This window comes from Sceloporus occidentalis, unplaced genomic scaffold (genome assembly GCF_023333645.1).
Source record: "Sceloporus occidentalis isolate IW3139 unplaced genomic scaffold, rSceOcc1.0.p SCAF_5, whole genome shotgun sequence".
In the NCBI taxonomy this organism is placed as follows: Eukaryota; Metazoa; Chordata; class Lepidosauria; order Squamata; family Phrynosomatidae; genus Sceloporus; species Sceloporus occidentalis.
The window spans coordinates 33,753,630-33,825,718 of NW_028316985.1; the positions used below are offsets into that span (position 1 = coordinate 33,753,630).

The 72,089-nt window shown below is 42.8% G+C and overlaps 1 protein-coding gene across 1 annotated transcript; it reads left to right on the top strand.

Moving 5' to 3' along the window:
* Nucleotides 1-28,708: 28,708 nt before the first annotated feature.
* On the top strand, nt 28,709-54,402 carry CDC42EP1 (CDC42 effector protein 1). Its single transcript, XM_089528118.1, has 3 exons — nt 28,709-28,763; nt 41,049-42,104; nt 53,406-54,402. The coding sequence occupies exons 2-3, from the start codon at nt 41,687-41,689 to the stop codon at nt 54,254-54,256; spliced, it is 1,269 nt and encodes a 422-aa protein (XP_089384244.1). The 5' UTR covers nt 28,709-28,763; nt 41,049-41,686; the 3' UTR covers nt 54,257-54,402.
* The last annotated feature ends 17,687 nt before the right edge of the window (nt 54,403-72,089 follow it).

A 72,089-nucleotide genomic window follows, 5' to 3' on the forward strand; every position in this document is an offset into this window, starting at 1 on the left:
AAAATATGTGAAGAAAAGTTGAAGGAGCTTGGAATGTTCAGCTTGGGGAAGAGAAGACACACACACACACACACACATGTATAGGTGTAGAAATTTTAGTCAAAAAATTGACTAAGCTTCTGAGTCAAGAAGCTTCTCAGTAGTGAGAGTGTTTCAGTAATGGAACTAATTGCCAAGAGAGGTGGTGCAGTCTCCTTATCTGGATGTCTTCAAAAAGAGACTGTATAGTTACATGCTGAGGTTGCTCTAGCTGGAGAGCCTGCCTGGGAACATTTCCAAACATATGATTCTATGATTCCTCTTTCATTCTTTTTTCCACACTCCAAAAGACCCAGTCAGAATGTTTCATTCAACAGGAACTCCAGCTAGAACATCCCAGCAGGTAGCTGTCCAGCATCTTTTTCAAGATGTCCAGAGAGAGACCTGGCAATAGATACCATGGCCTAACTGCTCTTACCATCAAGAGGTTCCTTGTAATGTTCAGTGAAAATCCACTTTCCTGCAACTTAAAACTATTAGACTTGATCCAACCCTCTGGGGTAGCAAGGAACATACCTCTGCCATTTTCTGTGTGTTGTTGTTGTTGTTGTTGTTGTTGTTGTGTGCCTTCAAATAGTTTCCAACTTATGCCAACCCTAAAGTGAACCTATCATAGTGTGTTCTTGGCAAGATTTGTTCAGAGGAGGTTTGCCATTGCCTTCCCATGAGGCTGAGAGACTGTGACTTGCCCAAGATCACCCTGTGGGCTTCATGGCCAATGTGAGAATCAAACTCTGGTCTCCAGAGTCATAGTTCAACACTCAGATCACTAAGCCATGCTGGCTCTCTTCTGTAAGACAGCCCTTTCAATATTTAAAGAGTTTAATTATGTAACCCCTCAATCTTTTCTTCAGCAGGTTGAACATAACCAACTTCCTCAACCTCTCCTCATACATTTTGTTCTCCATATCTCTTCTAATTCTGTTTGCTCTTCTCTGAACCTGCTCCAGTTTGTCTACATCCTACTTAAAATGAGGTGCCCATAACTGAACACAGTACCCTAGATGAGCCACACTAGTACAGGATATAGTGGTACTATTACTTCCCTTGACTCATACAAAGATAACAGGCATGACAACTCTATTCTCTGAGCATTATTATTATTATTATTATTATTATTATTATTATTATTATTAAGCTTTATTTATATAGCGCTGTAAATTTACACAGCACTGTACATAAAATCTTTTAATTAGATGGTTCCCTGCCTTCAGGCTTACACTCTAAGAAGACATGACACAAAAGGAGAATGGAATGGTGGGGGGGAAGAGGATCAGGTCCAGCATTCTTCCAGCATTTCATACACAGCTGCATGTGGAACTACACTTCCATCACCATCAGCTAGATATATAACTGTTGCACACTTTTCACAAAAATCACACTATTTGTGCAGTATAACTATCCCTGTATATATCATTAACAGGGTGCCTGCCAGGGATTTATTCCAGAAAAGATGAGGGGACTCTGGCTAGGCAGACACAAACTCTTTTCAGGGAAAGTAAGCTCTTTTCCTGCTCCAGTTGTGATGCAGTTCTTCAGTTATAGCCGTTTTCACTTTAAATTAGATGACAGAAGTACACACTTGGCATGCAAAAAGTCCCAGTTTCAGTCCCTCAAGGATGGAATCCTGTTGTAACCCTCAGTTACACCAGCAGGACGGAGTGCTTTTAAAAACATTATGCAAGAAGGAGTTCTGTGCCTCCTTGTGCAATGCCATTTCCTTGGGTGTACAAAGGCTACTGGGATCTGTGGTCCTGCCCATGGGCATTGTTCAACTGCCCATGCACACCCAGAAAAGAAGTAGCAGTTTCCAAGCTTGCAGGAGTGGGTGGGCAGCAGCGTTTTCATGACAAGATAAGTAAGAGCAGTACATTCATGTTGCCAAAGCTGCTTGGAGGGGGAAGAGCTATGTCTGGGAGCATCCATTTGCCCTTGCTCTCCATCCTCTCGGTCCTCTTGGAATAGCACTCCATGAGGTTTGACAACTGTTGTGAGTGGGCAGGGACAGAATTGAAAACACAATCTACATCCCCAATGCAGGATCTCATCCAGCAGCAGGTAAATCAGCACAACAAATGAGCCGGGGACCTCAGCAGTGCTGCTCATTCTTCCAGTTCAATAACATAAACTCTCCAGCAGGGACGTAGCCAAGGGGGGGGGTTCCTTGGGGTCCGGACCCCCCCTTCCATTAGAAAAATGAATGGTGCGTGCTGCTGCGCCGCTGCACCCAAGCCCCCTTATAATGGTGGCACTTAGTCTGGACACCCCCCCCCTTCCTAAAATCCTGGCTACATCCCTGTCTCCAGGCTGAGATATAGCCACTGTAGATGGAATAAAGCAGCACAAAGAGCATGCTTTGCTTAACAAAGGCTGCAGATAGGAAAAGAAAATCAAAATGGGGTATGGGCAACTTTTCACCAGTCCCACAGAAGATGTAAAGGGATAAGTTCAATGATCGGTCACATTGCTTAGCGAATTAGGAGGTCACAGTTTCAGTCCCTGGCATCACCATTTGAAAGGACCAGGTAGGGGGTTAGAGCTTGGAAAAGTTAATCTCCCAGAATCACTCAGTCAGCACAGCCAATAGGCAAGCTAGCAAAAAAATTCCGAGAGTTGCAGTCTAAAAAATATTTTTTCCAACTCTTGAATGATGCACAAGGCCTCTGCCAGAGACTTTAGAGAGCTGTTGTCAAAGGGGACAATACTGGGCTAGCTGGAGATGTAGTTTGATCTGATATGAAATTCAGTGTTCCTGTAGGAAACAGAGAAAGCGTACACAATGGAGGATGAGTGAGCAGCTCTCTCCCTTAAAGGTTGATTTAAGACTTCCTTCTGCTTAACAAGAAGTTTTATCAGTCACAGCAACTGATGTAAGCATAACAATGTGTTCAATAAACCTACCATAACAGCTTGCAAATACTTCCAGTGACTGGCTGACACGTAGGTCAGTCTGACCTGTGAAAAGCACTCTCTGTGTTAAACATAAAGGCTTAACAGTAAGGGACTTGACAAATAATAAGCTTTTCATCTGCAGTGCTAACTTTACTGTGGATCTCCAGGTTTATTTCTGGGATGGGAGCAGGGGTAGTCATGTTAGGCTGTTGCAGCAAAAACATCCAAAAGTCTTCTGGCACCCAAAAGACTTAATACGGTTATTTGGAAGACACTTTCATGGACTATAACCCACTTCCTCAGATGTATAATGTAAATGATTTTATGGAGATAAAAAAGGGGCATTTGTGGATATATAATACTCCATAGAGATTAGACTGTGGTTAAAACCACACTACACAGTTGTAGCAATTTGATAGCACTTTAGTTCACATGATTCCATCATCTTATGGAATCCCAGGTTTTGTAGTTTGGTCAGTGAGGTACTACCTTTAGTGGATACTAAAGTTAGGATAGTGTATACAGTTGGCCCTCCATATTAATGCGGGTTCAGTTCTGGACACACATACAGAGAGAGATACTAAAAAGCAAGGGACCTCAAGTCCCATTATTGTCAGTGGATGTGTAATGTGAGCATGACCACAATGGCATAGCCATATGCACACACCACTATTGATGATAATGGGGCAGGGCCACCTGCAGATGCTCCAATCCATGGATGGCTAGCCCACCAATATGGAGAGCCTACTGTACCATCATATTTCCCATCACTATGCGTGGGTGTGAGAGCAAGACAGTGAAGAAAGGAGATAAAAAGAAAATCTGTGGTGCAAGAGAAGAGTTCTACAGATAGTGTGGGTGGCTAAAAAGATAAATAAATGGGTCCTAGAACCAATCAGGCCTGAACTCTCCCTAGAAACCAAGATGACTAATGGCCAAAACAGATAGCCCTGAAGGGGCAGCTTCAAGCCACTCCATTTGCAGATCAGGCCTGCAGCAACCACACACTGGAGCCTCGATCCAGCTTTTTGCTGGTCCAAAAAGAGATAGCAAAATGCTGCTCCTTTTTGAGTTAGCAAAAAGCCAGCTTTTCCACTGCTACTGCAGCTTTGCAGCACTCCTGCAGCATGAGGCATATCAATGGAGTTTATCACACAGCGCCTTGGGACCTGATTGGGGCATGATGAAAGGGAATGGGATGGAAACACAATGGGTGTTATCACACATTTTATCACGCACCAAAACACTGTGCTTCTGAACAGTTCCTGAAAATCGCCTCCTGTGGGATGGCTTGGGAATGGAATGGGAACTTCCGGCAGTGTCGGTGGTGTTCTGGCGTGTGATAAAATGTGTGATAGCCCCCATTTTGTTCCCATCCTGCTCCCTTTCATTCCGTGCCGGGAGTGTCCCAAGGGCTGTGTGATAAACTCCAGTGCCACACCAATAGAGCACTGCAAAGCTGCTCACCGCATGGTCAGGTGGGTGGAAGCCACATCATGAGACGGCATGATTCACTAGAAAATATAATAATGCTTGGTAAGGTAGAATGTAGTAGGAAAAGAGGAGGCCCACATTGCAAGTGGATAGACTCAGTCAAGGAAGCCATGGCCTGGCACCTACAAGACCTGAGCAAAGCTGATGATGACAGGGTGTCTTGGAGATGTCTTATTTATGAGGTTGCCATGGGTCAAACTCAACTTGATGGCAGCTAACAAGAACAAATCAGTGAGAAACTTAGAATTCTCTGCTGGAGAGCTCTTGCCCTGTAGTTCGGAGAAGTGGACTAGAACTTTCTAGCAAATAATTCTAAGGCCTGTTAAAGACAGCCAAAATAAAGCTGCTTCGAGTCACAGTGGAGGTATGGTGTTTCAATGATGCATACGTCCTAAGAGTCCAGAAGTCGCACCAAAGCTATGCTCCAGTCCTTAGGGCTGGAGCATGGCTTTGGTGCGACTTCTGGACTCTTAGGACTTATGCATCATTGAAACACCATACCTCCACTGTGACTCGAAGCAGCTTTATTTTGGCCGTCTGTAACCGGCCTTAGTGTCTCAACAAGCCACAAATCCTAGGATTTCATGGGACAGAGCCATGGCAATTGAGTGGAATCATACTAGTATAATTTGTTCAGTGTAGACACACCCACAAGCATATGGGAGAAGATAAATATACAACTTATGCTCCTTTACGTAAGTTGCTTCATCCCAATCAAATGCTCATTTCCTAGTTGTACAAAGAGTAAGTGGGAGGGGAACTGAGGATTTTTAGAAGTATGATGGGACCAGTTTAAAATTGACCAAGACTGAGAAAACAGAGACATCCCCTCCCACACAACACAGAAGCCGCAGTTGCCCAAGAATATCATTTGTTTGCCTCCTCTTAGCTATGGAACAGTTTCTCTGAATTCAGCCCCCACAACACTGCTTGTGTGTCATGTGCCCTCCATCTCAGCAGTCTGGTGTAGGATGGATGCAGAATGCCACAGGATGCCTTGACAGAAGCCCCCTCACATTCTTGGCCTCCACTGTGTCCCCTCCACCCAGGAATGCAGTTAACAAGCTGCGTGTGGGAAAGTGGAATCGGCAGAGACCTTGAATGTGTCAGCTCCCGGTTGAGTAAACAAGGCACTCTCTGGCAGGAATTCAGCCTTATGCTCTGGAGACCTTGAGAGGAGGCTTAGAAAGAGGTCCCCTTGGTGCAAAGTCTAACAACCCTCTCTCTTCCCCACCCCCACTTGCTCTTTGTGGTCAATGGCCAGCAAGTCATCCTTTCAAAGCCATAAAAATGTTGGGTGGCAAAATTCTGTTTGCTCTGTCTCATCAGTCACTGACCGCTTTAAGAGATTGCAGTTGTTTCTGTTTCTTTATTTTTACATTTTTATTCTTTTTTTTAAAAGGCCTCCCAAAATAGGAATGAAAAGAGAGACTTAGTAAACAGATTTTTCCTAAATCTGGAAAAACTTGAATACCAGAAAAGGAGATGCTCTCACACTCTGGAGCAAAACTGGCTGCAAACGCAGCGGTTAACGTCACTCCCCCAAGTCCCCCCACCCCCAAAAGTCAGCCAAAGATCAGCCAAATTGAAATCCAAAAGTGATGGAAGATCATCAACATGCCAAAACATGACAGTACACTCCTCCAGGGGGTATGGGGGGTATGGCTCTAGCCCTCCACAGTTGTCCACCTCTCATTTAACTTATGGTGTGGACTGAACCTGGAGCCTTCCTTCTACATGCAAATTATATGATCTTCCAGTGAGCTGTGACCTATCCCAGTTCCCCCACTTATAGTCAGAGTCATCCTGTGTAATTTTATCTACTTCTTTTAAAGCTACAAGTGATTTCTGCTCTCTCTGTCCCATCTCTGCTCCGTCATTGCTTTGTCCTCAATTCCTTGTATAATGTCAGTCAAAACTACAAGCTCCTGAGTTGAATTTTAAAGGGAATAACCAAATGTTACAGGGCTTTAGTGAATTTTTTAAAAAAAAAATCTGAAGAAGGACGATAGTGGTAAAATCATGTTCTTTTCCCCTTGACTGGATGCAAAGCCTTCTTACTGCAGTTGGAAAGGACTAAAAAGCTTTTGAAGACCAAATTAGATGAAACACCACTCATGCAATTAAACATTATGTGAATGGCTTTTAAAAAGTAAATATTAGGCAAAGAGAGCCCAGTCTAGATTCCATGCTCTCTGATGTGGACTTTTGAACTTGCTATTCATTTTTAAAAAGCCATTCACACAAAACATACATCCTAGTTGGTATGTAAGAAGGACGATGCTCTCTGCTATGGGTGTGTGGGCGGGGGGGGGGGGGGAGGTTGTGATACAAAAGGCAAGAATAACTATTCTTCCCTTCGCTCTCTGGTACAGCCATGGGGAGGAATGGAGGGAGTTTGAGACCCAATGCCAGCAGACTGGCCACTTGCCCACTTCCCTATCACTGAGCACCAGGCATTGACTCCAGCAGAATAAGGCATTGTTTCTCAGCCTCCAGGCCTTTTCCTGTCCTCATAAGAGTTGGGACACAAACAAAGGCAACGCCAGACAGCTCAGGGTGGAGACCAGTCTTGGTCCCCTCAGCACCACACCCTCCCCATATCACCCCCACAAAACAGATGGATGGACAGTCACTTTGGGGCAGGACGGTGGGGGGGGTCCTATTTTTAGCTGCCTTGCGTCTCTGCTTCCGCCAGCCAAAAATACACAAGAAGTGTGGAGAGCCAAAGTACTTAAGATAAAATAATTTGCCAGAAACACCAAGCCTTACATTTCTCCACCCTCTCTTTTTTGTCACCCTCTTGTTTATAATTTCAGGGTTTCATATCTATCTGGTAGTGTGGCTGTGTGCCCTGTTTTACAGACGGCAGCCTTCTAGTAGAAAATACCTTCCTGTATTTGATCCCAAGTCTGATTTAAAGAAATAAGAATCATAATAAGAACAAGAGTCTTGAAGTTGACCATCAACAATTAGCACCAAGACAACAGACACCCAACAGGTACACAGGTCATCGCTCAGTTTTCCCTACTATGGTAATATATACTGTATATATGTGTAAATCAGCCAGCATGGTATAATGGTTTGAGTGTTGGACTAGGACTCTGGAGACCTGGGTTAGATTCTCAGCTTGGCTGTGAAACCCATGGAGTGACCTTGGGCAAGTCAGATACTTTCACCCTCAGAGGAAGGCAATGGCAAACTCCTCTGAACAAACTTTGCCAAGAAACCCCCATGATAGGTTTGCATTAGGGTCACCATAAGTTGGAAACCATTCGAAGGCACACAACAGTACAGTCAGCCCTTCTTATACACTGATTTTTTATACACGGATTCAAGCATCCACGGTTTGAAAATATTCAAAAAAAGTATAAATTTCAAATATCAAACCTTGATTTTCCATTTTTTATAAGAGACACCATTTTGCTATGTCATTATATTTAATGGGACTTGACCATACACGGATTTTGTTATACACAGGGGATCTTGGAACCAAACCCCAGCGTATAACAAGGGTCCACTGTAGTAACAATAACAATGTAAATCATATACTCTAACTATGAGAGCAAGTGTAGTGTGGTAGTTTGAGTGTAGGACTAGGACTCTGGAAACAAGTTTGAATTCATTGTAGGCCATGGAAACCAACTGGATGATCTTGGGCAAGTCACACTCTCTTAGGAATGCAAAGGCAAGCCCCCTCTTAAGAAATCTTGCTAAGAAAACATCATGATAGCTTCATCTTAGTGTCACCATACGTCGGAAATAACTTGAAGGCACACAACAACAACTCTAACTTTGCAGCTACAATTATTTCTAAAATCTCATTGTCTGTCTACCACTGAACTACATATGTAACTTTAGATAAATTAATGCACCTGGGACTTTCTAGCTCTTCTCACATTTATATGTCTTCATGTCATATAATTCCATTTCAATTACTGTAACGTTTATATAGAGTTCTACTTAGTTTTGTGGTATTTTGAGATGGCCCACGGGCTAATAAATAAATATTGAATTCAATAAATATTGAATTACTGTAACATTACTTTTGAAAAGTGTTTGGAAACTTTCACTAGTCCAAAGAGCTGAAGCCAGTTTGTTAACTGAGGCTGGGTACAGAGAACAGACAACTCCCTGGTTGCAACAGCTCCACTGGCTGCCCATCTGTTTTCAATACAATTCAAAGTGGTTATAAAGATCTAAATAGTCCTATGCAGTTCAGCTCTAGGATATTTGAATGGCTTTCCCATATGACCCTCCCTGTGTCTTGAGATTTTCAGAGAAGGCCCTAGTCTCTGTTCAGCCACTCTCACAGGAAGATTAGAAAGAACTTCCTGATGGAAAGAGCTGTTCGAAGGTGGAACACTCTACCTTGCATTGTGGTGGAGTCTTCTTCTGTAGAGGTTTCAAAACAGAGGCTGGTTAGCCATCTCTCAAGAGTGATTTGATTGTGTATCCCTGCATGGCAGGGGGCTGGAGATCGTGTGGCCTCTTCCAACTCTGTGATTCTGTTATTCTAAGTGATCCAATCTCCAGCACCTCAAAGACATTTCAATTGGGGCACTGCCAGGCTGCAACAGCAGGTGGGGCAGAGAATGTCATCAGTCATAATTAAGGGGTTATTCACACTGTGAAAACAATCCAGGATGAATCTGGGTTGAATCTCCATTGTTCACACACATCCCAAATACACCCAATTAAGATGGGGGGGGGGGGGGGGCTGCCAAAAAAGTCACTTAGTCCCAGATAATTGATATCGGGGTTTTCCCCATTTTTTTTAAATCCACATTGTCGGTACTGTGAATAACCAATGTGAATAGACCCAAATAAGATGCATGATAAAATGCTGTATGCCAAAAAAGGGGTTCCAAATGCATTCATATTGTCAGCTCAATCTTTATTTGAATGCACTGGTCTGTGATCCTCTTTCTTTCTTGTTTGTTTGTTTAGAAATTACATCCTATAACCTCCCTTACTTGTAAAAAAAATAAGTTTGGTCTGACAGGCCTGCTTGTCCATGCCTTTTGCTACATATGCATTTCCTCCCTCTTTTTCATTCCCCCCCCCCTTCAGCATATCTTTTAAATGCAGCTGTACTATTCACACCACACAGAAGTCACATGGACATCTTCTTAATGAACATAAGCCATGGAGAAACAAGAGCAAAGAGACTAAGATGTGCCATCCAGCAGGTATTCCATTACTGTCACCAAGATTCCTGCAAGAATGAAATCCGATATCTGAAACTCATGTTTCTCAGAATTCCAGGGGTTTATAATCTTGAGAATTAAAAGGGATTTGGGGAAATTAGTCCCAGTGTCTGGAATTCAACTCATATTTCTTTCTCCCTTCCAGCTGTTCTCATTCGCATGGAGTACCTCTACTTTACTGTGACCTCAATGTAACACACATATTGCTTTCACTCTTTCCCTTCCTTCTGGTGTATCTCAGTTCTGAAAAAATCCCAGGCTAAATCCCTTGGAAGAAGAGGTAGAGGTTAGATAATTCCAAATTCTTTCTTTATCAGATCTGTATCTCACTTTTCCTTCGACAAGTTAAGAGCAGTGTTGTAGCTCCAGAACAACAACCTAGTGAAGTTGGTCAGTTGAAAGGCAGTAACTGTACCAAGACTACCCTCTGAGCTTTGTAAGTGAGCTGACATTATAAACTTTGTTGTTGTTGTTTTAGTGTGCCTTTGAGTTGCTTCTGATTTATGGCAAACCTTTAATGGGGTTTTCTTGGCAAGATCTGTTCAGAGGAGGCTTGCCATTGCTTTCCCCTGAGGCTGAGAGCATGTGACTTGCCCAAGGTAACCCAGTGAGTTTCATGGCATAGCTGGGAAGTGGACCCTGGTCTCCAGACTTGTAGTCCAACACTCAAACCACTACATCACACTGGCTCATCCATCTTCCTTAACTGAACACAGAAGTAGCATAGTGGTTAAGAGTTTCATGCCAGGGAGTTCTCATATCATCTCAGCAGTGATGTACAAGTTCCTTTAAACACTTTGCTTGTCTCTTAACACACAAACTACTGTGCCATACTAGTGAAGTGGATTTTACAGAAAACTAGCAAATTAAATTACCAACCTACATGTCATCACTCTTGGTAGAGTTCTACTGTAACATGGTGACCTCACAGTGAGTGTCTCTCTGCCTATGCCTGTCATCATTAGGTGGTTGTGGCAGGGAAATGTGCCATATGATAGCCTCAGATGGAGCACTATTTGAATTAGATGTTCCATTTGATGGTATATTCCTGGGCTGCTTCTGCAAGCTGCACAAATAGGCTTAACCAATGCCAACTCCATTCTGCACTAAGCATGCAAGCTAGAAACTATACAGCTGCACAGACTTTTCCTCTTCTTCCCACTGGGCTTGATGCCCAGCAATCAGGGAACTTTTTGCCTAGAGCCTCAGCTCAAAGTGGTGACGGCAACAGATAATTAAAGTGAAAGGCAGCATTCTTTTACATCCTTGTTTTGTGGCCAAGAATGAACCTAGGAAAACTGAGTGAGCATCTGCCATTGTCTAGCCCCCAAGTCCTAGCCTGTGATCATTACTTTCTGAGAGGCTGCAACAACCAAATGGATGGAATGATTTCTGAGAAAGGTCTTGGACTAGTGATGTGGGATGAAAGTGAGTGGGGAAAATAGAGCAGGCTCAAGCCAACCCACGATATCTTGTTGCCCAAGGCAAATAACAATATGGCACACATTCTGAGTCCAAGAGTACTCTTTAGATTCAACTGTACTCCTCGAAAATGACTAGCAGTAGAATCTCTCTTCTATACTGGTGATGGAACAACATCTTCCACCAGTCTAGGGTTGACAGGTCAGGACTATCCCAGGCCCTACCTGAGACTTGGAGATTAATTTTATTAATGAATATAAAAATAACAACCCTTTATCCCCCTCTACTCTATATAAAAAAACTGATGGGGCTAGCAGTTTAATTTTACTTCAATAATAACTACATAGTAGTGTACCCCTAGAGCTAGTGTGGTATGGTGGTTTGAGTGTTGAACTATGACTCCAAAGATCAGGGTTCAAATTCCCACTCAGCCATAGAAAACCCACTGAGTGATCTTGGGTAAGTCACATACTCTCAGCCTCAAAAAAACACCACATGATAGGGTCACCTTAGGGGTGCCATAAGTCAGGATCTACTCCAAGGCACACAATAACAAAGTAATGTCTAGCAGTTTTTAATGAAATATTTGATTATTTTTATTTTTCATTCTTTTTTAAAGGACTTTGTAGCCAGACAGTTATTTGGGGAGCTTTTAAATTTTTCTATAGTTTCTGAAGGGGAGGAGCTTCTGTGAGTCACATCTGTGAGTCACAAGGGGGCGGAGCTAGCAGACTAGCTTTATATACCAACTTCCAGAGCCTTCCAGAACAGTCCGGCCAGAGAGAGGAGAAGGAGAGGAGCTGCTTGGCAGCCATTTTGAGACCGTGTGCTTGAGACCGTGTGCTCGTTGCTGAAGGGGAGGAGCTTCTGTGAGTCACATCTGTGAGTCACAAGGGGGCGGAGCTAGCAGACTAGCTTTATATACCAACTTCCAGAGCCTTCCAGAACAGTCCGGCCAGAGAGAGGAGAAGGAGAGGAGCTGCTTGGCAGCCATTTTGAGACCGTGTGCTTGAGACCGTGTGCTCGTTGCTGAAGGGGAGGAGCTTCTGTGAGTCACATCTGTGAGTCACAAGGGGGCAGAGCTAGCAGACTAGCTTTATATACCAACTTCCAGAGCCTCCCAGAACAGTCCGGCCAGAGAGAGGAGAAGGAGAGGAGCTGCTTGGCAGCCATTTTGAGACTGTGTGCTTGAGACCGTGTGCTCATTGCTGAAGGGGAGGAGCTTCTGTGAGTCACATCTGTGAGTCACAAGGGGCGGAGCTAGCAGACTAGCTTTATATACCAACTTCCAGAGCCTTCCAGAACAGTCCGGCCAGAGAGAAGAGAAGGAGAGGAGCTGCTTGGCAGCCATTTTGAGACCGTGTGCTTGAGACCGTGTGCTCGTTGCTGAAGGGGAGGAGCTTCTGTGAGTCACATCTGTGAGTCACAAGGGGGCGGAGCTAGCAGACTAGCTTTATATACCAACTTCCAGAGCCTCCCAGAACAGTCCGGCCAGAGAGAGGAGAAGGAGAGGAGCTGCTTGGCAGCCATTTTGAGACCGTGTGCTTGAGACCGTGTGCTCGTTGCTGAAGGAGAGGAGCTTATGTGAGTCACATCTGTGAGTCACAAGGGGGCGGAGCTAGCAGACTAGCTTTATATACCAACTTCCAGAGCCTCCCAGAACAGTCCGGCCAGAGAGAGGAGCAGGAGAGGAGCTGCTTGGCAGCCATTTTGAGACCGTGTGCTTGAGACCGTGTGCTCGTTGCTGAAGGGGAGGAGCTTCTGTGAATTTTACTTTTCTTTAACTGAACAACTCTGCTCAAGTGGCATCAGGTTAGAATCGGATATTGAAACAGAACCTTTCCTTTAAGTGTAAGATAGCAGCCAGTACATTCCTTTAAAGAAGTATTCCCAGTAGATTGACTGTTATACTCATTACTAAAGACTTTGCAGTATGGACAACGAGGGATCTGCTGCAGTCACCTGCAACTCTTGTGGGATGTTTCTCTTCTTGCCTACAGAAGTGGAGAACTTCACATGCACCAAGTGCAAGTTGGTAGCACTCTTGGAGGAGAAAGTCCAGCAGCTGGAGTCCAGAGTAGCTACACTTCAGCAGATTAGGGAACAAGAGGATTTCCTGGACTCAATAGAACTAACCATCTTGGATGAGTACCACGCAGAGGAAGATGCTAGGGTGGAAAAGGTCACTTGCCAAACAGAGGAGGCAGACAGCTGGAGGAATGTCACAAAGAGAAGTAAGCCAAGAAGGAATTGTTCGGGGAGCTTGCAGCTAGAGAATCGATTCCAAGCTCTTTCCCTTATCAAGGAGGATGAAGAAGAGCAGCATGGACAGACTTCAGGGACGGAGCAGGGGAGCCTGAGAGTCCCACCCGAGGGAACAGTCGCTGCTAAGCCTCGGAGGAGGCGTGTGGTCGTAGTGGGGGACTCCTTGCTGAGGGGTACAGAAGCAGTGATTTGTAGGCCTGACAAGATGTCTCGAGAGGTGTGTTGTCTTCCAGGTGCAAAGATCCGTGATGTGACAGAGAGGCTGACAAGACTGGTCAAGCCTACTGACCAATACCCCTTCCTTTTGGTCCACGTGGGAACTAATGATACTGCAAGACACAGCATTCAGAACATCAAAAGGGATTACGAGGCGCTTGGTAGGAAGCTGAAAGGAATGGATGTACAGGTTGTCATCTCGTCTCTTCTGCCAGTTGAAGGGCATGGTCCAGGAAGGGAGAGGAAAATAGCAGATGTGAACAACTGGCTTCGCAGATGGTGCCGCCGAGAAGGATTTGGATTCTTCGATCATGGGCTGCGGTTCCATGAGGAGGGACTTCTTGCAACAGACGGGTTGCATCTCACGCCAGTTGGAAGAAATGTTTTTGCCAACAGTCTCAAGAACTTGATCAGGAGAGCTTTAAACTGAGTTCCGAGGGGAAGGGAGACAATATTAAGGAAGGCGAAAGGGATGGCGAAAATAGTCAAACTGACACAGAGGAAACAAGGCAAACAGTGCAAGGACCCAACAGTGGGAGGCAAAAAAACTTGCACAGGCAGCAAGTAAAAGGGAACCATGGTCTGCGATGTCTCTACACTAATGCACAGAGCATGGGAAATAAGCAGGATGAACTCGAACTCCTAGTACAACAAAGCAAATATGATATAATAGGCATCACTGAAACCTGGTGGGATGAGTCTCATGATTGGAATGTGGAAATAGAGGGGTATAACCTTTTTAAGAGAAATAGGCCAAACAAGAAAGGAGGAGGAATAGCACTATATGTCAGAGATATTTACACCAGTGAAGAGATCCTGGACATCAATCATGGAAGCCAGGTGGAGAGCATCTGGATAAGAATCAAAGGGGAGGGAAACAACAAGGATGTTACAGTGGGAGTCTACTACAGACCCCCAAGTCAGACTGAGGAATTGGATGATGCCTTTCTAGAACAGATGACCACACACTCAGAAAGGAGAGATGTAGTAGTGATGGGCGACTTCAACTACCCTGATATTTGCTGGAAGTCAAACTCAGCAAAATCCTCAAGGTCTAGCAAATTCCTCACTTGCCTGGAAGACAATTTCATGGTCCAAAAGGTGGAAGAGGCAACAAGGGGGTCAGCTATTTTAGATCTGATCCTAACCAACAAGGATGACTTGGTTAATGGGGTGCAAGTGGTGGGATCATTAGGTGGAAGTGACCATGTTCTCCTGGAGTTTGTAATACAGTGGAAAGGAGAAGCCAGGCATAGTCAGACACGCATCCTAGACTTTAGGAGAGCGAATTTCAGTAAACTTAGAGAAGTATTGAGGACGATTCCATGGTCAGAAATACTAAAAGATAAAGGAGTTCAGGATGGATGGGAGTTTCTCAAAAGAGAGATACTGAAGGCACAATTTCAAACAGTTCCAGTGAGAAAGAAAAACGGGATGTGTCTCAAGAAACCAGGATGGATGACTAAGGAACTTTCAACCGAGCTAAGTTTGAAACGGAACATGTATAAGAAATGGAAAAAGGGGAAAATCACAAAAAAGGAATTCAAAGAAATAGCAGGCATGTGTAGGGGTAAAGTCAGAAAAGCTAAAGCGCAGAATGAACTCAGGCTTGCTAGAGAGGTTAAGAACAATAAAAAGGGCTTTTTTGGATATGTCCGCAGCAAAAGGAAGAAGAAGGAAACGGTAGGGTCACTGCGTGGAGAAGATGGCAAAATGCTAACAGAAGACAGAGAAAAGGCAGAATTACTCAACACCTTCTTTGCCTCAGTCTTCTCAGAAAAGGCAAAGGGTGCTCAACCTGAGGATAATGGAGCAGAGGACAGAATAGGGGAATTTCAGCACAGAATAAGTAAAGAGATAGTAGAGGAACACCTTATTAATCTAAATGAATTTAAGTCTCCGGGACCAGATGAACTCCATCCAAGGGTATTAAAAGAACTGGCAAATGTAATATCGGAGCCATTGGCAATAATCTTTGAAAACTCCTGGAGAACAGGAGAGATCCCAGCTGACTGGAGGAGGGCAAACGTTGTCCCCATCTTCAAAAAGGGGAAAAAAGAGGATCCCAACAATTATCGTCCAGTTAGTCTGACATCAATACCAGGAAAGATTCTGGAGCAGATCATTAAACAGAGAGTCTGTGAACATCTAGAAGGCAATGCCATAATCACAAAAAGTCAACATGGGTTTCAGAGAAACAAGTCATGCCAGACAAACCTAATCTCTTTCTTTGATAAAATTACCAGCTTGGTAGATGAAGGGAATGCTGTGGATATAGTATATCTTGATTTCAGTAAGGCCTTTGACAAGGTTTCCCATGACATTCTTGCAAACAAGCTTGTAAAATGTGGGCTAGACAAAGGAACTGTTAAATGGATCTGTAATTGGTTGACCGGCCGAACCCAAAGGGTGCTCAACAATGGCTCCTTTTCATCCTGGAGAGAAGTGACCAGTGGGGTCCCACAGGGCTCTGTCCTGGGCCCAGTGCTATTCAACATCTTTATCAATGACCTGGATGACAGAATTGGGAGCATACTTATCAAATTTGCAGATGACACCAAATTAGGAGGAATAGCTAATACCCCAGAGGACAGGATCAAGATTCAAAATGACCTGAATAGACTAGAAAGCTGGGCCAAAGCTAACAAAATGAAATTCAACACAGAGAAATGTAAGGTATTGCACTTAGGGCAGAAAAATAAAATGCACAGATATAGGATGGGTGACACCTGGCTGAATGAAACTACGTGTGAAAGGGATCTAGGAGTCCAAGTAGACCACAAGTTGAACATGAGTGAACAGTGTGATGCGGCAGCTAAAAAGGCCAATGCTATTTTAGGCTGCATCAATAGAAGTATAGTGTCTAGATCAAGAGAAGTAATAGTGCCACTGTATTCTGCTCTGGTCAGGCCCCACCTAGAATATTGTGTCCAGTTCTGGGCACCACAATTCAGAAAGGACATTGAGAAACTGGAGCATGTCCAAAGGAGGGCGACAAAAATGGTGAAGGGTCTGGAAACCATGCCCTATGAGGAACGACTTAGGGAGCTGGGGATGTTTAGCCTGGAGAAAAGAAGGTTAAGAGGTGATATGATAGCCCTGTTTAAATATTTGAAAGGATGTCATATTGAGGAGGGAGCAAGCTTGTTCTCTGCTGCTCCAGAGAACAGGACCCGGAACAATGGATGCAAGCTACAGGAAAAGAGATTCCACCTGAACATTAGGAGGAACTTCCTGACAGTAAGGGCTGTTCGACAGTGGAATGCACTCCCTCGGAGGGTGATAGAGTCTCCTTCCTTGGAGGTCTTTAAACAGAGGCTGGATGGCCATCTGTCAGGGATGCTTTGAATTGGATTTCCTGCATGGCAGGAAGGCTCTGGAAGTTGGTATATAAAGCTAGTCTGCTAGCTCCGCCCCCTTGTGACTCACAGATGTGACTCACAGAAGCTCCTCCCCTTCAGCAACGAGCACACAGTCTCAAGCACACGGTCTCAAAATGGCTGCCAAGCAGCTCCTCTCCTTCTCCTCTCTCTGGCCGGACTGTTCTGGAAGGCTCTGGAAGTTGGTATATAAAGCTAGTCTGCTAGCTCCGCCCCCTTGTGACTCACAGATGTGACTCACAGAAGCTCCTCCCCTTCAGCAACGAGCACACGGTCTCAAGCACACGGTCTCAAAATGGCTGCCAAGCAGTTCCTCTCCTTCTCCTCTCTCTGGCCAGACTGTTCTGGAAGGCTCTGGAAGTTGGTATATAAAGCTAGTCTGCTAGCTCCGCCCCCTTGTGACTCACAGATGTGATTCACAGAAGCTCCTCCCCTTCAGCAACGAGCACACGGTCTCAAGCACACGGTCTCAAAATGGCTGCCAAGCAGCTCCTCTCCTTCTCCTCTCTCTGGCCGGACTCAATTCACCCAATTGTAAGGGATTGTGGGAGCTGTAGTCCAACATGTAGAGGAACCAACATTGCCCACCCATTCCTACAACCTAGTTTAAAAGAAGGCTACCCTTTGCTGCTATTGTTAAGCAATTCCAAGTCAGAAACTCTTGCTGATCTATCAGCAATTCCTGACCTACCTTCTGTATTGTGTTTCACTCTTTATAGCTATCATCACCCTCCACACCTTACCAGTCTTTCTTCCCCTTGCTTCCATTTTTCCTTCTCTCTGTCTTGACCTATCTTTCTCCTTCTCAAAAACATACAAAAAAGCACCCTTAAATAACAGCATTTTTAAATGTTCAAAATGTCAAGGTGGCTGACAATAATACAAAGAAAACAAAACAGTACACAATAATGAAAATAACAAAAATATACCCATCCAATAGAAAAGACAGAAAGAGAGGAAAAGAGCAAGGATTTGCAAAAATGCAATGACATAAAAAAAAATAGGCAATGAAGGGAGTCTGCATATTTGGGGGGATTTACATTCATATTTATTTCCATCTATTTATTTTTCAGCTCCATAACTGCTCCTTATGGCTTAACTAGGGCCCCTAAGGCAGTTTATAATAACCTCTCCTATTACAAACATAAAACCATCCAGAAGTATAAAAACAAGCACCTAAGTGTCTCTAATATTAAAATGTTTTTAAAAATTACTTATAACAGCAGCACAACAGAGATAAGGAATCATCTGTCGTTCCTTCAGGGGTCTCAACTGTTAGAATTAGAGCAAACCTATTGAATCAATGCAATTTACATTTTGCAGTTGGTTCAATGGATCTACTCTAGTTGAAATTTTTAACCTGCGTTGTGCCATTCTGTTCCAGATAGGTATGAGAATAAAATGGCCCTCCAGATGTTGATTAACTTCAGCTCCCAGCAGCCCTAGCTAGCACTGTTAATGGTGAGGAATCTTGGGAGTTGCTGTTCAACCACATCTGGCAAAATGAATTATTCCCACCTTTGCTTGAAGGCAGTGGTTCGCAGTCTTTGGTCCTCCAGATGTTTTGGACTTCAGCTCCCATAATTCCTGACTGTTGACCAAGTTGGCTGGGGGTTCTGGGATCTGAAATCCAAAACAAATGGAAAACCAAAGGTTGAGTACAACTGCTCTAAGGTGACAAAACATGGCCAGAAGAATACATGAGTGGTCAGTAAGGACTGAGAAAAGTACTTAATACCTGATGCATTGTTTTCTTGAGTAGTAGTTTGTCTTATTTTAGCTTCTACACAAAAAAAAAAAAAAACAATACAGTATGCACAGCCATGTGTGAACAATAAACTTGTGGAACTCCAGATCATAGAATCATAGTTTGTCCTCTTTCTTGGTAATTGTTTGGCCAAATGTAAGCAGACAGCCTAAAGCTGCCTGAAGTTAGATACCGTATATAATCAACTATAAGTTGACCTCATATACAAGTCGAGGGCAAGTTTGGGGGCCAAAATTATGGATTTTGCTATAACCCATAGCTAGGTCGAGGGTAAAACTTAGGGGCATTTAGCAAAGGATCTAAAAGATGAAGCAAAGCAAAACAATGTCAAAGAACTTACAAAATTCCAACAGACATAACTCTTTATGCTTACTCTTAAGGCTAGATGGATGAAAAAGTAGAGGGGGTCAGTGCTTCCACGAGAGATTATACTCTTGCTTTTCACCAGGGGATGATTCCTTCTTTTAAATAAGAGTTAAGATACAGTACTAACATTGACTCATGAATAAGTCTCAAGTTTTTTGGGTCAATTTTTCGACCAAAATTTCTAGACTTATATGTGAGTATATACAGTTTTCCTGTCTCTGAGGTAAGTATGTATTGCATGAGCAAAAAAGGAGTTCTAAAATCTCTGGGTTTACTAAAAAGAAAATGTAAAGTTAAATGAACAGCCTCCTTTGAAATGGAACAACAGGGGCCTAAAATTATGAGCACTGTTGACCGAGAAAAATAATCTTGCCCCCTTATTCACTTCCTAAAACCAATGCTGACTGCACAATAGCCTAATCCATGGTAGTCTTCTTTTTAAGAAGTGAACAAAACTATGCCTTCGTAACTAAGAAGAAGATAAGGATAGAATCATGAACTCGGGTGGTCTGGTTGAGGAATTGCAAGGGAGACCTCTAGCCAATTGCCTGGAAAAATGAGAGAACGTTTGCTGCCCTGGAGTTCAGAGATGCTGAGTGTGGTGGGCAGGAAAAGGGGGGAGTGAAAAGGGCCTGCAGCCCCTCATAGAAGAGAATCTGATGTCTCCTCCCACACCAGACCCCAATCTGGAAAAGATTTGTTCTGCATTCCCCAAGCTGGGTTGATTACAACTCCTTTGGAATCAGCAATTCCAACCTCCCTCCCCAAAAAACGAGAGAGCTGTCCCCCCATAATCCTCCCAGGAAGGGATAGAAATAGTCATCTGGCTAAAAACTTAACTTCTGTTGAGTGCTGCCAGCTCAAGCAAAAGATGGATTGAAAATGATGTTCCATGACAGGGGATGGGTTACTCGGCACCCCCTAGGTATGAGGATAATCAAATGAATGAGAGGGTTGGTTCTGTTTTCCTCGAGCCCAAGGGAATGAGCAGCTGCTTTGAGCTAGGAGTAGCTCAAACATCACGCCCTGGTGCACCCAGATCCATGGGTTTTTGGCAGAAAGCACCACCTTCTCAATAAAGGCCAAAAGAATGTAGCACTCCTGCGTGTTAATAATAAATTGGTCTGGCAAGTCGAGCTTCAGAAAGCCCCGCTGTGGGGTAAGTAATTGTTAACCCTGTTTCATAGGCCTCCAAGCCCTCCAGTGTTCCACAGACACCGTACTGAGCAAGAGTTAAAAGCAATGTGCTTTACTAAGCATGGAAACCTCATCTTTGTTAATGTTGTTAATGTGTTTTTTTTCCTGAAGTGGCCAGCAGTGTGCCTGGCATTATAAAAACAGAGAATTTAAAGCAAAAGCTCGTAGTGTAAACTGGAGTGCCAGTGCTGTTTAGTGGCTAGCAGGTTAGATTAAGTTCTAAAACTTTTGAAATGTAAGAGTCCCAGAATTGTCCCCAAAAATGATGATGCCTACTGGGTGTTTTTAAGGATGTCACTACCTGTGGTCAAGCCATAGTCACTGGCAAGGAGAAACTGTAGCAACCAGTGGAATTCCAGATGAGAATGCACATCACATCAGAAGATAGTTCAAGAGCATCACAAAGCTCATCCATTCACAAGAAGAACATGGCTTGAAGTCTGATCATGTACACAAGTCTTTCTGTTTAGTTGGTGTTGGGCATTATTCTAATGTGTGGCTGGACACATGTTGTGCAGTAGGAAAAGCAGACAGTAGGAAATAGTTTTATGTGCAGTTGGCAGTGTGGGCTTTAATTGGGAACAAGGTTATTTCTAGAAGTAAATTGATGAAGAAAAGATAAAGAAATTAAAAATTAAAATAACCATTACTACTTTTCAGTCTTCATATGCTTATATTAAGAACATATTACTGTGTTGGAATGATAGTGTGGGTGCATTGTACGTGACCTTTCAAAATATCCCATGGTGCCAAGTGGATCAGAGCAAAGCATCTCCTCAATACCAGTCCTCAGACCTCCTGTGAAATAGAGAAAAAAGCTTAGAAAAAAATCTGGTTGCTGTGATTATTGCTCAGCTGAGTCTACCTCTGGGGTTCTTATGGAGATATTATTAGATGATTTCATCTCTCTCATACACACTCTCTTTCTCACTCACACACATGCTGATCTAGAATGGGATTTTCCCCCCAGTCTCTGGTAGTATACTGAGAGAGAGACCATGAACAGCAAAGAAGAAAGGAAATGGAGGAAGACTGTTTTCTATTATGTTTCTCATACTATCAGGGTGCTTGCGTCCATATTTGGCATTAACTCCAGACCTATCACTTATCACTCATTGTTTACATGGCACATACATGAGGTGGGCAGAAGGTAGATTAGAATCTCTGGTAAATGTTCTCTGCAATAGTTTGACAAGGATTTCTAATTCTCAGTTATTTAACAAAAAAAATACATTCCCTCATTCTAAATTAAGCTGTTGAGGTGGAAGTAAACTCAAGTGTGGGAGAGACCAGGAATGGATTTTTGTAATAAGAAGATTGTGATCTTGGTCCTGGGACTGAAACTAATATATTCCTGGACTGGATATACAGGTGCATAGGAAGCTGTCTTCTCCATCCAATTGCCAAGGGTTCCCCAAGGTTTCAAGGCAGGATTCTTTCCCAGACCTACCTAGCAGTGATGGTCTCCCTTCCAAGAAATATTCCCTGGTGGCCTCCCTTCCAAGTAATAACCAAGCTCAACTCTCAATAGTTTCCAAAATCTGATGACACTGGAGGTGTTCACGATGGTATGGTGGTCATATCACATGGTTAGAGGCTGCCATGCTCCTTCATTTTAGAACATCAGCCCACTTCTATGTTACATTCTTCATCTTATTCTGGTTGTTGGATTTGAGGACATTACTACATGAGCCCCATTCTTGCTACAATCAGGTTAGTTAATACAAACACAACACATAAACATAATTTGAGAGTAGCCATTATAACACATCTCCACAATAGCACAACTGAGGCTGTTTCTGCCATTGCACTTTCTTCCACATTCCCCCTTAACCCTGCTTCCCTGCCCTATGACCTTCATATACCTTTCAGGGATTTTTAATTTAATTTTTTATTTTTAATGGTAATTCCAGGGTTACGCTAATGCAATTTAAGTTTAAAAGAAAAGAAAATGAATAGGTAAAAAATTAAGGAATTCAGACTGCTCAGGAATAGAGAGGGGGAGGAAGGATGAGGGAGAGGAGAAGACACTGAAACACGTGACTGTTGCTATCAGAACTGCCATGACAGCAACATGTCACTCCTGAAGAGATTAATTGGGAGCTTATTGACAGGTTTTTCCACCAATGAAAAGGGACACCCTAACCACATTTTGCAAACACAGCAGCTGTGGGTCAGAGATGATGTCATGGGATAAGTATCCCCAAAGGTGCTATTTTAAATCATGGTTTAAAAGCTTCACGTGATAATCTCCTTGGGGTAATACTAAAAACAAGGCAGATCTTGCAAACTTGGATTCTGTTCACCCTGTCATAGATGATGTTGTCATTAAGTATGGGAAAACCCTTAAAAGCCAGTTCTTTGCACTTGGAATATGAAAGGAATTGGTACATTTCGATACATTCTTAACTAACAACCTAAAAAGAAATAAACCCCTGTTTGGGCAAATGAAACTTTAACAGGTTATATATCTGCTTCCAGAATGAAAAGGACTACATTGTATCTATCTGCTGTACTGAGGTGGCAACTCTGATTTAGCACTAACATAGTTGAATGCACCAGGATTTGAAACCAGACTTGTAAACTCTCTAAAGCCTGGAGTCTTGATGGCTAAACTGGGTTTCTTCCGCATACAGTTTTTTAAACAGAAACCCTTTGTTCATTCTATCTTGAATATGAAGAATTGTCAGTATAATACAGTCAGCCCTCCGTGACCAGAGATTCCATATGCACAGATATAACCATCCATGGGTTGAAAATATATTTTAAAAAATATAAATACCAAAAAGCAAATCTTGATTTTTGCCACTTAATATAAGGGACACTATTTTACTATCCCATTGTATTTAATAAGACTTGAGCATTCACAGATTTTGGTATCCATGGGGGAATCCTAAAACCAAACTCCATCAGATACCAAGTGCCCACTCTACTTAGAAAAATGAACTGAAAGAAAATTCTCACTAGTTAACATCACACTGTTGTACTCCCATGTTCCCCCTGTGTCCCATGGCATCTCTGTCCTTAGCTGTTTTTAAATAGGCCCTACTTCTCTTCCTGGGGGAGGAGACCACTGAATGGCCTTGAGGATTTGGCCGCATAGTTCTGTGTGCCCCTTGCATTCCATAATGTCCCATGATCTCTTGCTGCTGCAAATTGGAGCAAGAGGTCAAGCTATGAGCAGTCTATACAAATTTATTCCAAAGGCAGAAATGTGAGATTTCTGTCTGCTTCCTTGTCATGGTGTCCATGGGAACAGGAACTTATGTCATTGCTGGCAGAAGGTTGTAGGGCAACCTCATGCTATCCAGACTGCAAGTGCTAACCTCAAGGATGTATGCTCCCTGTTTCTTTCCTAACTACACCAAGGATTCAACTTGTGATACAGCCAAGTATCCCATTTCCCATTAAAACCCTACCAGGAGCCACTCCTCATGTGTGTTTGCATTGGCACTTTATCACAAGGCTTAGCAAACTTTTCCAGCACAGAGAACCTTCTCATACCATGGTAGAAGCTGCATACATTCCAGATAACTATGTTTTTGTGCCAGCCTCTGGGAGATCTAGATCTAGCTACTCAAAGTGGTGGTCTATGAACAGTGCTGGTCCACAGGGCTTCTAGAAAAGAAAGAAAGAATTGTAGTCCGTGAGCACAAACATGGTGCCTGTCCCTGGCACACCAGGGCCCCATTCTCACTGGGGAATTTGCCCTGGGTGGAACCGGGTGGAAATCAGTAAGCTGGTACCGAATCTCCCTGGAAAGAAGTTCCCACTACCCTTTACCCTGATCGATCCAATTTATCTCTCATAAGTTCACATTTGCAGTAGTAATAATAATAATATAATAATAAATATTTATTTTTATCCCGTCTCTTCAGATTAAGGATCAAGGCGGTTAACAACAAAGAAAACACAATATACAACAATAAAAACAACAAGCCTCACAAAACCCCGACCCAGCCCTCCCTCCCAACTATAAAATTAAACAGTTTTTTAAAATATTTAAAAAGCACTTAACAATACATCAAAGTTAAAAACAAATCACCAATAAGAAAAATAATAAAAGGGGGATTGAATTGGTTCTGGACATTATCAATCGGGGAAGGCCTGCCAGAAGAGAAAGGTTTTTGTTGCCTTTTTAAAAGCCTCGAGTGAGGATAATTGGTGAATCTCTTCCAGCAGGTCATTCTAAGTTTTTGGAGTGGTGACAGAGAAGGACCTCCAGGAGGTCACTGCCAGTCTGGTCTTTCTAGATTGTAAAAGATTTTTCCCAGAGGATCAGAGAGTACGGGAAGGATTGTATGGGAGAAAGCGTTCCTTCAAGTAGTCTGGACCCAGGCCATGTAGGGCTTTATAGGTGATAACCAACACTTTGTACTGTGCTAATAGGCAGCCAATGTAGTGATTTTAAAATAGGTGTAATATGGTTGAACTTGGATTTTCCGGCGACCAGTCTGGCTGCCATGCTTTGTATCAATTGGAGCTTCTGGACGTGGCACAAAGGTTGCCCCATGTAGAGCGCATTGCAGAAATCAAGGCAAGAGGTTACTAGAGCATGTGCAACCATTTCTTGGTCCCTCTGATCCCGGTAGGGGCGCAACTGACGTATCAGCCGAAGCTGATAACAAGCACTCCTGGCTGTCGCATGAGAAGACAGTTGAAGCGACAAATCCAAGAGCACCCTAAAGCTGCAGACGCAGTCTTTCAGGGGAAGTGTAATCCCATCTAGAACTGGCGAATTTATCTCCATACCCAGATTAGAGTTACCTATCATGAGTACCTCTGTTTTATTTGGATTCATCTTAAGTCTATTTTCCCTCATCCAATCCATTACCGACTTCAGGCAGTCATTCAGGGGGGAGATGCTCTCCTTGGTCACTGAAACAGCCCGATACATAGAGAAATAAATTTGGGTGTCATCAGTGTACTGATAACACCCCGCCCCATGTCTCCAGATGATCTCACCCAATGGCTTCATGTAAATGTTAAACAGCATGGGGGACAGAATGGTGCCCTGAGGGACATCAGATGTCAGCTCTCTCGTAGAGGAGCAACTGTCCCCAGCATCACCATCTGGAATCTGCCAGAGAGGTAAGAACGTAGCCACTGCAAGGCAAAGCCAGCGATTCCAAACTCTGTCAGGCGTTCCAGAAGGATACCATGGTCTATGGTATTGAAAGCTGCTGAGATGTCCAAGAGTACCAACAGGGCCAAACTTCTCCTGTCAACGCTCAGACGGAGATCATCAACCAAGGTGACCAGGGCAGTCTCCACTCCGTATCCCGACCTGAAGCCAGTTTGAAATGGATCGAGATAATCGGTGTCATCCTAGACTGCTTGGAGCTGGTTTGCAACCACCCTTAAAATGGAGGTAGTGCTTTAAAATGGAGCCTCTCTGTATCCTCTTTCTTTGCTTTCCCTCCGATTGCTACCCCAGAATGCCATCTCTCCTTACATACACATATGTAACAAAAGCATTCACACATTGTATCAATTTGCCAAATTTAAAAAAGAAACATATGTAGCACAAGCATTCGCATATTCTGTCACACACACAAAAAAAATAATTTTTTAAAAATGCCGCTTGCAAAGTGACCAGTGCGAGAGGGGAAGCATGTTCTGCCCACTGCCCACCCTCTGACCTTTATCCCTCCCCCTGAACTTGACCCGAACATGACCGAGGCCAAGTTCACATTTGCAGGTACCCTGGAAGAAGTGGGTTTTCTCAAAAGAAACGGGGGGGAAACCACTTTCAGAAAAACCACTTTGAGGGGGATTTGCCCCAGCTCCGGTGTGCAAAACCCCAATCCTGATGTGTAAAAACCAGCGCCATTGGGAACTTCTCACTTTTAATCCAGTTTGGGATTTGGGCTAAAAGGTAGTCTGAATGGCCCCTGGCTAAACAGAATTATCAGTGCCCCACACCAGATATTTTTTAAAAAGCACTGATCTGGATGAAAGCACCAGTACAGGACTCCAGCATAAGGATTAGTGCAAATTAAAACAAGACCATGGAGATCCATGACAGAATTGAACTGAAACCAGAAAGGAATCGAAAAGAAAAGTAACAGGTAAAGAGTGACTACAATTTCATTTACCAATTTCTATCCTATTGTGACAGCTGCATTCTGAAAGGCAACCTCATGACCCTCTGTAGCTCAATATAGTACTTATCTTGAAAGTGAGTAGACTGAGCATTCATGACTGACATCAGGTCTAGTTTCGCCAGAAAAGGACAATGCAAGTGAACAAGATAAAACTGGGAAAAGGTTCTCTTAGCCAACACCAACACTGAGGCATCTTAAGACAGGGATGGACCCAATGATATCACCAGACTGTGAATCTCCTCCTTCCGGATGAGGATAATCACCATCCAAGGCACGCTGTACAATTACTCCTACAGTTTGTAACCAGAATTCCAACCAACAGTAGCTCAATTTCAGTTCATTTTCCCTTCGATAAAGATAGGGTTATGGGAGCAGGAATAGATTTTCTCTGATTCAAACTGATTTTGGTCCCAGTGAAGAGATGCACAAATGCTAGCGATGGTCTTTCCATGAGTAAAGTGACGTTATTTAATTTTATGAAACTGAACATATTGAAAGATGGATAATCATATATTGGTTACAAGTTCACTAAGCAGTTAAGAATACTTAATTGATTGACAGTCTGAAGGGGAGAAAGTTAGGAAATTGAGAAAAAGAGGTGCAAAATGGGGAAAGAAGGAAGAAAGGAAGGGGTCAGTCATACAAACTTAAATATATTTATTAAATATATTGATATTAAGGATTCCAAAAAGGAGGCAGGTAAGGAAGAAATTTGGGGCTCTTTCAGATGGATGTCATGCACACATATGTCTGATAATCCTAATGACTTTTTGTATATTTTATCATTTATTGTGATTTTTCTCAATGTATTTGATATCATGTCTCAGTAATATACGATATATTTGGTCATACACATACAAAACACACATAGATTTGTGTCTGAAAATGAGACACAAACAAACCATGCTAAATAAATTAAAAAATGAGTACCTGATGCACAAACATACACTTGCAAACAATACTGATACTACAGTCAGCCCTCCATATACACAGATTCTTTGTCTATGGATTCAAGCATCCATGGCACGAAAATATTTTGATAACTATGTAAATAACAACAAGCAAACTTTGGTTTTGTCATTTTATCTATGGGACACCATTTTAGTGTCTACTGTATTTGATGGGACTTCAACATCCATGCATTTTGGTATCCAGAGGGGGTCCTGGAAGCAAACCCCAGCAGATGCCAAGAGCCCACTATATAGGCAATCATACACTTGCAAAATATATCGATACCATGTTGCCTGTTTATTGGTTTTATCTGTTGCATGCTCTCAGCCTCAGGGGAAGGCAATGGCAAACCTCCTCTAAACAAATCTTGCCAAGAAAACTCCATGATGGATCACCATAAGTAGGAAACGACTTGAAGGCACACAATGGTGGTTCTCAACCTTTGGGCCTCCGAATAGTTTGGACTTCAATTCCCAGAAGTCCCAGTCAGTATGTTCATTGTTCAGGAATTCTGGGAATTGACGTCTCAAATCTAAAGGACCAACGGTTGAGAACCACTGAAACAAATCACACCCTCATTGGTGCCAATGTAACCAGGGTCCCATTCTCACTACAGAATTATGATCCTATTATTCCACTTCCATTGCAATGGTTTTATAGTATGGAATCCTGGGACTGGGAGTTTAGAGAAAGGCCTTAGAATTCTCAGCTAGGGTGCTCCAGTGCCTTGCCAAACTACAAGTCCCAGGACGCCATATGACAGACCCAATGGCAATTACAGTGGAGCAATAGTTGGTCAACAACAACAACAATGGTGCTATTACTAGAGCAATAATAATAGTGCAAAGGGCTTAAACCAGGCTGCATTTTATTGAACTTGTACACAGAAAATACCATATGAAAAGCAGGTTTAGACTCAGAAGAAGGAGTGAAGATAGGAGGAAGGCACATCAGCAATCTAAGATATGCAGATGACAGCATAGTACTAACAGAAAGCATCACAGACTTCGCTCTGGTGCCACAACAAAATTGCAATTCCCAGAATTCCAGAGCCATGAGCCATGGCAGTGCAAGTGATGTCAAACTGGATCATTTCTGACGTGTGGATGCAATCCTTTTGAAATCGATCCTGTCTTCTGAGGACTTCATACCCAGCCGGCTGAGGATTGGTCCCTGAAGTCTGAAAACCTCGCCCCTTTTTCCTTGTGTCCTGCTTTCTGCCTGAGCTGGAAAGGGCTGCCAGAGGAAAGGGACTGACTGGAGGGGAGGCTGTCCAGGGGAACCTCCTTGCCCCGCTTCCTCCTTTGCCTAGACTTAAGAAGGAGCCTTGCAAACAATCCACAGCTACCTCTTGCTCTTCTCTGGATGCAGCTGCTTCTAGCCCAGCCCTTCTGCCCCGGAGGGAAAAGCCCCAGGCAGACTTCTCAGGAAAGAGGTGCCTTCTCCTCCCCAAAAGGTAAAGAAAACAAAAAGGGGGGGGGAGTCTCCAAAGTTTTCATTTCAGTTCCCTTGGCCTAAATCCAGCTGTTTCGTCCCGATGAGAGGAGACCCACTGACTCCATGGGACTTTTTTCAGGAGGGCTGACTCCTCTCCTCTGTTTGGGGTCAAGATTTTGGAGTTTATAGCCTGGATGGAAGGCGATCAGGAGAAGGGGGAGACTTTGGGGGGGCACGTGTGGGGAAAGGACCGGAGGGGAGGATGGAGGGCAGTAAAGAGCATTATTAAAGCTATTGATGATGATGATGATGAGAATCAAGGAATGGAGGCAAAGCTGTTAGAGAGAATTCTTATTATTATTTTTATTATCAGAATCAGTATGGAGAGGAAGTTATGTGAGGGAATTCATGTTGCTGTTCTTGTTAGAGTCAGGTAATGGAGATGAAGCTATATGGGGGAATTCATATTATTGTTATTGTTATTATTAGAATCAGAGAATGAAGGTAAAGCTATTGGGGAGAATTCATATTATTATTATTATTAGAATCAGGGAATGGAGGAAAAGCTATTGAGGGAATTCATGTTGCTATCATCATTCTTATTATTAGAATCAGGGGATGGAGGTGAAGACATTAGGGGGAATTCAAAGACAGCTTTCTTAAAGGCCTGTTACAGACAGCCAAAATAAAGCTGCTTCGAGTCACAGTGGAGGTATGGTGTTTCAATGATGCATGCATCCTAAGAGTCCAGAAGTCGCACCAAAGCCATGCTCCAGCCCTGAGGACTGGAGTGTGGCTTTGGTGTGGCTTCTGGACTCTTAGGACGCATGCATCATTGAAACACCATACCTCCACTGTGACTCGAAGCAGCTTTATTTTGGCTGTCTGTAACAGGCTTTTGTCTGGAAAATCAGTACGCATTTAGTTTCAAAGTTGCTACAAGATTCATTTACATCCTGTTAGGGGGAAGAAGAAATAGAAATAAAGGAAGAATGAAGTGGTGGTATTGCTGGACTTGGGTGCTTTAGTATCCTTGAAAAAGGAGATAGGAAAAGACATAGGGAAGAAAACTAATAAATGGAGGGGTGGGGAGTTAGAAGAAAGAGTCACAGCTGGAAGGGATGAGTGGACGGAGAAGAAGAGACAGGAGGATGAGCTACTCATCACCCAAGAGAAGGGAGAAGAGGGTGCTCAGAAGGGAAGAGGGAGAATAAAGTTTGTTGGGATCTTCTACTGTGCTTTCAAGGGCCAGGGTGGCATAGGGGTTTAATTTTGTGTGTGTGTTTTCCTTATAGGAGGGAATTATTTTTAGGAAAGGAAAACATGGTATATAGAAGGAAATAAAAAGTATTTTGCCATTAAAAATTCACACCAAGGGAGGAACACCCAATCTGCTGCATGTATCTATATGTATGACTCATTTTTTCTTCTGAGGCTTTCTAACCATGGCAGAGGATAGAGACGGGGAGGGGGGGTCTGAGGAGGTCCCATCTAGTCTATATTCCACCTTGGGTAAGAGGACTGTGCTGAACATGGGGAGGGACAGGATTGTGTCAAGTATTTGCGTCTTCTGGTTCCAGATGGCACTACTGGCAGAGTTTTAACTACTGACTCGCTAGTTAAAATGGGTAAGGAAAGGTCTCTCCAATAAATCACCCAGATTTCCACTCCGAGGTGTGTCTCAACAGTGCTAGAATTCAAAGATATATCCGTGTTAGTCTGTACAATCAGTATGTAGATATATCTTGTGGCACTTTTGAGACTAACTATACTTTTTCTTTCAGTCCCAAAGGTGCTAAGAGATCTCTCTACAATGGTGCTAGATTGTGTTTAGAGATTCCACAGCACTCAGGGCTTTCTCTTTCTCATTTTAGTGTCCTATGGTTTGTTTCAAGCCATTTCACTAACAAAGGAGACTTCTTGATCCTTTCCTTCTATTTCTAGCCATAACTCCTCTTTCAAAGAGAGTAAATTTTAGGCTGCATCAATAGAAGTATAGTGTCTAGATCAAGGGAAGTAATAGTGTCTCTCTATTCTGCTTTGGTCAGGCCCCAACTGAAATACTGTCTCCAGTTCTGGGCACCACAATTTAAAAAGGATATTGAGAAACTGGAGCGTGTCCAAAGGAGGGCGACTAAAATGGTGAGGGGTCTGGAAACCATGCCCTATGAGGAAAGGCTCAGGGAGCTGGGGATGTTTAGCCTGGAGAAGAGACTGTTAAGAGGTGATATGATACCCCTGTTTAAATATTTGAAGGGATGTCATATTGAGGAGGGAGCAAGCTTGTTTTCTGCTGCTCCAGAGAACAGGACCCGGAACAATGGATGCAAACTACAGGAAAATAGATTCTGCCTCAACATTACGAGGAACTTCCTGACAGTAAGGGCTGTATGACAGTGGAACAAACTCTCTCAAAGTGTAGCAGAGTCTCCGTCTCTGGAGGTCTTTAAACAGAGGCTGGATGGCCATCTGTCGGGGATGCTTTGAGTGAGATTTCCTGCATGGCAGGGGGTTGGACTGGATCTTGGAGTCTCTTCCAACTCTACAATTCTATGATTTTATGATTATAAGTTGTTTCTCTGTTCAGCAGCCTTTTTGAAATACAGTAGTTGTGCCCCAGCCATTTTGGAACCTATGTTAGAATAGGTTCTGGCCTGGATCACTACAAGCCATAAGATTAGTGTAGTGGGCTGGGTTACAATAAGCCAATAGTCTCTGTAATTAACTACAAAGTTCAGTAGTTAAATACTGTCCAGCAGTTATATTCATAGTTAACTACAAAGTTAACTACGAGCAATTAAATATGGGCAGCTGAAGCTTGTGGACTTATTGTATAGGTGAGCTATCCCTGAAATGGTCAGGGGAGACATCCCCATTCCACTCAGTCCATGAGCTATCAGTAAATAAATGGCATCATATAATCCGAAAATTGAGGGACAGAAGAAAGTAACAGATGTTGGTTGCTGTCTTCTTTGTTTGAGAGGTGAGGTTTGCTGTAACACAAGCAGGACTGAGGAGCTAGAAAGAAGGCTTTTTTTTTTGGGGGGGGGGGAATAACATTATACCTTGCATAGAATGGAAGTTATTGTATGTTATGTATTTGTGTTTGTTTTTTAATAAATTAAAAAAAAGAAGGCATGTTCAAGAGATGCTAGAGAAGTAGGAGAAAGTGCCCTCACAGCCCTTTACTAGCCTGGTGGCCTTCCAGATGTGCTGGACTGCAACTCCTATTTTCCCCCAGCTAGCAAAGCTATATTTAATGGAGGCAATGAGAGTTGCAGTCCAAGTACATGCGGAAGGAATTAGTTTGGAGAGTGCTATTCCAGGCAGATAGCTGTGGTGATAGAAGGGATAAAAAATTACGGGTGCAATCCTATGCACATGTATTTGGGAGTAGGCACAATTAAATTCAGTAGGCCCAAATAAACATGCTTAGGATTCCACAGGCATGTGAGAGATGAATAGAAAGCAGGCTAGATGCAGGATCAGAATAAACACCATTGTTCATTTGTTGACCAGATAGTCACAGCAGCTTTCCTTAAACAAAGGAATAACTGGACTTGACCTATGAATTCAAGTGAGTGGGAAGGATTTTGTAGTTGTTGTTCTTGCAGCACATTTTGGTAGAGCCTTAGTCTCAGCAATAGTGGCTTAAGTTAGTTGGCAAGGGGATGATGGAAAAAAGGGAACAGAGCCAAAGATAGAAGATAAGGAGCCTCATGAAGCCTGTGGGCACAATGTGGCTTTGGCAGAAGCTGAAGGCCTACCCACTGCAAATGAAGGGCAGAGCTTGCTGCTAGCACTAAGGGTTGCAAATACTGAAGAAGTTAACAATGTTGATTTTGAGTGCATTGCATTGTTTAGAGATTTCAGCCACAGAGGGAATTAGTTCCTCTGCAGTGAGTGTACAAAGGGCTCTTGTAGCACCTTTGAGACTGAGTGTAAGGTTTTGTAGACTAGGTTGCATCTGAGGCAGTAGATCAAGTCTATGAAAGCTAACGCAACAGTGTCTTTCACTCAGTTCCAAAGGTGCTCCAGGATCCCCTTGCATATTGATAATCCAGACTAAGGACTTTATCACACAGGGGAAATTGGGGGGAAATTGGGGCTTTAAACAATGATTATCCCATAACAATTGCACAATTGTGATTAAGATTTTTATACACACAATTAAAGAGCTATTATCCTGGGACTAAACAGGCAATAAACAGCAACAAATCATTCATGGGATTTCCCCATGATAGATTTGTTGCTATTTATTCCTGGGATAATCGCTCTTTAATAATGACATCATGTGAAAATCTTAATTGCAATTGCGTGGATTTCACGGAATAATCATTGTTTAAGGCCCTGATTTTCCCTGTGTGATAAAGTCCTAACACAGCCCTGTCTCTGAATTCTTCAAAGAGTGGTCCAACACAGTGATTGGAAGGAGTATTTTTTTTTCTAACTACGACATCTAGAATCTCTCAACCAAGCATGCTGGCCTGGACTTCTGGGAGTTGTGACTCCCTCGAAACTTTGTAAACTCTGGCCAAGCCAAGGAGCAGATCTCAATTCCAGGAATCAGGCTGCATCTACACTGCAGAGTCCACTTTGTCTGCCATGGCTCAATGCTATGGAATTCTGAGATTTGCAGTTCTGTGAGAGATTTAATCTTCTCTTTCAGAGATCTCTGGTGCCACAACAAACTACAAATCCTATGATTCCATAGGATGGTGCCATGACAGTTAATACAGTATCAAACTGCATTAATTCTGCAGTGTGGCAATAGGCTACATCAATTTATTTACTACTATCTTTTCTGTTCTGCTACCTTTCCCTTCTCCTCTGCCTTCCCTCTGTCTTCCTTGGAGGTGTCTGTAAGCTAGGGCTGGGCCAAGCCATTTTGCTGCCTGAGGTGAAAGACAAGATGGTACGCTTCCTATACTGTTCTCCATACTAGTAGTTGGATATTTCTTAAGGACTGGTAATGGAACATCATCTTCCAACACACTTGAGGCAGCAGGAGAGTTTAGGGGGCATACAACAGGTTGTGTGGCATACACAGTTCTGGCCTAAAACAGAGAAGAATTTAGGAGAAAAAGCTGTCCTCCTCTCCATCTGCCACGTGAAGCAGTTGCCTTCACAATAACAGGATCAGCTCTTTACTAACCACCTCAGTGAGAGAAGCTTTGGCAGCTGAATAAAGTAGCTAAAGGGAGAAAGTGGAGAGGAAAACAGTAATTATTGCCTTGCATTGTTTATAAAAGTACCTAAAATATACTGACTATTGTACAAAAATAAATGTAAGTAGTCACCATATTCAAGTTGATAGTTTGAAACAAATGAAACAAGCTTATGAGGGAGCTGGAGAGAAAAGAAGGAGGGATATTCATGCTTTTACTTTCTCCTTGATTTTGCAGCTGTAGAAATGCCACACTAATGTGTGTATCTTTGGGTACAAGAAATGACAATCTTTTTCTCAGCCTCCAGCAAAAACTGTTGTGTTGGCAAAAAAAAATTATAAAATGCAACATGTGCAAAATTATATACTTTCTCCCATTGAAAACAGCATAAAGAAACAGCTAAATGGGAAGCTCTAGGTACACTATGTCTGGATGTAAGAGAGAACAGGTCTTCTGTACTTAGTAATAGCCTGTGCAAAACTGGATTTCAACAGGTGCTGCTTTTCTCAGTCTTGCCAAATCATGACAGAATAACCCTGGAAATGTGCAGCCCTTCAGAAGTTGTTGGACTGCATCCTTCCACCAACAACTGTGCTAGGAGTTGCAGTCCAAAAACATCTGCAACACAATATCTTCCTTATCCCTGCTGCAAAAACTACCTGTTCTACAAGGTTATCTACATAATGGGTTCTTTGTTCCCTTTTGTGTTTGATCACCCTAGGTATCTATCTTAACCAGAATATCTTTTGCTCTCTCTCTCTCTCTCTCTCTCTCTCTCTCTCTCTCTCTCTCTCTTTTAATGGGGTATATACCAATGCTGCTTCCCAAGAAAGCTCAGCAGCCGAGGGAAGAATCCAAATGAGCCTAGGCTTAAAAAATATATTCCCTTCCTTTCTTTTCAGGCAGTGTGAGCTTCTGGAAACTCCAAACCAAGTGTGGGCAAGCTACAGCCTAAGACTATATGCTGCCCTTGGACCAGTTTTTAAAAAAAACTTTCTGCAAATGATCACATTTCTTGTGAGAGTGATTTTTTCCACTTGTCCAGCAGCCTGATGATCGGGGAAAAATTGAAAATTATGGGGAAATGAGGTGTCAGAGAGAGGGAAGGGAGAAAAATGTATGCTGACCCTTTTCTTTTGATCAAACCCAACACTTCCTTCTGCCCCACTCACCAATAGCATAAGGCTTCCAACGGATTCCAAGCAGAGTTCAAGAGGGAAATGCTTTTTTTGGACCTACAGTTCTCAAAAAATCCCAACCAATTAGACTCCCTAATATTAAGGTCCTAACTTTGCAAACAATCATGTTTGTGCTTATTTTATCCACCACTTTTTTGCAGGTATCACAAAGAAGGGGAAATAATTTCAGACCAGACTTACTAGGATCTGTGACATAGTTAGTTGGCAAGAGACACAAGTCACTCCCCTGATCTTAGTCATTTTACAATAGATCTATTTTCTTTCTCCCGAGAAGTATTTACTTTTCCACACAAAAAGCGTTCCTCAGTTATATCACCAAACTGCACTGAGCTACATGACCCGTATCTTCCAGCCCTGTCTCTCTCAAGCAAAGAATAGCAAAAGCAGGGGTGGAAAACCAGCAGGTCCTTCTGCTCCTCACAGCTCATGAAGGATTCTTCACTCTCAAATGTTGAACCAATGATCACCACTAGTGTTTCTAGTTAAAGGTAATCAAGATCTTTTCAGTACAGATGCCACACCATAACTTAGTGGTGGTATATATGCTCACATAAGGGTTCCAATTCCATTCTTGATAGCAGAGCTTCCAAAGAGCTTCCAAGTGACCTCAGAAGACCACTGGGCAGAGTGAGGCAGTTGCCTCATGTGGCAGATGCTCAGTGACAGCTGTGACAGTCCCTTGGCTGTTCCTCTCAAATCCTGTCTAACACTTCATGGGTAGACAGAACTATGTGTTTTCCACAAAGCCCAGTTTGATCCCTTAAAAACAGGTGTGTTAATCTCAGGTGTAGTGGAGGAGCAGTATAAACGTAAGCTTCAACTCAGAGTCTGATCTGCTTCTCCATATAGAATGGGAAAGAGAGGCGCCATCTCATTATTTGTCTCAGGCATGTCTTCAGTTATGACAGGGGCAGGGCACCTGTGGATATCCAGATATCTGTGGACTCCAACTCCCATCACTCCCATTCACCTGGCTGACCTGGGCTGATGGGAATTGGAGTCCGATAACATTGGGATGGTTCCTTAGACTTGTTCTCTGTAGATTCCATGAATGGTTTGTTGCTGGACCATTCCTGATTCTTCCCGGCATAAGTCCTGGATCAGCGCAACGTCATCCAAAACTCTTCAGCGCAATCACATGACTTTGCCAGGAGTATGTCGTTTACTCCCAGCTTCTTTTCCCCATATGAAAATCTCCATAGATTTTTGATGCCCCTGTATGATTAAGGCAAGGAATAATCAGAGGTAGCTTTTCCAGTTCCTTATTCTGAAATATAGCCTATAGCTAGGGTTGCCATAAGTCAGGACCTCCAACCCGGGACAAATGTAGGACAACATTTTCAAATGTAGGACACAGTTTTAATAAATGGAGGACACACGAAAAAATTTGATGATTTTTAAAAAATGTTAATATAAATACATGTTTCTTAGGCATGATCAAAATGGAGGACATTTTGTAATTTGACAGAAGAGGACATGTCCTGGAAAAGGAGGGGGATGTCTGGTCACCTTGTCTCTGGTCCAAAATACATTGCAGAAATAAAACATAGCTGGACTGAAATGCCCAGAGTTCCTCACCAAAACTGCATCCACACTGAGGAAATAATCCAATTTGAGAGTGACTTAACTGTCCTGGGTTAGTGCTGGGGAATGCTGGGAACTGTAGTACACTGTGGCCCCAGAGCTATCTCTGACAGGGAGTCACATAACCCTCCAAACATAGTTGCAGTACCCAGAATTCCTCACCAGGTGCATCCACACTGAGGAAATGGTCCAGTTTGAGACTGCTCAGTGCTGGGGAATCCTGGGAATTGTAGTCTATTGTGGCCTCAGAGCCATCTCTGACAGAGAAGTCTCAATGTCTCCCAAACACTAGCATTCCCAGGATTCTCTACCATTGAGTTAAAGCAGTCTCAAAGTGGGTTATTACTCCTGCAGTGTGTGAGAGAGATAGAAAGGCTAGGGACTGGATTCATTCATTAACTCACAAAAGGAAGATATCTGTGTCCAAAACACACTGCTTTGACTGCCAGGGCTCAGTGCTATGGAATCCTGGGAATTGTAGTTTATTGTGGCACCAGAGATCTCTGACAGAGAAGGCCAAATGCCTCACAGACACCAGAATTCCTGAGCATTGAGCCCTGGCAGTCAAAGTTAGAAAAAATACACAGGGGCAAAATAAATATTGAAAATGGCCACGCACCTCCTCCTCCTCCTCCTCTTCCTCCTCCTCTTCCTCGCCTCGGTGCCAAAGGAAATGGCCCTCTCCCCTCTGCTGCCTTGGGGACCAAACAGAAGAGGAGCTCCTCTTCCTGAGTCTGGCAACCTCCTGTTGCCAACAAGCCTTGAAGATAATTCCCCAAACGTTTGGCCAAAATTCACCAGATCCCCCCCATATCTCACCAAATATTCAGTCAAAATCCCTGGAAAGTCCCTGTAATGTTAATATGGCAACAAAACGTAGCCCTAATTGAATAAAAATAATTGGAACTTATTTCAACTCTCAAAATTACCATTAAAACCAACCACCAAAATCACACCAAAGGCTCTGAAAAGTACCCATTTTGGTGTGAAAGTCACCAGATTGGCAACACGCCGGCCGGGAGTCAAGGAGGAAACCATGCAGGGACGCACCCTAGTGGTGAAAAACCGGGAATGTCCCACTGGCAGGAGGGTTATGGCAACCCTACCTATAGCACTTAGTATTACTTGACAGTCTCCCATCCAAGTACTAACCAGGACTGACCCTGCTTAGTTTCCGAGATCAGATGGAATCTGGTGTCTTTGTGGTATTTAGATATACCTATCCATACTAGACTAGGGCCAGCATGACATAGTGCTTTGAGTGTTGGACTATAACTCTGGAGGCAACTCCCAGCTTGTCCATGAAACCCACTGGTGGATCTTGGGCAAGTCACACACTCTCAGCCTCAGGGAAGGCAATGTCAAACCTCCTCTGAACCAGTCTTGCCAAGAAAACTCCTTGATAGGGTCGCCTTAGGGTCATGATAAATCGGAAATTATTTGAAGGCACATAACAACAACAACAACAACCATCTATAGTGCAAACATAACCAGGACTGGCAGTGGTGAGGTAGGAAAGAGACATATGGCACTGGTAGAGAACACAGTGACTGAGGGCTATTCTTATAGAGCCATTCTAGTTTGCCCTGGCAGCAGCTCTGTCCAAGATAGTGCTTGATGGAGAATAAACCCAGAGAAGAATTTGAAAAGGTTCCTTTTTACAATACAGAACCCAGAACCATGATGGCTGAACCCAGTGGATTCTGGGAATTGTAATGAAATGCTAAAGCAATTTTTGAAGACTGGCTGAAAAGATAGGAGTAGATATCTTGAGATCCTGAGCGAGGCATCAGAGCAGTGTCTGGGTGAGGGGAAAATGTGTTCAAGACAGTTTCTCAGGGCCAGTTCACCAAAATGACATTTTGTACTGAAATCTGACAACACTTCAAATCTTTTGCTTTTTGACATTTGAAATATTGAGCAAACTAGAAGTATATTTGTAAAACCTGCACATTGTTGGATAGAGCAGGAATAGACAGAGTGCAGCCCTCCAGATATGATTGGACTACAACTAATCTGAACCCTATGCAGCCTAAGCAATGAAGAAGAATGCTGGGAGTTGCAGTCCAACATAATCTGAATTGCTGTAGCTCAACCAATCTAATATAGAGCTTCCACCACAGAAACACAATTCAGATAGGACTTTGTCATGTTTGAAAGGTCGGCTTAGGCATATGTGTTGCCTTTCCCAAACGGTGTTCTCCAGATGTTAGGGATAACAACTCCTATCATCCTTTATCATTCTGGCTGGGGAAAGTGGACACTGTAGTATCAGAAAAGTGCCAGACTAGGGAAAGGCTGCTATAGATCATCCTGGTAATACAGGTAAACCGTAAAGCCCTGGTAACTTTCATTTTTCATGGAGGTGTATTTTGAATTGAATAAGAGTTGTAGGAACCACTGACACTGGGGTTCCATGCAATCTGAAACAAAGTGGAAAAGTTCTGTAATCTTTCTCCTCATTGTCAGCCTTGCCTCTCCTTTAATAGAGTTCTCTCCCTTTACCTTATTTAGCTATTCCTTTCCCTTGATCTTTGTCTGGCATCATAGATGTCATGGATCAAGAAAATGAGTGGTAAAAAAAGAGAGAAATGGAAACTCTTGCAAGGGGTATTGTCCTGCTTCGACTCTCATTGGTTTAGCTCTACTGCGGGACATGCCAACTGTAGAGTCTGGTATATACATGAGTCTGGTATAGCAGTTAGAATACTGGCCAATTCAGGTGCTACACCTCTTTGAAGACTCACTGGTTAATTTTTGGCCAGTCACACTTTCTCACCCAGAGCTACCTCACAAAGTTGTTGTGAAGATAAAACTGGCAAAAAGGAAAGCCATGTAAACCTTGTGCTCATTGGAGGAAAGGCAGGATATAAATGTAACTAATAATTAATTGTGCACGTACAAAGAAATAAAATAGATTGATAGTTTTTTGTGGGTTTTTCGGGCTATGTGGCCATGTTCTAGCAGAGTTTCTTTCTGACGTTTCGCCAGCATCTGTCTCTGAAGATGCCAGCCACAGATGCTGGCGAAACGTCAGAAAGAAACTCTGCTAGAACATGGCCACATAGCCCGAAAAACCCACAAAAAACTATGGATGCCGGCCATGAAAGCCTTCGACTTTACATTAAAATAGATTCAAATTACAAGAATTAGGAAGAACTCCCTAATGGTAACAGCTGCTTTACAGTGGAACAGACTGCCTCAGAACATGGTGGACTTGTCTTCAGCTGGAGAGTTTTTTTAACAAAGGTTGGGTGGCCTTCTCTCAGGGGTTCTTTAGCTGTGAATTTCTACAATGCTAGATACTTTCAAGTTCTACTAACCTATAGTTTTTTGTGGGTTTTTCAGGCTATGAGGCTGTGTTCTAGAAGAGTTTATTCCTGATGTTTCGCCAGCCACAGCTGCTTGCGAAACGTCAGGAATAAACTCTTCTAGAACACAGCCTCATAACCCCAAAAAATCACAAAAAAACCTATAGGTTAGCAGAATTTGAAAGCCTTCAACCTCACACTAGGCTAACCTGTCTGCCTTTAAATTGTCTCTCGTTTTATCTGTTCCTGTCCTTACACAAGAGGTGGAAAGTGGGAGAAAGTAATGGAAGGGCATGAAGTCAATGGCTTTCGTGGCTGGCATCCATAGTTTTTTTTTTGGGGGGGGGGGGTTGGGCTATGTGGAAGGGCTTTTATTTTTTCCAGAGCACAGCTTGACTCTCAGACATGCACCCCCAATCAGTGTGACAAGTAGTCTTGGTGGCCTGGGAGATTTGGGAAGTTGCAGTCCAAAAATGCACTGCAAGCTCTGCTGCAGAGCTAGTTGGCCAATAGCTTTGCATCAAATATAAATCAGAATGGCATCTATAATACAAAAAAAATCCTCATGCTCCTCTCTGCCACCTGATGTGGGGACCCAAGGTTAAGCAGTGTGTGTGTGTGTGTGCGTGCGTGCATGTGCGTGTGCCTTCAAGTTACTTGTCAGCTTATACTAAAGGGTTTTCTTAGGCACGGAATACTCAAGATAGTTTTGCTAGTCCCTTCCTTTGAAATATAGCCTACAGTACCTGATATTCATTGGCAATCTCCCATCCAAGTAATAACCAGGGCTCACCCTGTCTAGCATCCAAGATTGGATGACATCTGGTGCCTTTAGGGTATACTGTATAGGCAGATCAGAAGAAGTCCAGACCTAGCAATTTGTAGCTTTGCCTGAGTATATAGCAAGAGATTCATTGTGCTTTTTCCTACAGGTTGACAACAAACAGAACTTGTTAATAGCTGTCTCACTACTGAAGTCTCAGTAGCTTTCAGACTGTCTCAGCTTCAAAGCCTCACATTTTCTCCTCTCTGTCTTTTCCAGCATATCTTATGGCAGGAATCCAGGATCAAGGTGTTTGACCTGAGTTTCCCACTCTGGCTTCTGTGACCTGCTGCCCCATCTGTTAGCCAGCTCCCACACTTGTGGGAGGTAGAACAAGAGAGAGGGAAAGAAAGAGAGAGAGGGACAGGCGGAAGAAGAGTCAGTGGGATTAACATTAATCCTACAGCTTTGCTCACTTCCAGCCAGACAAGAACAGCTACCGGTTTAGCAACAGACTCCTTGGTCACTCCTTTAACCTCTACCCAGAAGGGAGACTGGGATCCCCATCTACATCTTTCTTTTTTTTCCTGGGAGACCAGACAGCTAAGAACCAAATCAGCTTGTTGGCTTCATGAAAGCTGCAGAAGGGAAATACCAAGGAGCATCAGGAAGACAGATGAAAATTAAGAGTCCCCCTCTCTTCAGGAAACCCAGAAGTTTCTTGACAGGTGAGTCTTGATTCTTAGTAACCCAGAACATAAAGGGCTGAAGAGAAAGACCAGCAATGGGGACATCCTGGAGCACAACCACTCACTGACATCTGTACATACAGGAAGACAAATCCAGAGAGGAGTTCCCTTCTTCAGAAAGACATATTTTTAAATTTCTGTGACGGGTTTCCACAAAGGGGCCAGAAGATGAGTCTTGGGAAGCTACCAGTGATAGGTTGGGTGTCAGGCTCCCACAGCAAGCGCCGCCTCAAAACAGAGCTGACGCCAGACATGATCAGCCCACCACTGGGGGACTTCCGCCACACCATGCATGTGGGCCGTGGCGGGGATGCCTTTGGGGACACTTCCTTCCTGAGGAATCATGGTGGTGAGGATGCCAAGCCCAACAACTTCTTTGCCCGGACCCTGCGACATGTGCGGAGGAGCCCACTAAGGAACCGGGGAAACCAAAGCAAGGATGAGGCCTCTTCTATGCCTCCTGCCATCTCACCCATCATCAAAAATGCTGTATCGTTGCCTCAGCTCAATGAGGGGAGCTACCACAGTGATGGTCTCGGGGTAAAGTTTGCCTTCAAGAGCACCCCCAACAGCTTTTCTGACTATGGTAGGTGGCTTCTGAGTGTGGAGATTGGGGCCAGATGGGGTACCTTGCTTCAGACTCTGTATGAGATTTAGTTTTCTTTGGTAGAAACTCTCACAGACAGTCATCCACAATTGCCTCTTTGCTGTATTTTTTTTTTTTTTTTGGTATATTTAAGACTGACAAGAGCTGTGAATATTTAAAGGTAGCACTCTGAGCTTGACCTCCTCCAACCCTCAACTGCATTAATTCTGCGGATTAATGCTCGACTAATCCCTTTCTCTTGATATTCACTTATTTTACCCATATGACACAGTCCTACAACCTGTTATGATACCAAACTGGTACTTTAAAATAGGAAGGACAGGCTATTGAGTCACTGCAGTGTCCTATTGAACCAGGATTGGGTTGAAAGTAGAACTGGATCTCTAGCCCTTAGAGCTCTGAGAGATTTGCAGTCGGTCAGAAAGGATTTCTGACTCCCAGGTCATCTGACAATAACAAAAGCCAGCTGCAACAAAGTCACTCCTCTCTGAAGATCAGTTATGTTGCTGAAATGAGAAAGGGGTGGGATAACCAGGAGTGGATTTTTGTGGGGAAGGATTGTGAGCTTGGTTCAATCTTGACATTCAGAAAAAAATCCCCAGGCTCAGAATTCTTTCATTGTCCCTTGTGCCAGGATCTGGTTGGTGGGTCATGGGATTCTAGTGTTTAAAAATAAAAGGCAATCCCACAAGTCTAAAATCTGTCCACACCCTTGCTATATAACCAATGTCAAATTACAGCCTTGCAAAGTTATTCCAGGGGCATCGCAGGCAAATATGAGTTTGCAAGTGTTTAGATCTAAAAGTCCTTTAAGAGAAGGAAACAAAAGACTGCATAGAATGAGAATTTATTCCCAGGACGGAACTCTCCTGGAGAGCCAGCATGGTGTAATGGTTGAGTATTGACCTAGGACTCTGGGGCCTCATTCCCACTTACAGATAAATCGGTGTGCGATCCAAATCGATGAATGGATTCAACATTGGATCATGGTTTACACTACACTTGCCCTGTCATTTTCTTGCATCAAAATAACTCACTTGTGGTTCGCATTCACGAATGAATCGATTCAAAATGATTCGGCTCCAGCCAGCCAAAGAGTAAATTTGAATCGATTCCTATTCTGGTTCACACTTGCATTGAATCGATTTGGTGAAAAGGACACAGAAAAAAATAGTGTTAAAAAGACGTGGGTTTAATGGGTCTGGTGCATGGCCCTCCTCACTGAATCACTTCAGCAAATTGATTTAAGTGGTAGCCAGGGTTCAAACCAAATTGTGATCCGGTTTAAAAGATAGTGGGAATGAGGCCTGGGAGATCAGGATTCAAATCCCTGCTCAGCCAAGAAAGCCCACTGAGGGACTTTGGGCATGTCACACACTCTCAGCCTTAAGCCAATCTTGCAGAGCAAAAAACCATTTTAGGTTCATTTTAGGATTACAATAAGCTGAAAATGACTTGAAGGTGCACAATTGCAGCAACAGAACTCTCCAAGGCTTTCAGATAAACAGTTTGGGAGGTTGACTACAAGTCCCAGAATCCCCCAGCCAGCATGGAAGTGGCAAACTATCTGGATGATTCTAGGAGTTGTAGTCCAAGCATAGTAACTATTCCAGGCTCTGCTCAGATACCTTTTCTTTGTCTCTTAGCCAAGTGGTAGTGAAAAATATAAGGGCACTCTGTGGATCTCATCCACTTCTTTGTGATTGCTCTTCCACTAGCCTTCTCTGGTTTACAACAAAATGATGTTTCTTCCAAGGCATAAAAGTCCAAAATGTACTTGGCATTCTCCTGCTAATCTCTAAAAAAACCAAAAGAGGTCAGAAATAGCTACATCCATTTTCTGGTCCACCCAATTCTCCACAGAAGGTTTGAAAGATGGGTAATGGGAAGCATGATTTGAAAAGGCAGAGAGAGGGAGAGGAAGGGGCAGGGTAAATCATCCTTTGCTAAATATGTTTGTTATTGGTGAGTACAACTAGATGGAAGAAAGTCTTGTAAAGAAAAGAGATATTTCAAAAATCAATATAATACCAGAGACATCTTCCCTTCTGTAGATCAAGCATGGTGTTAGTCAGGGGCGTCACTAGAGGGATGCAGGGTGTGCAGCTGCATCAGGTGACACCACTACTACACAAACATTTGCCATTTGGCAGAAATGGGCTGTGGCGTTTGCCTGCATCCCTTTAAAATGTTGAAGAGATTACGTGAGTGGGACAAGGCTCAGTGGAAAAATAAATTAAAGTTTGTTTTATTTTTAAAAATTTAAAATTTAAAAATTCTATTCTTTTAAAACTTTCTTTAAAGACATCACATCTTACCAAATTTTCACGTTAACCACATGAAATAATGTACGTGAAAATACATTGAGGCTGTGCATATGATATTGTATTATTATTATTATTATTATTATTATTATTATATTTTCTTATATCCCACCTTTCTCCCAACATAGGGACTCAAAATGGGACTCAATGTAGAGGTATAATTTTAATTTTGCTATGTGGAGAGATCTTGTAGCACCTTTGAGATTAACTGAAAGAAAGAAATTGGCAGCGTGAGCTTTGGTAGACTTCAGTCTACTTCCTCAGATGCATTTTGCTAGTTGTTCATGTCACAACTATTGCCATTACATTCAGTGATATATGGGAATTATAATTTATAAATAACATTTATAAGGATTCTGTATGGTGTGGAAAGGGGTCAATGAGAGGTGGGGGGATATTCATGAGTTATCGCACTGGGTGATGCCAACCTTAGTAATGCCACTGGTGTCAGTGCATCATATAGAGTCTCATATATGACCCTTACAGGTTCTTTTTCATTACATAGTATAAATCCAGTGACCTGGCTTGGCCAGTTGCCTAGTTTCCCCCTTATCTATTGCCTAATTCTTTGCTTTAGAACATAGTGCTACCATTTGTTGTTCTGCACTGGAATCTCTTAAGCCATGTTACTGGGGGAAAGCAAAGATAAGCTTTGCAAGAGGCAGAAATGAGAGCAAAACAAAGAGCATCAAGATGAGCCTTGCAAAGCCTTGAGCAAATGAGATAAGATTAATGTTTAAAATCAGAGCCTGACAAAGAAAAAGGGGGAGGAGGGAATAATAAGCCTGCTGCTTAATTTGACATAAGAATGGGCAGACTGCAGTTCTGATAGTTGGACTGCTACTCTGAGCATTCCTCATCATTGACTCTGCCACCTAGGGTTGCTGGGAGTTGTAGTCCGGCAGCATTTGGAGAGCCATAGTTTCTCTATCCTTGCTTTACATGCTAGAGATACACTCTGTCCCATCTAGTCATCCTCACTTTAAACAGAGAATATGAGTAAACAGCAAAAGAGGATCATACCACTGCTGTCATGTCCTTGTTCTCAGTAACATGGTGAAAAACTTACAGATGTGCAAAGTTAGGGCCCAGGATAGGACAGAGTTCCTCTGTTAACATGCTGTATACTCACACAGTTTATGTGCCTCATAGCCTGTTCACATTATGCTGAACGCAAGTAGAGATTGGGAAGAAGAGCAGTGGATATGATCACACTCCCTCCATCAGAGCTCATTGGCTATGAAGAGGACCCTTGGGTGTTTGCTTCCACAAGGTGTTTCATTTGACTAAAGATCTCAAACAAGATGTCTTGTTTGTTACTAATTAATGCAAGGGTTTGTTACTAATTAATGCAATTAGTTTGTTACTAGTTAATGAAATGGTAATCCTCCAGATGTTGTTGGATTGCAGCTCCCATCATCCTTCACCACTGGCTGTGTTGGCTAAGGCTGCTGGAAGGTGAAGGGACATCTGGAGGACTACATGTCCCTCTATCTTATAATCACTCTGGGAGATTTTCAGTCTGAGAAAAACAGTAAGTATGACTTAAATAAATACATAATGCCCTGGATCCAGATGTACGCAACATACTTAGGATGGGCCGTCCTGTGCTGTCCTTCTGACAGCAGGCAAAAAAAATTCTATTCACACAAGCCTTCAGCAATTCACTGCCTGTTACGGTCAGAAGTTTTTAAATGGACATGCTGGATTTCTTCACATTTCATTGTATCTTTATTAATAATGTGTTTTAAAACGGTTTTAACAGGTTTTTTGACATATTTTAATATGTATTATTTGTTGTTGATTTTCTTGGAACCTTTTTGTTTATTTGTTTTATTTATATCCCACCTTGCTCTCTCAGCAATGGACCCAAGGTGACTTACAAGATATATTGAGTGCTGCCTTGCATCCCAGTTCTGGGAGAAAGGCAGAATATAAATCAAACAAGTAAAGAAACTGGATAACTAAATCTGGATCCAGCTCAATATGTACAATCAAAAGCAGCCCAGATTTTATGGGCATTTCTTTCTAGATGGATTGGTTATTGCAAAGTGCAGCAAGAGAGGAATTATAGGACTGAACAGGAGGTCTGAGGGTACAGTCCTAGTCATACTGGCAACAGCCAGAATTATTTCTGAGGTTTTGGGTGGTTTATTTTTGGATTTGCTTGTTTTTTAAAGACTCAGTAGGATCAGTTGGTAAATCTATCTGCTGGTTTGTCAAGGTTCAATAGCTATGCATGCATGCAAACAGTGAAATTTAATAGTTTAGGAGCAGTCTTTCCAAAGGTATTACAAATGTCTGTTTCTGCAGAGCTGGGATGTATGCCTGGGGTACCGAATGCCAAAAAAGCAGCTGTTGGGGAAGAGGATTGTTTTTATTGCTCATGGAATTTTGAGCATGTCAGAGAGGAAAGGAGGCAAGGGTAATGTGGATGTGACTTGGGGGAAAGGGTGATAGTAATGTGGGCTGTTGAGTAAAAGGTGGACCTATGGATGAAGATGCAGGAGACCAACCTGCTGCAGGATGTAGGCTTAAACCTAGCAACCAGTTGAGTATATCACTTGATCTTCCTCAAGTGGGTAGTTGAGACTGTCCTTTCTACTTCCCAAAATCAATACAATAGGAGAGTCCAGGCCAGGACCATCTCAAAATACTTTGTGGCCTGAGGCAGAGATGGCAAAACCACCACCTTTCAATTCTATGTGCAGTCAGTCCTCTGTATCCAAGGATTTTTGATCCATGGATTCAAGCATCCATTGCTTGAAAATATTTTATATATATATTTTCATTCATTCTAAAACCAAACCTTAATTTTGCTATTTTATATGTGGGACACCATTTTACTATGCCATTATATTTAATGGGACTTGAGCATCCATGGAGTTTGATATCCAATGGAGGGGGAGGGGGTGATTTCCTGGAACCAAACTCTAGTAGATTCCAAGGGCCCACTGTATTAGATTTACAACTGAATACAATTGTCCAGAGGAGGGTGACCAAAAATGGTGAAAGGCCTGGAAACCATGCCCTATGAAGAGCGACTTAGGGAGCTGGTTACATTTAGCCTGGAGAAGAGGTTAAGAGGTGATATGATAGCCCTGTTTAAATATTTGAAGGGGTGTCATATTGATGATGGAGCAAGGTTGTCTTTTGCTGCTCCAGAGACTAGGAGACAGGGCAATGGATTCAAACTACAGGAAAAGATATTCCAACTCAACATTAGGAACATCTTCCTGACAGTTTTGAGCTGTCTGACAGAGAAACATGCGCTCTCAGCATGAGATGGAGTCTCCTTCTTTGGAGGGTTTTAAACAGAGGCTGGATGGCCATCTCTCAGGGGTGCTTTGACTGTGTGTTCCTGCATGGCAGGGGGTTGGACTGGATGGCTCTTGGGGTCTCTTCCAACTCTATGATTCCATTAATCTTGCTTCAGTGTTTCTGACAGAGTAGGTGTGCCCTCGTACACACTGGAGGACAGCAAGTTAGTTTAGGGGATGCAGGAAAAGCCCAGAGGAGGAAGGTAGCTTAGTAGGAATGCCTAGGAGGGTGCCACCATTGCCCCATTCCCAGCATTGGCTGCCAGAGGCAATTGCTTCATTCTGCCTGTTTGGTGGGATCAGCCAATTCTGATTCAAGTTCCAAATTTTGGAGAGCATTCTGGCTTTCATTGCACAGAGGCTGCTTTCTTTACTACCTACAGAGCCTGCATCTGCAATGTAAAATGTCCACACTGCAGCATTTGCAGTGTGAGGTGGGGGGCTAGGAGGGAGGTGAATAAGGGCCTCTGTTCTGAGCTCCTGTTGCTGCAAAAGTGTTTCTTTCCCAGCTGGGAAGCCTGTTTAGCATTGCCAATGCCAACCTGCAAGATAGATGTGGGGCAATGCTGCCCTCTGTTGAGCATTGGCACTCATGCAGCAGTTGCACTAGACTAGACACAATTCAACCGCTCCTCTGTGCTTTTTATAATTCCTTATCTTTCCTTGTTCCTCCCCCGTGCCACCCCCAGGAGGATTCTAATATCATGAGCTAAGCCTAGAGAAAGATAAGGTTGACCGTTGTTTTAAATATAAACCTAGTTCCCTATTCTATCAATTTTGTACAGTCAGTATTGCAGTGTAATCAAGCCTGCAGTCTCATCGCTCACTATATATTTGCAGTCTAACCAACCCTATTATTTAATTGTTCAGAGCAGGTGTCTCTGGTGCTTAATTCATTTCATTCTAAGCATAATGGGCACTGCAAAGAACCAGAGGATAGTCAGAGGAACAGATGGCTAAGGTACCCTTTCTTAGCATTTTAACTGTGGATGGGTTGGACTGCACCTCCCATAATTCCTGGACAGCATGACAATAGCTGGCTGGGAGGAAGTTCAGAGAGGCTGTTAGCTAAGGAGAATATCATATTGTTGAAAAATGTAACTTACCTCTCCCTTTTTGTAGTTTCTTTCAGGATGCAGATAGGTATTATCACATGGATTATGCTGCCATTGCCACCTCCCGACTGCATCCAGGCAAAAATCCTGCTAAAACCCGCTCTCAGCTGGCCAATTTGCAAGGCTGGGAAGCTCCCAAAAGTGAAAAGAGGCCAGCTGAGGGTGGATTTTAGCTGGAATTTTGACTGAATGCAGTCAGGAGGCAGCAACGGCAGCAAAGTCCATGCAATAATACCTGTCTGCATCCCAAATGAGACTACAAAATGGGAGAGGTAAGTCGCATTTTATAACAATGCGATAATCTCCTAAAACAGCATCCTCTAAACTGAGACCCTCAGCATGGTTTGCACTGCAACTTCCATCAGTTACATGCTGGATGGGAATGATGGGAGCTGCAGTTCAACCCACCCAGTGAGCACCAACTCAGGGAACGCCGGCTGGGACCTAGCCAGGATTTTGGAAAGGGGGGGGGTCCAGACTAAGTGCCACCATTATAATGGGGCTTGGGTGTGGCGGCGTGGCAGCACGCACCATTCATTTTATCTAACAGAAGGGGGGTCCGGACCCCAAGAAACCCCCCCCCCTTGGCTACGTCCCTGCGCCGGCCATGATTAAAGTGATTAATATTTTCATGAAAACATCCTTAAATTAATTATTCCCAAACTGCAGACCAATGATTCCTTTAACAAAATAACAAAACAATCCTTTTGGTTTATCCATCATTTGCTGCCTAATGAAGCAAGCATTCAGCATCAACCACCTTATTTCTGCCATTATGTGGACAGTGGCATTATGCTATTAGATGGAATAAGGAGGATACACAGGGATACCCTGGTTTACCTTGCGCTATAGCTGATAGGGGTGAGAGAATCCAAGAAGCATTCTCATTGCTCAAGAATTATGTTGGCCCCATCCTGCCTGGGAAAAGCAGGAGGTGGAATGTCAGGGGAGGCCATCTATGTACCCTGTGGTTCATAGGGTTCATAGGGAAGACAGTCTATGAACATCCCTTGGATAGATCCAAGGGATATCAGGCTAATTTCACGGGTGCTGACTGAGGAAATAAATGCCTCCACTCTTGACTATTAGGATATTTTAGGAGCCAAGATTCAATTTGACAGAAGGAAATCAGCAAAGACTTACATATAAGATTAATTTCTGGGTGTTTCCAGGCTGAACATAAGAGTTCATGACAGCAAATGTCTAGGGCAGAAACAAGGAACATATGGCCCTCCAGATGTTGTTGTACTGTAACTCCCAATATCACTTAGAATCATAGAATCATAGAGTTGGAAGAGACCACAAGGGCCATCCAGTCTAACCCGCTGCCATGCAGGAAATCCAAATCATAAGCATCTCCGACAGATGGCCATCCAGCCTCTGTTTAAAGACCTCCAAGGAAGGAGATTCCACTTCACTCCTAGGGAGTTTGTTCCACTGTCGGACAGCCCTTACTGTCAGGAAGTTCTTCCTAATGTTGAGGTGGAATCTCTTTTGCTGTAGCTTGCATCCATTGTTCCGGGTCCTAGTCTGGAGCAGCAGAAAACAAGCTTGCTCCCTCCTCAATATGACATCCCTTCAAATATTTAAACAGGGCTATCATATCACCTCTTAACCTTCTCTTCTCCAGGCTAAACATCCCCAGCTCCTTAAGTTGTTTCTCGTAGGGCATGGCTTCCAGACCCTTCACCATTTTAGTCGCTCTCCTTTGGACATGCTCCAGTTTCTCCACATCCTTTTTAAACTGTGGTGCCCAGAACTGGACACAATATTCAAGGTGGGGCCTGACCAGAGCAGAATATAGTGGCACTATTACTTCTCTTGATCTAGGCACTATACTTTTATTGATGCAGCCTAAAATTGCATTGGCCTTTTTAGCTGCTGCGTCACACTGTTGACTCATGCTCAACATGTGGTCTACTTGGACTCCCAGATCCCTTTCACATGTAGTTTCATTCAGCCAGGTGTCACCCATCCTATATCTGTGCATTTCATTTTTTCGCCCTAAGTGCAGTACCTTTCATTTCTCCTTACTGTGGACTGTGCTGCCTAGGGCTGCTGGGAGTTTCAGTCTAACATGTTCTTGAGAGTCACACATTTCCCAGTTCTGGTTTAGGGGAAACCATTGTTGTATACAGAGAGCAAAGCTATTTCACTGCATCCTTTTTGTATCCAGTTCATAGTATACATGGAATACATAGAATAGTACACATGGAGACCTCACACACCTCTCCCCTTTTTCTAGGGCGAAGAAGAAAAAATGAGTAAGTTGAGTCATCTCTGTTCATTACAGATGCCTTCTTGTGTTAGTCAAGCTCCTATTGAAGCATATTAGCAGAACATTACAGACCATTTGCCATCAGGTCCTAAGAAGAGTCAATTCTATATGGATAGTTATATATTAGTGTAATCTTAGTCAAGAATTAGATAATTGGGAGAGATCCTGTGGTGTCATTTGGGCTCACCCATATCAGTATTTTTCTGAGTTTAGAATACTCAGAAAAAATGCTTCTGGTATTAATTTGGAGGGAGCAGCACATCTGAGTTATCAGGTGTTAATTCTGCTGATAAGTCTTATTGCAAAAAATAAATAAATGGGAAAGTCAGACATTAAATGCAGTATACCATGATCTTACTCAGATTGTGTACATTTCCCCTACTGCATCTGGTACTCATACTGTTGGACGAAGGATGGGCACTAGGTTAGCTCAGGGATGAAAAATGTGCTCTCAGCACTGAGAACTGCTCATTGGAAATCACTCATAAGCCACTGAGCTGTGGCTGATTTGCATATTTTAGTTGCATGCCATTAACATAACGTGCATCAGCATGGCAAATGTGAATCAACATTAGCTTGACATAATGCCCTCAATCTACAATAGCTTCATCGTGAAATTGTTATCCTCTGATGCAGGGAATTCTTGACTAAGCACTTGGAAAACTTTGAAATCTTGCAGGAGAAATTGCATCACTTGTCAAATATAATCAATTTATTCTACATTGTTTGCTTGTTTAACATTTTGCTATCGCAGCTATCAACATCTCTCCAACCACGAGGTTGTAAGGTTGGAAATAGCTATCCATGTGATTTCTTAATGGAAAGAATTTTCCTAATGTCCAGTCTTAGGGAAGCAGATAACAAAGTAGTATAACTAAGCAGAAAGTAATTATGAAGAAGTCTTTCTCCCTCTCTGATATTGCTGGAATTCAGGGTTAAAAATTCTACTAAATATTGAGAGATTCAGGACACAGCTGCACTATGAAATTTGCTATCAGAAGATATAGTGATGGCTGCCAACTTGGATAGCTTTGAAACTTTATTGGGCTAATTTATGAAGGACAAGAACATTGGTATCTACTAATCATGATGGCTATAGGTATTTTCTCCAGTACCAGAGGTGGCATGCCTTTGTATAGCCGTTGCTCAGAAATATGAGTAGGAAGGTATGTCTTGTTCAGGGGTGACTGGGTGGCTCAGGGGTACTACAGTACTGAGGTAGAAGGACATTTGATTTGATCCAGTATTATATGGTTCTTCTGATGTTCTTAATTCAATAGGCATACAAATATCCATTTCCCCTTTGACCCCACTGTAGATAACATGTGAAGTCAAATAGGTGATCTTTCATGCTGAGGTGAAAAATTAGAATGCGGATAGAAAGAGAACTGTCCTCCACAGTGCAAAGGCTTTTTTTTAATTGCCAGAATCAGGTTAGTTCCTGTTTATCCCCAAGTGAGCCTAGCTTAGTGTGGGCTATGTGCAGCCAAATCTCAAAAGGAATAGTAAAGCTTTGTGTTTCTATCAGCTTATTGGCCACCCAGATCTGAGAAATCCTTGTTTCTCAGGATTTTTTAGCTGAGAAAGAGTAGACGCAGGAGCTTATCGCATGAACTTTAAAACCAACTCAAGCCTCCCAGGCTGCAGCCGGGACACGGGATGGAGGCAGGGATTATTTCATGCTAAATCACCACCTAATCACCAGCGGCCATCAGCCCGGGTCCAAGCTGGGCCCCAGGCATGCTCCACCAGCACTTTTTTGTACTCAGAAGCTTTCCAGCTTCTAGAAAGTGCTGGCGGAATGCTGCTTGGACCCAGGCTGATGGCACCCGGCAATTAGGCAGCGGTTTAGCATGCGATAATCCCTGCCTCCATCCTGTGTCCTGGCTGCAGCCCTGGAAGCTTGAGCGGGTTTTAAAATTCATGCAATAAACTCCACAGACTAACTTTACTGATTCCTGAGACAGGTAGCAGCTAATGTAGACCCATTTACATGGTCTGCATCATAGAAATGTAGGAGGATGTTCATGCTCTGCCTGGTACAGAAAAAGTGCCTCCCTCCAGGCTGTTATTTGACCAGCCTTCCTCCCCACTAGTTCTTCTACTTAGGGCTAATGAAAGATGCAGGCCAGGAGGGACAAATTTTCCTCACTCCTCTTGTGCTCTTACACTCAGCTGAATGGGTTGGTTCTACCACAGTGACACATACTTTTAACTCACTATTGATTTTATGGCCTTTTCAGGATTGGAATCCGGATTTTGTACCATCCCTCGTGTCCCTCGCTCAGAGAAGTGTCAGGAGAGTTCCCACCTGGCTGAATCAGCATTGACGCGTTCAGATTCTCTGCTGTCTTTTCGCCTCGACCTCGGTCCATCCCTCATGAGTGAGCTCCTCCACGTCATCAGTTCCACAGGTGACAGCAACCAGGCCAACAGGGAGGATGAGGAAAAAGATGGAAGCCAAACATCAACCAGCAGTGGCACTGTCTCTCCTCTTCCTCTCAAGAGTACCTGGGTGGAAGACTCTGTGTCTTGGAGATCAGGGTCTCTGCGTGCTAACTGTGAAGAAAGCAGAGCTGGATCGAGTTTGTGGGGTCAGTCCGGAGCCAGTTCTCCACTGGGCCATTCACTGTGTACTAATGGAGATTCTCAATCCATAGAGCTTTCTCAGGAAGGATCACCCTGTTCTAGAGGGAAGATCCTAAACTCTGAACTGGGAGCAATGCCAAAAACGACCCCTTGGCAAGAATGCCAGGATGACTGCAACTTGGAAGCAAGAGAATTCAAGCAGACTTCACAGGCCTTAGCTTGCCATTATGGCATAGCAAGCACCTACCAGGTTGGCCAGCAAGAGCAAGAAGAGTCAAGGAGCCAAGCCTCATGGGAAAGCCCAGATGCCAACACATGGCACATTAAGGAAAGGGTAGCAGAGTGGCAGGAGCACAAAGCTGGGTGGCACCAGAGAAAAGAAGAAGAGGAGGAAGAAGAAGAGGAGGAGGAATTCTACAGACATGGGGCAACTGTTGATAGAGGGGGACTTAGTGATTCCTTTGAATATGTTGATGAGGAAGAAGAAGATGAAATTAAGGTCTGAAAAGCCATGTGTAACCTCTTGTGTAACCACCCATAACACTCCCAGTGTTAAAGGGAATGGTGCAGCTTGCAGACATTTTGATGGCTGTGTAAACGTAAAGGGTTCACCTTCTTTGGAAATGATAAAGATGGTAGTAGGCAGGTGAATGAAGGAGCTATTTTCTCCTGTTTGCTCCCCCTACCCCTCCTTGTGTTGGGGGTTAAAAGAATCAGCTGGAATTAAAAGAGACCCCATACAAAGCAGCCATCCAAGGTTCTGGAGATACTTTGCAATACAGCCAGCTCTTATTGCTTCCTCCTATACCCCCCATTGGTTGACTGAGATTGTCCCTGCAGGTAGTCCCATGTGTTCCCTAAAAAGCCCGTGAAACTGTCCACATCTCTGTCAAACAATTCTAGGAAGGAAAGTACTATTTTTATTTTTAAAGGCAGAGCTGGAAGTCTAGGGAGTACAGGAAAAATAATTAAAGTATGAGAAGTGTGTTACTTTCCTAAAGTGACATTATCCAGTCAGTTTCCAGGGTGTAATTCTGTCTTCTGCTTAATGTTCAGATCACTAGGGCCATTCTTTCAGTCAGATGTCCTTTCACCAAATGATCCAAGATGTACTCTCTCCTCTGCTTACAAGGAATAGGGGATTAGGGTTGGATCTGGCACTGATCTTTAGGTGCTCCATCTTTTTTCTCCATTTGCTGAAATTATGAGTTAGGCCAAGATTGTTCCTTCAGTTTGCACTGCAGTGAAGGAATTAAATCTTGCTCTGTTCAAGAGGAGTCTGTTCTGGTCATTTGGAGATAATTCTGGGAAAACTGTCTGCAGAATTTAGAAAACTGACTATGTGGTCAACAACTCCCCAAATCTTCTCACCAGTACATCCAGCAGCTGTGCTGGCTGGCATATTCTGGGAGCTGTAGTCAACAACAAGAACATTCAAAGTGTTGAGGCTATTTTGTCTTTCAATGTGCTTCCAGGAAGCACTCCAGTCACAATCCTCCCTCTTATCTTGAAAGTATAGGAATCCAGTTCATTAAAATAGGAGGCAGAGGGGACTTCTTTCCACTCTTCCCTCTGGAGTTCAAGAGTTGGTAACACAAGCCATAAGATGGGCCTCATATTCTTGTGTTATTTCCAGCATTCACAGCCTTATGCTACCACTATGGTACTCATCCATTGCCTGCTTGTTCTGGAAGGAAAATGAGAGGAAAGTTTTTTGTTTTTAGGGTAAAGCACATTATATTCCAAGGGCTTGTCTTTCTTGTCCTAACACCTACCTACATGGGCACTCAGCAGACTTTCACCTGGCTCTTACAGGTGCCAAAACCACTGCCAACTTGACGGCTACCATTAAACCCATTACCCACTTGTGTGGGGAGCTTTATGGAATACAAGCATAAAGGGGGGGGGGGAGCATGTGGAGCTTACTCTCCCTATGTGCTACCTTCTCCTTTATACACACAACCTGCCAAAAAAGATCAAAATAGGAAGGCTGGTACTTGGAGAGAACCATCTTCATCTGCCTCCCCCTCCCCAGAATTTAAGTACTACTTTTCTTAATCAGAATGCCTCAGCCATGCTGGGGATTGTAGTACAGTCGGCCCTCCTTATTCACAGATTTTTTATCCACAAATTTAAACATCCACGGCTTGAAAATATTCAAAAAAAGTATAAATTCCAAATAGCAAACCTTAATTTCCCATTTTATATAAGGGACATCATTTTGCTGTGCCATTATATTTAATGGGACATGAGCATCCATGGATTTTGTCATCCATGAGGAATCCTGGACCCAAATTCCAGTGGATAACAAGATCCCACTGTACAAGTTTTACAATTCTGTTCCTCTCTTACACATGACATAACTTTCTAACCCGCTGCCATGCTGGGGAGTGGATAGAAATGTGAACAGACCTCAGTGCAGAGAGAGGTGAGGTTTAAACCTATCCCTTTCCCTGCACAGGGGGGAAAGGAGAGTGTCTGTGTAGGTGTAGTACCAACTCTTTGCCCTTGGAGAGAAAACCTTTGTCCACCCTCTGTTCTAAAGGATATTGGTCATGGAAACAAATGTATGAAGTGTTGTAGGCTATATTTCAGAGTAAGGACCCCCTCTGAGTATTTCCTGCCTAAGAAAATCCTATGAAAGTCATGGGGTCACCATAAGTCAACAGGCAACTTGAAGGCACATACTGTCTATACTGTACATATGGAGTCCTGACAGAAATCCAGTTCCCCTTAGGTTTTCTTCCTATTGGAAGGAGAGGGAAGAACTTCTTTTGAAAATGCCACTATGAGTCTTATCACACTAGATGAATCCCGCTCAGAAATAGGATTTTAAAAGTAGAAAAAAGCGGCAAATGCAGGAAGTTTTGCAGATGCTTTTGCACCAAACACCAATAACGTGAAAATAAAGCAAATGGAAAGTGGACAAAAATGACACCTTTTTACTTTTGGAAAGTTCCTGAAAGTAAAAAGGTGTCAATTTTGTCCACTTTCTGTTTGCTTTATTTTCATGTTATTGCTGTTTGGAAAAAATGTCTGAAAATCCTCCCTCATTTATGGGGGTTTTCTACTTTTAAATCCTGTTTCTGAGCAGGATTCGTCTAGTGTGATAAAATCCTATGCAAAATGTGCTCCCACAGCAACAATGTACAACCAGTTTGGACAGCAAGGATAGCCAGGTCATCTCTTCTCCTTGAGGTGGTCAAATTACTGTTGTCTGTTTTCACATAGTGGATGCTTTCAAAGAAATGCTGTGTGAAGCATGATGTAGATCAGGTCTAAATCACTACATTACACACATTTTTGAAGAGGTCTTCAAACAAAGGAAGGATTGGTGTGGAAGGGGCAGTCACGTTCTCCTAGCACAGCAAAAACATGAGACTCAGGCTCCTAATCCAGCTTCCTTCTCACCAACCCATGCCCCTGCATACTTTGGGAGATATTCATACATAACCTTCTTCTAACCTCCTGTCTGCATTTTTCTGTGGTCAAATCATTCTGTTCTCAAGAAACTATTTATACAAGAAACAAAAGGGATGAGGTGGAAGCCAGACAGCCAATTCTTGGTATTCAGAGGGCATACCAGGCATAAGGAAGAAATAATTTCCCATCTAATATGGCTGCCAGTAAGAATCAGAATACGATCATTCTGTAGGAATCACATTTTGAAGGGCCAGAAGTATGCATTTTGTCCATTCTCCATGTTGCTGCAAAATGGTTCCCTACAGTTGATTCACTTGGGCCTCTGTGTCTAGCGCCGCTTACCAAATCAATCCCTTCCCATGTACTCTGTAATAAATAGATTCACAGAACTTTTTTTTTGGGGGGGGGGGGTATCTCTTTTGTGAACAGCTCTCTTCCGGCTAGTGATCATGCTGGATGTGGATTCTGGGAGTTTTTGTCTTAAAAAGGAGCTTTTTCCAGATCTGTATATAGATCTCTGGGAGCTCTTCTCACCACTCTTCTGTCCAGTATGGTGCAATATGTATAACTTTCCAATTATTGCCATATGTGTTTGCAAATATTAATGAATAAAGAGCACATTCACATACACATTTATACTGGAAGGCTCAGAAAGCAGGGGAGCCCTTGCCTGGCTTCCCTTTTCTTCCTGGTGTCGTGGATCACAGTGCTTTGAGTGTCCCCACATTGGATGCCTTTGGGCACTGCGGTCTCTCTGGAATGAGCCAGTTCTCCCCAAAGCTCACACAGAGGGGGTTTTGTGACAAGGCAGAGATTGTTGAGAGATGAGGTCACAGAGATGTTCCACACAGCACTCTGATTGTTCACAGTCTGGCAGCGGCTGGAGCACGCCAGTTGCTACCAGTGAGAGCTATGTGGCAGGAATGGGAAGAGGAAACCAAGAAATAAGAGGAGGAATATAATAAAGAAGCACTATGGAGGAAGGCCTAGCCATCTGCTGTTCTCTGTGTCTTGGGTTATTATAATTCACTGACCTCAACTCACTGCCTGAACTGCAGATACCTTTAAATGACACATCTTGGAAAACTGTCGTGATCACGGAAATGCTAGGTTAAGGGCCCAACTAAACATGGCACGTCTTGCATATTTCCATTTAACATCCATACTGTTTAAAATAGGAAGCTTCTTTAAAGCCAGATTAGACTATTAGTTTATCTAAACTTGAGTATGAAACCGATGCCTTTCAGATTCTTTTCCCACCTCCCAGCAGTGCCAATAATCCTTCACCACTAGTTATGATAGCAAGAGCTAATGGAGTTACAAAACCCCAAACATCTGAAGCATTCCAGTTGTCTGCCTTAGTCTATCCCAGTATTGAGCAAGAAGTGATCTGGCTTCCATATGTTGTGGGATTGCAGTTCCCATCTTCATTTACCATCAATTATGTTTATTAGAGCAGATGAAAATGTGGCCAATATCTGAAGAGCCACATTGTCATCTCCCTGCCCCCTCCCACACATGCACACACACGCGTGCACACACACACACACACACACTCTATAAACTGAACGTCAGTGGTTCTCCAGGGTTTCAAACAGGAGTTTCTTCTCACCTCTATCTAAAAGTAGATGGGACCTTTTGTATACAAAGTTAGTGCTCTGCCATAGAACTATGGCTCTTGGCACCAGTGGAAGCTTTTGTTCCAAATACAAATATCTATTTAGAGAAGTAATTTTTGCCATGAGAGCAACACAAGGGAAAAGAAGTAAACTACTTTCTTTCCTTGCTGCGTCCTATAAATGGATATTTGCATTTTTAATAGGTGCACGAAATGCAAAGGCACATATAGCAGCATGTCTAGTTTGTACCCCCCAAATCAGAAAGATTGATCATCTGAAAAACTGGACTCTCATCGCTGGCTCTACACAACTTGTCTTCAATTTCTCTGTAGATTTAAGAAGAAGAAGAGGGACCTTCTTGACAAACAGCTCTGCCACCTCTTTCTGGATTGTCGGATAAACTTCAAAACAAAGACCCCACCTTTCTGTGTAACCCTTGCACTTATTACTATTCTCATTATTGCAATGTTTATACATATCTATATCTCTATATATACTCATGGGTGATGTGGTCATTCTTTTCTGTGGATTTCAGCCTTCTGGACACACGTTTCAATGATACCTCTGGCTTGTTATGTTTCCTCCTCCCCATCCACCTAATGTGCCCATATATTAGGCCATTTCCCAGTTGCCTAGCAACTCAATTTCCTATTTTCCTAAGTGAGTAAAATGGTGTTTGGGATGAGGATGAAAGCATGATTAATCTCTCTACCACGCTGTCTAGCAAGAGGCCCATCTGACTGGGCAGCAATGCTTTTGTTCTGACTAATCGTTGGTACACCAGAGGTTAGCCCAAATCATCAAATCAAAAGAAAGCAAAGCATTTTTGCAATCCGTCAGCAACAAAGGTTGAAGAGTTCCACCTTTCTCTTTTCTAGCCAATCTAGTTTCCAAATGTTAATATCCCCCTGAAAACCATTCTGCTCTTTCTGATTCTCAGCCTTTGCACTTGTTACCTAGAGCTGCTGCATACATAAATTACAAACAGAAGCTGTGCATTAAAAAATAACGATCTGGAAGCTCGCAAGATCCATTATCCCCCTCTCAAGTACACCACTGTTTGGGCCCATCTGTATTGTTCAGGGGCACACATTTTCTTTTGCTTTTATGAAATGAAGAAAAACAGGAATAATGGCAAGTATTTCAGAGGAACAAGTATGTTAACATGCACTGAGACACGAAGAGGAAAATGAAAATGAATAAATCAAGGAGGCACACTGTAATACAGAGCATGAAAATGTTACTTTTTGACTCTAGTTCCTACTAGCTGGCTAGAGATGTCAAGTAGCTGTACTCTTTAAAAAGTAATGTGCCACGCTCTTTCTAGTAGTGAGGCTCTTGAAACCCAATGCAGTTCTCTTGTGAGTAGTCATAAAGGGGCTGAAGGTGCCACTATATAGCAGTATATGATATAGCTGGCAATGTGCTGAGAATGTATTTATTATATTAGAGCTCAGAGGAGGTCTTTTGGGATGGGGACTAATGTTCTCACAATTTCACAAGTGTCTATGCTGGCCAAGGAATTTGGGGAGTTATGGTTCAAAAAAGTAATTTTTCTCCCTCCTGTTCTAACTATGCATTATGCTTGAGCGCTGAGAAATCCTCTCAGGTTTGGTTCATCAGATGCTAATTAAATGATTGTGGCAAAAAAAGTGAGCAAAGCAAGGACCCTGAATGTGTGGTTGGATTGCAGCCACCAGCACTCCTCACCATTGCCATGGCTGGCTAAGACTGCTGGGAGCTGCTGTCCAAGAACATGTGGCAGGCTGCACTTTGCCCACTCTTCTTGTGGCAGACAGATGATTGTGTGAAGGACACAATCTCTCAGAGGTTTTACTTTGTAGCAATTCCACTGCTTTCCCCTAAGTTTGAGTAAGATAAGATATGGCAAGGTCTAGTTAATGGCTAACTTGGCTGGAATTTCCCTGGAGATAAAGGGAAGCCAAAGAAAAATGTAAAAAGAAGATTCCTTCCCTTGATGTGTTGCAAAGCACTTAACACCTGGCTGATTATTTCCCCAGACTGTAGCGCTTGGTACCAAGATGAGGTTGCTGTTGCACCAAACAACCAGACATACAATGACTGATGAAAAATATGGTAGGATGTCATCTGCTGGCAGCAGGCTGAACTGTTGCTCTGTAAAACAGTCTTCCCTAATCTGGCTCCTTCCAAATGAGTTCTACTATAGCCTCCATCATTGTCAGCCACTGGGGGTGATGAAGATTGTAGTCCGACACATCTGGAAGGCACAAGTTTAGGGAAGCCACATGGACCCAACTACCTTGTCAGGTAGATAGGTCAGGCCACAATGTAATTCCCTTTTGATACCACCAATGGCCACCCACCAGTGCTTATTTCCTGGGGTTGCCTTCTGCTCTGGTGCTTTCCAGATATATTAGAATATTCATAATTTCCTTATGTATACTGGCTGAAGATGATAGGAGCTGTAACCAAATACTTTTGGAAAGGACCAGGCTGGGGAATGGTGTTCCATTACAAATAGCATGTGTCCTACTCTCATGACCTCACTTGCCATTATACACAGTGAGAGAATCTCTTCTTCTCATGTCACAGGATGCAGACCCAATTTATACAAGCAATGGACTGCAGTGAGAGAATAAACTGTTAGCATTCTAGCCGCAGGTGGAGTTACACTTTATGAATGGACCCACCCATGGTGGGGAAGAATCAATGCAATGCAGGCACCTACAAACAGGCAAAAATCAGAATTTGGAAAGGTTATTTTTTGGCCTAAAAGCCCTAAAATTCCCTCTGCCAAAACAGGCACTACCCGTGCTGGCCGGGAAATTCTGGGACTTGTAGTCCAAAGGAAAAAATAATAATTTTCTTCACCTCTGCAGAAAATATCACTTTTGAGAAGAAAACTGCACTCATTTTCTCCTTGTGAGAAGAGTGTTTGGTTGATTTATATAGGCAAGACTTTGAAAACACAGTGATTTCATCTGTAGTATGCAATGGTGTATTCCATTCTACCACTCTGGATCAGCAACATCCCATTCCCTAAGATCTGAGATAAAAAGCAAGCTTGTTTTCTGCTGCTCCAGAGACTAGAACACAGAACAATGGATGTGAACTCCAGGAACAGAGATTCCACCTCAACATTAGGAGGAACTTTTTGACAGTAAGTGCTGTTCAACAGTGGAATACACTCCCTCAGAGCGTGGTGGAGTCTCCTTCCTTGGAGATCTTTAAACAGAGGCTGGATGGCTACCTGTCAGGGATGCTTTGATTGTGATTTCTGCATGGCAGTGGATTGGACTGGTTGGCCCTTGTGGTCTCTTCCAACAATACAATTCTACAATCCTATGAAAGCAACACAGAACTGGGGTGGGGAGCATACTTTGGCTGGCAGGCAGGCAAGCAACAAAATGTGCCCAGTAGCTGCAGCAGTTGCAGTCATTTCCACCATGGCTAGTATCACATGTGGCACTCATGATACATTGGGAGTTTTTCAAGGCCCTCTTCAATTTTCAGTTTTCAACACCATACTTTGTTGTTGGTCCCTGCTCCCTCTGCCACACTGCTTGAGCTCATCCAACACAAGGACTCACAAGTGAAAACACTGGCACTCTATTATTCACCTGGTTCAAAATGCCATCATTTCCCCCAACCCTCTCCCTATAATCCTGACATTTTAGTGCATTAATGCTGCACAGTTACAACACACATACTTCTTTGCACAAAGCCTGAAAGCTCTGACCCTGTTGAGAATGGGTGAAGAAATGTATCCAAACTTTAAAACCACCTCACATACAAAGATCAAATAACTTCTTTCCTCAGTGCAGTGCTTTGCCTTGAGATTGGCTTGGAGACCCAGTACTACAGTTCCCTGAAAGCAGGGAATTCCACTCTTTTTGCCCTATGTTTATCCCCCACTACCATCATGATCCACACACACAGACACACAGTGCAACTTGCTTGCTTCTGACAAAATGAGCCAGATAAATGAATGGCAAAAGAACATGGCAAAGAGAAACTCTGGCCAGTTATTAGAGCTGAATGAGCTTGCACTACAGAAAGAAAACAGATGTCTGCATCAAAGTAATTCAGATTCCCTCCCTGCTATGAAAATGTTATCACTAGAAATCCTGCTCAGTTTCTTCTTGGCCTCTTGAGATTTCATCTTACATGACCCACATATTAAAATACTTCTTTGTAGCTGTAAAGCACTTTTAATATGTGCATGTTAAAATGAAAGTTAAAATCAGAGTTCAGTCACAACTCTGACTTTGTGCATAGAATACGCAAAACCTAGAGCATTTCCACAGCTGGCATGCAGCCTAGAATTGTGATATTTCATTTTCTCACTTTTTACAGGGCTTTTTACAGGGCTTCCACACAATGACATCAATTAATGTTTTCACTTTGGATCTTGGGTGCTTCCAGGTGGAGGGCCTCTACCACTACCTATTGAGATGTTGCCATGTTAGCACTAACACAAATGTTTGCAGGTCCTGCCTCAACCTTCCCCATCTTCCACCTGAGACAACTGTCCCAGTCTGTCTAATGAGAAATAGGGGTATGGGTTGGAAAACTGGAAAAGGCTTTAATGGTCATGTATAAGAGGAAAATTCAGCAAATGTTGCTTCTATTGCAATCAAGTAACAACACCCACTGGAATTCCCTTTTCTATGGCTGCCTGCACCCGCCCCTTTCCCCAACGGATCGGGGCCTCAGCTGCCACAGCAGCAGCCCCAGAAGCCATGATCCGCTGCTTTTTCTGGCCTTGGGGAAGCGGCAAAATGCCACTTCCCCGCAGCCTGGAAAGGGGTATCCTTGGGGCTTCATGCCCCAAGGACACCCCGACAGCAGTGGGGAAAGGGAGAAAGGGGCCGCTCGGGCCCTTTCTCTTTGTATTACTGGTGCGGCCGTTTAAAGGCTGCACCAGCGATACGCACAGCCGAAGGAACTCCGAAACTGAGCTCCTTCTGGCGCCGTTGAAAGGGTGCCACAAGCGCCCTCCAGTGGCGCTAGGACGTCACGTCTGCACCACGCTGTTTGGCTGCAGCACAGCCATGATGTCATAATGGCGGTGCCCATGTAGAAAGGGCGTCACCATTACAACATACTAGGGTTGTGGGGCATCTGAAAAAAACGCCCCGAGGCAACCCTAGTACGTATCCAGGCCGGTGCTTTGCACTGGTCTGGATACCGCCTATATAACCTTTAAAGGGACAGGAAGAGCTCCCTCCATTTTTCACTCTGGCAATTTTAAATGGGAACGTATGGCCCATTTTCAAAGTTATGGGTGAAAGAAGCAAGGAGACATGGGAGAAAGAAGCAAGGATCCTGAGCTAGTAGAGATGTTGGCCCATAGAAGCATGGCCAAGATTCTATGATAATTTAGCTTAGACATGCAAAACAATCCATAAATTATCACTTGTGGCCAAGTCTGAAACAGAATAACCAAACTTTGTCTGCTTATTGAAGTGCAATTATGTTCACTGGTTAGATCCCATGTTTCCTCTGCAGAGCCTAGCAGGGATGTAGCTTAGTGCCAAGATGCTCAGAGGCAAGACATTTGAATCTGTCCCTTGAGCTCCAGTGTCATCATCTTATCCGTCTGGGCAGGGACTGGGCTGACAAGCCTCCTTGTGCTATATGTGCTGGTCAGAGCAGGGCAAGCAACAGGAGAAATCCCCCACTGGCTAAAGGCATAGCTAACCACTGGACTACTGCAGACAATGGGGGCCTTCTCCAGTTGCTTGCCCTGCTCTGACCAGCATATGTAGCACAAGGAGGTGAAATGTTCAAAGAAGTGTCTGTTTTAGGAAACTTTTTCCTCACTAAATAATTATAGCACCTTGATAGCTGCCATAGCTGTATCTTATAGAATCCCGGGATTCATAGTTTTTTGAAACACTGACGTTCACTGTCAGAGAATTCTGTAGGGCAGAGTCATGACAGTTAAAACAGTATCCAAGTGCTATAATAGTGTAGTTTTGAAGAGATCTTCATGTCTTTCAGAATTACAAAAGGGAAGGGGTTCTTAATGGCATCTTTAAGACTACCATTTGTTTTAGCATGACTATAGATTACAATCCACTTGCTCAGATGCCTGGAGAAAATGAGGGTTTGTGTAGGAACTCATTCCTACTCTATCCACACCACTCTTCTGGCTTGAGAGAATTCCTAAACTTGAAAAGGCCTCTCTCTTTCTTAAACTACAGCTTCTAGAATTCCCCCAGAGAGCATGGTCATCACCTAGGAGTTGTAGTCCTAAAAGGTAACTTTTCTAGTCAGGTTGTCCACCATAATTTGTTCTCCAGTCTTCACAATGTTTTTTTTTAACTTTGCAGCCAAGTTGAAGATGTTCAGTGTCTCTTGTGGGGATGGGGGAGGAAGAAATGTAATATAGTTATCAGAGAATAACTGTCATGGAACATATAAAAATAGCCTCCTTTAAGTTTGGGGAATAAAATGAATGAATCCATTCTCCATTGGGAAGCAGTATGGAAACCCCACTGGGAGCAAAAAGAAAAATCTTGACATTCAGAGAAGCAGAAGAAAGAACTACCAGTTATTTCATGTTTTCCAGAAACAGAAGTAAGTACTTTGGCAGAATTGCCAGCATTCATGTCTCAAAAAGAGTCTAGAGCTGGGGTGGGCAACTTTTTGTACTGAAAAACTGCATGGGGTGATAGGTTAATGGGTCAGTCTCTGTTTCATGGTGGCCAGCATGACCAAAGGTAGTGGTGACGGCCAGGTCTTGGGTTGGTGATGACCATAGCGAAGTCTACTTTTATGGATGTTGTTGGACTCCAACTCTGAGCATCCTCCACTTCTTCTGGCTAGAGATAATGTGAATTGTAGTACAACAGCCATTAGAGGGTTGCACCTTATTTACCCTTGGTAATGTCTCTCCATTCATTCTTTTCCACTCACACAAATATGTTAAATAAAAAACATTTTTAATTATATTAGAAAGTTATGTAAGAAAAAACAAGTTAAAAAAGAGATATGGCCCAGACATTTTGAAAAATGGAAACTGGGTATTCAATATTACCAGTGACTCTGTTTATTTAGAAAAGGATGTACTGTACATATCATTTTATTTTTTCCATTTTATTGATTTTCTGTTTAACTTTTGTCAAACATCTTCATTGTCTTCTTATATGACCTATATATACTCAATAAAAATATAAATAAAGTAATAAAGTAATGTCAGAAAAAAGACATTTCATCAAAATGCTTGAAACTAAAGCATGCCTCACAACTGCCCAGACATCAGAATAGGATAGAGCTGAAAGCCACTTTACATTTAAGGAAACCATGTTACTTTGGCTGAATTCCCACTATGATTTAAAGTGAATTGCTGATCAGGTTATATGACTGTTATTCTCATTTGAAACCAGCTCATAGTGAGGCAAGTAGCTGCAATGCCAGTGAATCAAATCTTCTATCAATTTATTTTATATATATATTAGTTCCCAAGCAGAGCTGCCCAGGCTGTTGCTTATGTCACTGATGACACACAGATGATTTACATGCATTTGAAGGAGTGCAAATTAGTGGGGATGACAATCATGCCAAAAAAGAAGTGATTACAAGGAGCTAATGAAAAGATCCGCTTTCATAGTGGGAACGACAGACCTTTGGGAATCGATTTACCAACACAGAACAAAAGTGAATCGCAAACTGGTTTAAATGTAAGTGGGAACGAGCTCTTCAACACTCTTCTTTATCAGGACACCAATAAAACCACAAGGGGTTAGAGTGCACTGAGTGTTAAATTCAATTTTCCCTCCCCTCTAATATTCACAGGAAAGAAGTCCACAACATGACTATCTGGGTAAACCTTCCTTCACATAACTCTGCTCAATAATGATCCATTTCTAATTCTCAATTTGCATCTGTTAGAGAGGTCCAGATTGAACCTCAGAACGGGGAAGCTGGTATGGTACAATTCACCAGAGCTGTGAAGGTTACTTTTAAAAAATAACTAGTAAGAGTTGAAAGACAGAGCTAGACCCTGTTTCCATTCACAGGAGATTTTAAAAAGTAACAGTTTACTGTACTCATTGTTCAAAAGTAACTAAAGGCACACAACAACAACAAAAAGTAACTAAAGACTCTGCTTAGCTTCCAAGGTCAGACGGGATCTGGTGGTTGATATGGTCCCTTAATTTTGCCCTATGAGAAGTTAAAAACTCAATGCTTTATATAAATTCCACATACAGCACTGAGTTTTTAGCTTCTCATAGAGCAATTAAGAGAGCCAATGTGGGGGACTCTCTACTGCTAACACAAAGAACACATTTCCCATGCAAGAATTCATAAAGGAAAGGTACAGTCCTCCCTTTTGTCCAATGAACTGCAGGTGGCATACATGGCTCTTTTCCTTTCCATAAGAAGGTAAAGGAGTTTAATATGTTTTAGCAAACATTTTATTCAAAACTAGCAGTATTTACCAGTAAAATGAAACAAGCAGATCAGGTAAGCCTCACATAAGTAGACAAAATCATGTTGAACCTTCAAAAGATATTTTGGAGGCTTCTTCCAAAATGTATCCAGGAAGGTCTTTTTCCCCCACCAGCTTTCACTTGTTAATGTGGCCAAAATGGAATCTAGTTTTTTTATTTAAAAAACATGCAAAGGATTTTTTTAAAAAAAACATGCAGAGTGAGGGGGGCTTATCTGCTGTTCCTTTTTCTCTTTGTTTTGGAGTTCATCCATCAAAATGATCTAGTAAGATCATCTAGAGTAGAATCCCATGTGTCCCCAGCATGAGTTTTTATTGCATTGTTTACTGAAGGTAAACTGCTGCAATCTGAAGCTGAAAGGTTGTGTTTTTCTCATCTTCAGACACTTCCCCCAATGATGCTGCTGCTAAAAAACATCCAGCTAAGCAGAAGTCAAGGAATAAATGAGGTCTGGGCAGAGATATAAAAAGGATATGTCAAAAGGCGCTTCTCTGTTAGACACTTTGTTAACTCAGGTATGCCTGTAAATTTATCTGTGACACTGAACATCGCAATAAGCAGAAACTGAGCTATTTGCAACTGTGTACAACAAAACTCTGGGGATATCTTACTGAAGAAAACTGAAATGTTTCCAGTTAGAAATAATACATTTAGAAGAACCAGAAGAGTTTGCCCAGTGGGAGCAAAAGGGAGCAAGGTGAAAGAAAAAGAACAAGGAGTAGAGAAAATATATTTGTCCCTTTTTCATCCTGCATCTGTGTTCAAGGGCTAGGTCTTTTGAGGTGCTGCAAATCTCTGGAAACGACCATGGATCTCTAACCTCCAGTCACTTCAGTGAAAGTCTGCAGCACTCAGCACCACACAAGATCAAAGCCTTAAAATAATGGCGGCACCTGCATGATGAAACATCAAGCTGAAATCCATACGTTGCTATGAAATTAAACAGAACAGATTCTCTTTGATTGTCTTCAAAATGAAATGGGGAAAGCTGGAGTTAGATGGCAGAGACTGAAATGAAAATGCTGTTAAGGGGCGGAGGTAGAGGTAGAGAATCCACTGGAAAAAGAAAAATTGAAATTCCCAAATGAATGGCTTGCTGCAGGGAAATGGGCTTCTAAAAAGGGAACTACATACAGCTGAGGGAGAACTAAGAAAAGCCCGAGAGAACAAAATGAAATCAGCCAGTGGGGCACACTAAAAATAAATGAATGGATGGACTCAGATGGGGGCGAGAACTAAATCTAGGTTATGCAATGGGTATGGGGGAACAGAAAAATAAATCCTGCCCAGTTATAAATGTGGTCTTTAATTTTCTGAGTTAACTGCAAACTAGCCTACTATATTTTGCATCTAGGAAAATTATGCTTCTCTGATGATTCATTACTCAATTTTTCTTTGTCTTAGGTGTTAGTAGTAGACAGTCCCCCAGCCAAGCACGGTTGCATAAGAAAAGCAGTCAAACTATCAGGGTGCCAATCTCCTTTCATTACCAGAAAGTAGCATAATATGCAATAATACCTCTACAGGTCAAATTAGATGATATGTTAATCACCTCTTTCTTTTTTTCCCCTTTCTTTTTGGCAGAGGTGCTCCCGAAGTGGTGAAAGATATCTGTTTGTCATAGCATTGGATCTTTCTCATGTATACATTTTGCATTTAATGTGCTTTACTTTGTAACTGGTCATTTGAAGGTAAATATGGATTTAATTACAAGACTGACTGCTGAGGAATATATATTTGAGAAAATCCCATTCTGGGAGGAAGATACCACATCCTGAGTCAAACTATTTGTCTATCCAGTCCAGAACCAGTTCAGACAACACTTCCTATGGATGGAAACAGAGGATACAGTCATGTGTCATTCCATAATCACTGTCACCCCAGAATGATGCACCAAAGGGAGTTTATTTCCCACTGATGGCACAAAGAAGCCGTGATGGCACAGTGGTTAAATGCCAGTATTGCTATCACAGCGTTGTGAGTTTGATCCCAGAGCTCCAAATTTGGCTCAGGCTTCCATCCTTTTGTAGGTCAGTAAAATGAGTACCCAGCTTGTTGGGGGCAATTGGCTTACAAACTGTAAACTGCTTAGAGAGTGATGAGTTCAATGATAAGCTGTATAGAAATGTAATTTCTATAGAAGTAGAAATGCTACTGTTTTCCTATTGCTAAGAGTAGGCCCTGCACACCACCCCTCCGATTTGGATTGGTACTGTGGCAATCCAAAGAGAAGTCACAGTCTTGATCTGATTTGCCTCCCTCTCGTGCCTATTATTTATTAAGAGAACAGCTACCACATTTCAGTCTTAAATGCTACGTACAAAAAATAGACTTCTCCACTCCCAGTCAACCCAATCTAGTATAATTAGCTGATAAGTCATCCCTAGAAGTAGCATGATACATTTTTCACTGTGCACTCCCTTACTTCACCACAGAGAATTATAAAAATATACTGTCATGGAAAGTTTTTTGTGGGTTTTTCAGACTATGTGGCCATGTTCTAGAAGAGTTTCTTCCTGACGTTTCACCAGCATCTGTGGCTGGCATCTTCAGGGAAGTACTTCCATGTCATGGAAAGTATTATCATACAGAGAAGAACAAATTGTGTTTTCAGTTTCTGCAGTTGGTGAGGTGACTTTTCATAATTATTTTTGTTTAAGTCAGGAGGGGCCAAAGTGTAGGCCATGCACAGGACTGTTTTTGTTGCCTTTGAGGACCAACACTACCTTGAGTTCTAAAATTGCCCTCAAATACCCACCAAGAAGCATAGGGGGCATTTGCCCCTCCAGACTATTTTAGGATACAGAGAGTGCTTAAAAAAAATACCAAGAAATTCTGTTGTTGACAACAGCCTTTCTTCCACCTAAAATGATCCACAAGAGGGACATGGTAAAATGTCCCCCTAGAGAGGATTTGGTGGCATTTGGAGATAATTTTTTTTGCTGGGGATGGCCTTCCAACATCTGTTGGGGGCTACAGTTGCCCACTTCTGGTTTAACTGATGGGATAAAACTAGAAAGCACAGCCAGAGACAGCATGATCCTGAGACATCACATACTCAGAGTTACATTTTTGGACTACAGTGTTCCAGAATTTGTAGCCTAACTAGCCAACTGGCACGCTGATTGGGACTCTGGTAGTCCAAAAAATTTATTTTCCTAAGCTTTTCCATGCAGACAGCAAATGTAATCTTCTAAATGAAAATATCCATATTCTGAACCAATATCACACTCAAGACTGCTTGAGTGGGAATTTCTCTCATGTTCCACCTTTGCCATAAGGAGGTTAAAGTAATTTGAAATCAACCCAAACATGTTTCATTGCATTCTTCAGCAGTATAAAATATTTCACAATCTACTCAGACACATAGATTCACAACTAGGTAGACAGAGATTTGATTTAAAAAAAAAACATCAGAAAGCTGGCAAGATTAGCTACAAGACAGTTCTCATCAGAAAAAGATAGTTTTATCTCCAGCATTGTCACAATGGAGCATGTGCTGTGATAAAAGACAGTAGAGCTGGTGGGTGCAGACAATGATGGATTCTTCTCTGTTCCAGCCTGTGCCTGCAAAACTAGATGTTCCCAGAGCAGCATGGAGGCCTAACAATCATTTCAGCTTTTTAATGCTAATGTGGGAGAGCAAGAGCAAAAGATCCACCTTGCAAATAAATTCAGAAATCGACCAACCCACAAAATATGTTACCATGCTTGGATATAGCTCTGAGGTGACAAAATGGTAATTCTGCAGAGTAATAACTTGTCAGGATTGTTTTCATGGCTATGTTACCAAGGTAAGTGCACAAATGTACACAGCTGTGTGCATTTGTGTCAACAAGCCACTTCTAACCATTTTAATCTCTATCAGAGGCAATAGCATCCTCTTGCTCAGCTTCTCCAGCAACTAACATAAAAAGGCATGATGCTACTGGTAAAGAAGGGTATCCATCATAATTACTAGCCAATTCTGTAATAGTTTTATTCCTCTCGAAATTCTTCAACCTCCTTTTAAAACTCTCCAAGCTGGCAGTCATCAGTGAGTCTTATGGTAGCAAAATTCAGCTACTAGGGCCAACTCATTGCATGTGATGTATATGCAACCATTCCAAAAGCCTCATTTTTCATTGTGGGATATTTGTCACATGTACTGCAATTTAGCAGAGAGCCCCTTTTACCAGAAATCCAGAAAGTAAGTTTCCCAAGTTCTAGGTTCTTTGCTAGCACAAACATTTTGGGGCCTTTCCTTACATTTTTGGTGGTCCAAAAGAAATATATGACCTGGATCTGAAGAAGTGAATTAATATCCACAAAAGCTCATACTGAAAAAAAAACCCAGTTAGAATGCATCTACGCTGTAGAAAAAATTCAGTTTGACACTAATAGCCATGGCTTTATCCTACAGAATCCTATGATTTGTAATTTTGTGAGGAACCAGCACTCTTTGGCAGAGAGGACCTTGTAAAACTAAAAATCCCAGGATCCCATAGGATGCAGCTACAGCACTTAGAGTGGTGTCAAACTGCATTACAGTAGGCCCTTGGTATCTGCTGGAGTTTGGTTCCAGGAAACGCCTATCCCATCCCATGGATGCCAAAATCCGTGGATGCTCAAGTCCAGTTAAACACCGTGGCATGGTGATATGGTGTCCCATATATAAAATGGCAAAAACATGGTTTGCTTTTGGAATTTACATTATTTTTGATTATTTTCAAGCCATGGATGACTGAATCCGTGGATAAAAAAAATCTGTGGATACAGAGGGCCAACTGTATTTGTACCGTGTCTCAAAGATCATAGATCCTTCCTCCCACCAACCACATTTCTTTTTTTATGATGTGACAGACTAAGACAG

Coding starts and splice junctions, on each gene's coding strand:
- CDC42EP1 (XM_089528118.1), top strand. CDS start 41,687: ATGAGTCTTGGGAAGCTACCAGTGATAGGTTGGGTGTCAGGCTCCCAC. Junction 42,105..53,405: donor CAACAGCTTTTCTGACTATG/GTAGGTGGCTTC, acceptor TGGCCTTTTCAG/GATTGGAATCCGGATTTTGT.